The 71764-nt window shown below is 41.4% G+C and overlaps 1 protein-coding gene and 1 non-coding gene across 5 annotated transcripts; both read left to right on the top strand.

Annotated features, from left to right (window-relative positions):
• The first annotated feature begins 32926 nt into the window (after positions 1–32926).
• Positions 32927–71348, top strand: LOC121453276 (matrin-3). Of its 4 annotated transcripts, XM_041659887.1 has the most exons (18): positions 32928–32982; positions 33724–33758; positions 35729–35789; positions 36451–36513; positions 50813–51901; positions 56563–56624; positions 57451–57492; positions 57994–58106; positions 58692–58744; positions 61538–61663; positions 61967–62092; positions 62270–62437; positions 63141–63272; positions 64759–64802; positions 65175–65544; positions 67049–67271; positions 67763–67884; positions 70302–71348. In XM_041659887.1, exons 5-18 carry the CDS (start codon positions 50990–50992, stop codon positions 70350–70352), a joined length of 2544 nt encoding a protein of 847 aa, XP_041515821.1. In that variant the 5' UTR covers positions 32928–32982; positions 33724–33758; positions 35729–35789; positions 36451–36513; positions 50813–50989; the 3' UTR covers positions 70353–71348. The 4 variants fall into 4 exon arrangements, with proteins under 4 accessions (XP_041515824.1, XP_041515821.1, XP_041515822.1 ...); XM_041659890.1 differs by lacking the exon at positions 67763–67884 and having other exon boundaries at positions 32927–32982; XM_041659888.1 differs by lacking the exons at positions 32928–32982; positions 33724–33758; positions 35729–35789; positions 36451–36513 and adding an exon at positions 42128–42237.
• On the top strand, positions 36135–36328 carry LOC121453735. The gene has a single exon (XR_005975055.1). It is a non-coding gene; the product is annotated as a small nucleolar RNA SNORA74 (small nucleolar RNA).
• Positions 71349–71764: the final 416 nt, after the last annotated feature.

Genomic DNA, 71764 nt, shown 5'->3' with positions numbered 1-71764 from the left:
GGGGCCTGCTCCAGGGCTCATTGTGGAACTGGAAACACCAATAGCCGGAAGAGGAGGATGTGTGGATTATGGAAGAGCAAAGCAACCAAGGAGGAAGGTTCAGAACAAAAGATCCCAGAGGAGAGGTCAGGAACAGTGTTTTGTTTTGTTCTGTTTTTAAAAGATTTATTTATTTATTATGTATACAACATTCTGCCTCCATGTGTGCCTGCAGGCCAGAAGAGGGCACCAGATCTCATTGCAGATGGTTGTGAGCCACCATGTGGTTGCTGAGAACCTCTGGAAGAGCAGCCACTGCTCTTAACCACTGAGCCATCTCTCTAGCCCAGGAACAGTGTTTTGAAAGGCTGTAAAAGGTTACAGGCAAAGCTCCCCAGGGCAGGATGTCAGAATGACAAGGGCCAGAGTGTTCCATCAATTTACCCAATCCTTTGGCACTGACATGTTCATAAGAAAGAAGAATAAGATAGTACACACCTTTAATCCCAGTACTTGGGAGGCAGAGGTAGGAAGATCTCTGAGTTTGAGCTTAGCCTGGTCTATAAAGCAAGTTCCAGAACAGCCAGGGTAGTTACACAGAGAAACCCTGTCTCAACAAAACAAAACAAAAAAAGGCACTAAGAGCAGTCAAGTCTTTTGATAATGCTGACGCTCACAGCAAAGGAAGCTAGAAGGTGGTGGAGGTCCAACAGCAGCCAACAGAACAAAGAAAGTTCTTTACTTTCATAAATCCTTACAAGGGAAGGGCCTCTGACCTTGGAGGGAGGGAATCTGAATTTAGTAGATTAGTTTAGTAAATTAGATTCTAGGGCTGGAGAGATGGCTCAGCGGTTAAGAGCACTGACTGTTCTTCCAGAGGTCCTGAGTTCAATTCCCAGCAACTACATGGTGGCTCACAACCATCTGTAATGAGATCTGGTGCCCTCTGGTCTGCAGGCATACATGGAAGCAGACTTTCTATACATAATAAATAAATAAAATCTTAAAAAAAAAAGAAAAAAAATTAGATTCTAGCCTGGTGGTGGTGGCGCACACCTCTAATCCCAGCACTTGGGAGGCAGAGGCAGGAGGATCTCTTTGAGTTCGAGGCCAGCCTGGTCTACAGAGCTAGTTCCAGGACAGGCACCAAAAACTACAGAGAAACCCTGTCTCGAAAATCAAAAAAAAAAAAAAGTAAATTAGATTCTTCCGTACTAAGAAGTTGATTCCATTATTCCACTCTACCTTGAGGTTGCTACAGATTAGGAGTTTAGCAACTCCAGGAAGCTACTAAGTAGGATGTAAGGTATGGATCATTGCTCTACAATGGCAACATCTGTGATCTAACAATCTCAACTGTCCCTGCACATCTTCAAGACTCAAACTTTCTTTGTGCACAGAGGCATTGTGTCTACAGGGTGGAACTGGGCAGACCCATACATAACCACCTAAGCTTTTGGAGGATATATACACCTTTTTCTTTCAGCAAAGTATAGAGTTTGAGTCCCTTGAGAGAGGGTGGACTTTCACCAGTATGAAACCTAGGCTAAGATGGACAGGGTGGCTAACGCCTTTAATCCCAGAACTTGGAAGGCAGAGTCAAGTGGATCTCTGTGAGTTGGAGTTCATAAGAGGAAAGTAACTACAACTATCTAATCTTTAACTCCATCAAAGGCCTGAGAAGGGAGGTAATATTACTCGAGCAGGCAGGAAGTACAATCAAGCAGCTTCCAAAGGGAGCAATATATAATGGAGACAATTAGTTACCTGAGTAATCACGCAAAGTCTCATTTGCAACATTGAAGCAACCAACTTTGGCTAAGGCCTAGCATAACTGAGAGACCATTTTTAGAGGCAGGAAATTTTTTTAGAACCATCTTACCCTGCCTTGGCAAGATTTGACAGTCTTTTCTCTTGTGTCCTGTGTATCCATTTCCAGATACCATGTACTTTGTCAGTGGCTGAAGCATGGGCAGTTCCTTGCCCAAAGACCAATTGTGTCAAGAGGAAAACAAACTCTGAGTGGAGTGTCTTCCATGCTCAACATTCTCTCGGGAGTAGATTGATTCTGTCAGGAGCAATAATGTCTCATGTCAACAGAACCCTAAGTTATTTAAATGTAATATTCTACAGATCCTTAAAGTAGTTGAAGATTCCCTATCTAGGCAGAATACAGTCTCTATGTATCTAAAGAACCTAATTGATCTGACTATATGTATAACAAATACGAACAACTATTGACCTAATATTTAACATCTGTATAACTTAAAGATTAAGGCTTTATATCAGGATAATAAATAATCTGTAAACAATTGTGCAGTAAATGAGGACAATGACCTCAAAATGTAAACAATGTATAATTATCTTGATCAGAGGTAAAAATAATATATAATGCAATACAAAAATATATCATAAAAGTTGTATCAATATATAAAATGTCCTAAACAGAGGTAGAAACATGCATGTATACAATCTAACAGAATAACTTTGTATAGGTACACAAATATTGTAAACAGAAATAACAAATATAATTTGAACTTGTATCAATATATAAAAGCTATATCAATGTAAATTATCCATGAATAATAGCTCATAAATATTCACTCTATTACCCACTATTAAAGAAAGAAAAAAAGAAAAGAAAAAGAAGAAACCTAGGCTAAGAGGAGAGACCGCACATCTGTAGAACAATTTGTTTGGTTGTCACTGTAATTATCACATTGGTTCCAGACAAAGCCCAGTCACAATGAAGACAGAATTTTAAATTATGACTTTCCAGAGTCTCATTAAGAAATTGGTGCTGATCACATTGTTTAATGGGGAGCAATAAAACCCTCCTATTTGTATTACAATGGGCAGAGAAAAGGCTCAGCTAACCAGATAATTGACAAGTGATATGGAGACCAGTTTTAAGGGTAAGGAAAAAGCATGGGAAGACTTTGCCCATGTCTGCTTTTCAGCTTTTTACTTGAATGGATTCAGCAGAAATTGCCTTGGTCCTCATGAAAGTCCATAACTCTGCTTCCCAGAAGCCAGGCACTGAGATAAGAGTTGTCATTTAATAGGATTTTCTACAGCTGGCTAAATCGTTTGCTAAGTGAGCAATTTCAACCATCCTTCCTCTATTCACTAGCAAGGAATTAAGCTTGCTTTTCCTCTAGACTGAAACCCCCCACACACACCTCTTACAGTCTCATGCCCTCCCCAGTTTTTAGTTACAAAGATGGTCTTGGTTGAAACACAGAAGGTTCCAACTGTAACAAGCCTCACTGGGCCCAGCGGAGGCCAGCAGATCATGTGACTGTAAGAAAGTCACAGTTTGGGCTATGGCTCAGCTAGCAGAGTACCCTGGTGTTCATCCCCCATTTCCCAAGAAACCGGGCCTTGTGGTACATGCCTGCAAAGCCCAGCGCTAAAAGTAGAGGCAGGAGAATTAAAAGTTGAAGATCATGCTTTTGTAGTATGCTTTCTCATCAGACTTTCTTTGGCCTGTCAGCCTGAAAATAAAGACACAGAGACTTCTTGTTAATTATGAAATCTTGGCCTTTAACATAGGCTTATTCCCAACTAGCTCTTACAACTCAAACTAACCTGTTTCTATTAATATACATTCGGCCACGTGGTTTTTACCTCTCCCCTATTCTGTACATCCAACTTGCTCCAAGTCTCGCTGGTGTCTTTCCCATGCCTAGATTCATTCCCATTTCCTCTCTCCCCCTGGAAGTCCCGCCTCTTCTCTCCCACCTAGCTATTGGCCATTCTGCTCTTTATGAAATTAATCAGAAGGTGCCTTGACAAAGACACATCTTCACAGTGTACAGAAAGATTATCCCACAATAATCCTTGGGTACAGAGTTTGAGGCCAGTAAATTACATGAGACCCTGTCAAAAGAAAGGAAGGAAAAATGAGAAAAAGAAAGTCACAGTCCTAATCCAATCCCATAAATCCAAGAGTAGATATACACACACTCTTTATATGCCTGTATCTCCTGAATAGGAGCCAAAGCGCATGCCGCTTCCATGACTGTAGATGTCTAAGGATGTAGCTCAGTTGACAGAGTACTTGCTTGGCAAGCACAAAGTCCTGGGTTTAATCCCTAATACTTCCTAAATTGGCCGTGATGGCATAAGATGGTCTAGCACTAAGAAGGTGGCAGCAGGATGATCAGAAGTTCAAGGTCATCCTAAATCCCATAGTAAGTTCCAGGCTAGTTGAGGCTACCTGAGGCCTTGGCAGAAAATGAAATTCTTGTCTTTCCCTAACTTTCCCCTCACTGTTTTGTTTCCTTGAGACAGTCTCTCTCTGCAACCTGGCCAGCCTGAAATTTGCCATGTAACCTAGTTTGTGGAGTTCCTCCTGCCTTAGTCTCTGGAGTAGGAGCTGCCATGACTGGCTATAAACACACTTTTTTGTTGTTGTTCTGGAAATTGAAGCCAGAACTTCAAGCACGGTACACTAGCTACTCTACCACTGAGCTACAGTCTAAGCATCTTTTCATTCTGAGACAGACTTTTCAACTGGGACCTTTCAGTAAATCTCACAAATCAAGGGATATTTGGTATCACTATAACTGCCAGGCATTTGGAAGAGATACTAGAAAAAACTACAGGGATAATCATGGGATTTGGGAGCCGGGAGCTAGAGTTAATCAAAGACACATCTGATGAGGAGGAACTCAGTTTTCCCGAGATTCACCCTGTTGACTGGCCTGTCTGAATTCTCTGTTCTGTGTGGGTGCCTAGTTTTACATGGTGCTGGGGAGCAATCCCAGGCCTTTGTGCATGCTACACAAGCATCCTACCAACAGCAACATCCCAGACCCCAAAACTCTTTAAAAAATTAAAATGTGAGGGCTTTGCCATCAAACTTCAGTTCTGCCTCCTGTTGACTCGGTGACCTTGGTTTTCTTATTTATAAAACAGGCATTAAGTCATTATGAGGATTAAGTACATTACAAATGTGTGTTAAGAACCTAGCCTGTAGCAAGTATTCAGCAAATGCAAACAGTAAAGAAAAGTTAGAAAACAGCAATTAAAGAGGAAAACCGCAGCCAGGCTGTGGCAGTGCAAGCCTTTAATGCCAGCTCTTGGGAGGCGGAGACAGGCACGTTTCTATGAGTCAGTCAGGGCTACAGAGTGAGTTCCAGGACAGTCAGGGCTACGAAGAGAAACCCTGGCTTGAAAAAACAAAAGGAGGAGAAGGAGGAGACCGCAGGCTGAAGAAGGACCAGAGTTCAATAACAACCTGGGCTACCCAGCAAGGCACGGTAGCCGAGGCAATGGCACAGACCTGTCACCTTAGCACTTGGGCACATCGGTGTCTCAGGTGAAAGTGTCAGGAGTCAAGGAGTTAATGGGGGGGGGGGGGGGGGCTATAGTGTTGGACTCTAGCGTCCAAACACCGAGAAGGAGTCGCCCTCAGAGACCATCTCACACACCACAGCCGATGCAAAAGCATGAGGATTTTATTAATTCTGTCATGACAGGGTCCCCCAGCATTCGGGAAGCCGAGGGACCTCGAATAGCGGGTACAGTCTACTTTTAAAGGGGCCACAGAAGCAAGGAGGGTTGTTCTTTAACTATTCTGATTGGCTTATTCGAAAGGGCTATTACCAATAATTGACTGGAGAGCTGTTGCCAGATCAGATGAGGTAAGAGGTCATTTTGACCCCGTTTCCCAGGGGACCGAAGCAAAACTTAAGTATATGGGTAATTGTTCAGGAACTGAGTACGTGCGAGTGTAGCTGTTAGGTCCTTGGTTTCCAGGGGAGGAGGGGAAGCACTATGGCACAGAGGCTGAGAGGATTCAAAAATGGCTTCAGGATTGTCTTAAAGTCTTACAATAGGATATAGCAAAGACCTGGACTTTGAGGCACTGAAAGAGAGAAGGAACAACCATTCCTGAAAACAAAAATCCTCCCAAATGAGCCAAGAGACACAGCAGAATCTTTTTTTTTTTTGATTTTTTTTTTTTTTTGAATTTTTGAGACAGGATTTCTCTGAAGTTTTTGGTACCTGTCCTGGAACTGGCACTTGTAGACCAGGCTGGCCTCGAACTCCCAGAGATCTGCCTGCCTCTGCCTCCCGAGTGCTGGGATTAAAGGCGTGTGCCACCACCGCCTGGCGACACAGCAGAATCTTGAATAGGATGTTTAGAGCCACAGGGAAACACTTTAGATTTTAATATTTAGAAGGAAGGAGACTGAGTTGGCCAAATAGAACAGGGAAGAGTGGACTCTCATCCCCTCTTCTACCGTGGGTTACCAGAAGGATGTGGAGCACCCTCCTCTGGAGAAAACTGGACAAACAGAGGCAGAAGTTTGAAGAGCAACTGTAGATAGCTTCCACCTGGCCTCTGTGGACACTGAGCTGGCTTTCAAGGAGGAAGGCAGGCCTGTTTCCTGTGCACAGTAGATAAGCTGGACCTTGGAAGCTCCTCCTTGCTCCCCTTAGGCCCAGTCCTCCCCCTACCCCCAGCTCTAGACCTCCCTCCTACCAGTCCTCTTTTGGGGAACAGAACCCGAAGCTCTGTGGGCAGAGTATGCCGCCTCCATCACTCCTCCCTCTGGTGACTCATTCCCAAGACTGGGGGTGGCAGGAAGTTCCAGGACCCGAGAACTGCAGCCCCATCCGGCTGGCAGCTCCGAGGCATCCTTTACCCTTCCCTCCTCCCTCCACCCCCGCCACCTCTCTCACTTCCAGCTCTGACTCTTGACATTTCTAAGTAAGAGACACCCACTTCCCCCAAAACTCATCTTGCCTTTCTGTTGCCTCCTCCAGTACTCAACAGCATCCCCCAGGGGCTGCTGGCTTGAAGCAGCCTCATCCCAGGAGAAGCAGGCACAACTCAAACCTACGGCCCTTTCTTTGAACGGGAGGGCTCATGGTCTAGACAGCACTCTAATTGACACTTAAAATAACAACACAATTGTTTTACTACATGCTAAGCTCATCACGAGCTCTGTCTCATTTATCCTCACATCAACTCTAGGGAACAGACACTATTATACTGGCATGTTGCAAATGAGAAAAGCGAGCAAGGCCTAATTGGAGGGAAGCAAATTTCAGGCTCAAACCCACATCTTACATCCTATGCCAAAGTCACAAGGCTCTCCTGCCTATCTTGGGCGCCTTTGAGTACATACAACCTTTGAGCAACTCCACAGTTGCTATGGTAGCATGCCATCCTCAGACTGGGGTCCGTGGGGGCGGGGCTCCAGCTCTAACCTCTCTCATGATTCTGAATCATTCCTGGAGACCTCTCCCACCCTCCACTCCAGTGGGCTGGAAATACTGAAAGCTGCTCAGAGAATCTTCAACTCCCTTAATATTCCTATTAAATTTACAGGACAGGCAAACATCTGTGTGACTCTGGGGTTCCTAGAGACTACCTACCCAAACACAGGACAGAGGGAAGCACTACATATAGACATAGACAGCAAAAGGAACCTACAGACACACATGCCTAGGGTTATTTCTGAATTGCAGACAGAGCTAACATCTGTCAAACCAGAAACACAGGCCCACGTGACAGCAGAAATAATGATACCCTTGAACTTTGTAGCACCTGATCATTTTCAGGCACTTTACAAACATTTGATTCTCTCGATGGCCTCCCAGGACCCCAAAAAGCAGAAAGCATCTTTTATAAGCTGCCACAACCTGTCAAAATGCACCCCCAAGAGCAGGTAAGGTAATAAGTGAGTTAAGCAAGCTGAAGCTCAGTGGGTAATTGACAGTTTTTATGGTGACTCTATCCGCAGACTCCTTAGATGCCATATTTCCATTGGATTATCACATTTACATAACAGCGCCGGGTCCGACCCTGATAAATCTTCCCTGCATGGGGATAAATACAGTGAAAATGTTCTTTTGTTGACAGCAATTTGTTTTCCTACACTACTGCCCTTCAATTTAGGGAGGAAAGAGCAAAGCTATTGCTTTATGAAGGGAGGGCAGGAAGGAGGAGGAGGAGAGGAGGGGACAATGATGACAGCGCCAGAACTAGAAGAATGAATAGAGGAGATTCTGAGGGGGAAAGGGGGCCTTTAGGTAAGATGGACAAAGGAATACATAGAAGGACGCCCCCTGTCTCCTCAGCCAGGGTTCAATGGTGGGGAAACGGGATGGGTGTGCAGAAGCCAGGCGAGCTGCTGAGGAGTATGAGAAAGATCCCCAGGCCATTTCTGTGTTACTGTTGTTTGTTTTTTAGACAGAGCCTCACAGATGCCAGGCCAGACTAGAGTTCCTTATATTGCCAAGATGAACTCAAACTCCTGATCCTCTTGTCTCCATGGCCGAAGTGTCAGGATTACAGACATATGCCACCATGCCCAGCTAAATTCCTAAGTCTTTAGAGGCTGTGCTAGGCTGTCATCTTTGTCCTTAGTTAGGAGAGGACAAGAAATTAAGTAGAGCCGCAAGGCTCCTTTTGAGGTCACTTTTAATGAGGCATCAAGTCTTTTTAAGGATCATACCCCATCACACCCCATTAGCCCTCCTCTACCCACAAGCCTTTATCCAGAGAATAAGTGTGTCCTTGGGCATCAGAACTGAGCTCAAAGCATCTCCAAGCACTAATCTAACTGAACGCATTTAATCCTATAACATCTTCGGCCCTCCTGCTCAGTCTCTGTGCAGCTTTGACTGCCCTCAAACTCCCAAACCTCCTGCCTCAGCTCTCCAGTTCTGGAATTACACACATACACCACGTTTCTCATCAACCTTGCCTTCTCTATGGATAAAATGGGAAACTATTTATTTATCTGATAAATATTACAGATTGTGTGCCACACATTGTGTGCTATAGGGCTGATTATACAATGGAAAACAAATCACCAGGTGGTGGTGGCTCACACTTTTAATCCCAGCACTTAGGAGGCAGTGGCAGGCATATCTCTGAGTTCAAGGCCAGCTTGGTCTACAAAGAGAATTCCAGGATAGCCAGCACTGTTACTCAGAGAAACCCTGTCTTGAAAAACCAAAATAAAATTAAAAAAAAAATGAAAAGAGAGAGAGAGAGAGAGAGAAAGAAAGAAAGGCAACGAAGAAAAGAAAAAAGAAAAGTCCTTTCCTTCAAAGGGTGCTCAGTCTGAGCTGCCAAAAGCAGCCTATGGAGAAAGGGTTTATTCTGGTTTATAGCGCCAGGACACCATTCATCATGGTGGAGAAGGAATAGTAGCAGGCAGGCTGTTTGTCTTGTATCCACAGGCAGGATGTGAACAGGAAGTGGGACAGGCTATGAAACCTCAAGGCCCAGCCTTATTGACCTACTTCTTCCAGTGAGGCTCCACCTCCTAAAAGATCCGGACTTTCCCACACAGCACCACCAAGTGGAGACCAACTCCCAGCGGGAGAGCCTACAGGGGATGTTTCAAATGCAAACCACAACACCATGCAAGCATGAGGACCTGAGTTCAGAACCCACATATAACTGGGCATAGCAACAATTTCCTGCAAACTCGTGTTTAGGGAGTAGAGATGGGTGGATCCCAGACACCCTGGAGAAAATGTTGAGCTCCCAATTGACTGGGAACCCTTTCTCAAAAAATAAGGTGGAGGGCCAAGCATGGTGTTACAAACCTTTAATCCCAGTACTCTGGAGGCAAAGACAGGTAGGTGAGTACCTCCAACACACCAAGACGAAAACTGAATAGTGAAAGAAAGAGGGGGAAATACCAAAGGGCATAATACCTGCACTGGGGAGGCAGAGACAGGAGGATCCTGGGGCTTGCTGAGCAGCCAACTTAACCAGATCTGTGAGCTCCAGATTTAACCCTATTTCAGGAAATAAACTGGAGAGCTAGCTCAGCCAGTAAAAGCACTGGCTGCTCCTCCAGAGGACTTAAGTTCAATGTCCAGCATCCACATGGTGACTCACAGCTGTCTGTGACTCAGTTCCAGGGATCTGGCACCCTCTTATGGCCTCTGCAGGGACCAGACATCCACATGGTGCATACACATGCTTATGAGCCATCATGTAGGGGCTGGGGAGAAAACCTAATTCCTCTGCAAGAGTAGCCAGTCCTCTTAAGCACCAAGCCACATCTTCATGCCCATGTGCATGTCTTTCTGTGTCTCCACATAATTCTGCATCTGGGGGTCTCAGCTGAGTTCAGAAACAAATGAACCCTTTGGGCAATGCACAGGTTTACAATTCTTCCCAGAAAATGTGGCCCTGGTGGGAGGTAGGAGGAAGAAAGCATGAAGGTTCAGGACAATGTCAAGGTTGTTAAGCCTTTTCCTTTGCTTCTTCTCCTGCAGTCCGAGACTCCCAGCAAAAGAAGCATGTCCATCAATGTGGCTGTCCCTTTGTCTTACCTAAGCAGTCTGTCACAAGTCATAAATTGAGCCATGTTATCTTCCTCTTTCTCCTCTTTCTATTGCGGGCACTATGCCTCTCTTGGAGCACGTGTGTGCTGAGCCTCTTCCCAGCACCTGCTCCAGGTCTCTGACAGCTTGGCTTCCCCATGTTTGATAGGAAGACAGCTGTGAAGGACCACTTTGTTTCCAAAAGAACAGCTTGTACAAGAACCCCAAGAGCCTGACACGTTTTCCTAAGTGGCAGTGTCATGTTCAATATAGAAAATTATGTTGTGAGTGGTGGGAGAGGAAACAGTAATGCCAGGTGAGACTGCCTTTGATTGATATGTTAGTCTGTGTTGGGCTACTCTAATACAATATCTGAGTGTGGATACCTTACAAAGGACAGGAAATTGTTTCTTACAATTTTAGAGGCAGAGTTAAAGGCTAATATCTGATGAAAGTCTTCGTGCTGGGGAAAACCATAGCAGAATTCAGAGGGTAAGAAAACATTGGGGGAGCGGGGCAGTGGTGGCGCACGCCTTTAATCCCAGCACTTGGGAGGCAGAGGCAGGCGGATCTCTGTGAATTTGAGGCCAGCCTGGTCTACAAGAGCTAGTTCCAGGACAGGCTCCAAAGCCCTGTCTCAAGAAAAGGAGAAAACATTAGAGGGCTGGAGATGTAGCTCAGTAGGTACAGTATTTGTCTAGCGTGCACAAAGCTGTGAGCTTAATCCCAAGCACTGACTAAATCAGGTACGGTAGCACATACCTATAACATTAATCTTCAGTCACTGCCCTTGGAGGGTAGAGGAAGGAGGGTCTAAAACTGAAGGTCATCCTTGGGTACATAATGAGTTCAAGGATGATCTGAACTGCTTTTTTTTTTTTTACTTATTTATTTTTTTTATATTTAATTATTTTTCTTTTGTGTACGAGTGTTTTGTCTGTATCTGTGGACCTGCGCCATGCACATAGTGCCTGCAGAGGCCAGAAGAGGCATCAGATCCCCTGAAACTAGAGTTTCAGATGATTGTGAGGCACCATGTGGGGTGGTGGGCCAAGCATGGTGGTGGAACACCTCTAAACCCGTCACTCAGAAGGCAAAGGCAGAGGCAGATGGATCTCTAGGAGTTCGAGGTCAGCCTGGGCTACACAGCAAATTCCAGACCAGCCTGGCCTACATAGTGAACTCTGTCTCAAACACAAGGATGGTGTGTGTGTGTGTGTGTGTGTGTGTGTGTGTGTGTGTGTGTGTGTGCTGGAGAGGTAACTCAGCCAGTGTCATGTAAGCATGAAATGAGGATCTGAGTTCAGTCTTCAGCTAAAAAGCACTGGGGAAGCAGAGGCATAGAGACAGGTAGATTCCTGCCCCTTACTGACCAGCCAGTCTAACCTAATCAATAAGCTCCGAGGGTCTGTCTCAAGAAGCAGGCTGGACAGCACCTGAGGAATGACTACCAAAGTTGACCTCTGACTTCCATACACAGAGGCAAACAGGTACATGTATCTGCATACACACAAATACATGCAATTGCACAAAAAAGGAAAAAAGAAACATAGGAAAGGAAGAGAGTAAGAAAAAGCTAAATTCACTTTCTTTAGGCAGTCCACTCCAGAAACACAGCAATCCATTCATGAAGGCAATGATCTAGTCACCTCTTAGCAGGCTCCACCTTACAGTGGTGTTAGCCTGGAGATTGTCTGCAATGCATGAACTTTGGGAAAGACATTAGAACCACAGCAGTGGAGGATTTTACTGTGTGGGTTATGGAAACCATTGAAGATTTCTGAGCAGGTTGGAACCCACTCCCCTCCCACTCAGTCCTCTTCAGTTACGGCTCTTTCTTTCTACTCTGCACGCTCTGCTCCGTTTGGCTGACACCAAACTCCCAACAGCACCAACAATTTACAGGGAAGCTTCATTAGGGAATTTTTCTGTTCACATTAAGCTCATTTCAAGCTTTCAGCACCAACAGGTGAGGAAAGTGGCTCCATTAAATTATTTGCTCTGAGTTACAAAACAAGGAAGAGGCAGAGCCTCGTCTCTTAACCATTATGTTAAATGACTCATGTTCTCTACCTTTCTCTAAGTCTTTTCTTTGGAGAAAAAAATTAGAAATATCTGTAGGATGCCTTTAGGACTGGAGGCAGAAAAGAGAAGAAGTTGGAAACTTGTCTTATTTTTAAAATTACATTATTCTGTGTGTATGCAGGGGGTGCTGGCTCACCCGTGTGTGTGTGTGTGTGTGTGTGTGTGTGTGTGTGTGTGTGTGTATGTGTGTGTCAGGCATGCTTGTACTTGCACTGGGGTGGAGCTCAGAGGACAATCTGCAAGGGAGTCAGCTCTCTCCCCCACGTGAGTTACTGGGATTGAACTCAGGCCTTCAGGTTTGTGGGCAAATGCTTTTAACCACTGAGTCATCTTGCTGGCCCAGGTGAGTCATTTTTGAATTAGGACGTTCTGATTTGTTTGTTTATTTTTACAGTGCTGGGGATTAAATCCAGAGTCTTACATGTGGTAGGCAAGCATTCTATCAAGGAATTAAACCCCTTGGAGGATTTTCTGATTCTAATAGAACCTATTAGCCCAACCTTGCTTGTTTATCTGCAAAGCAGACAGTCCCTTTCTATTCTCCCTACCCTTTGCTTGGTCCACCTGCTTGCTTCAGTTCCCATACCTTCCTTTCCTTCTGTGGACACTGTTTGTACTTATATTTTGGGCTTTGTGCGACATGTTTGTTCCCTCCTTGAAGAGGGTGGTCATTCCTCCTCTCCCCTTCCTCAGCTCTAACAAAAGGTGTCTGGTCTCATCCTTAGCTAGCAAAACTCTCAAAGATTAGCTCCTTTGACCTCATTTCTGGGGTCCCTCACAGTACAAAGATCTATAAGCACAGGAGCATCTTAGAAGATGCTCAGCATTGGGCTGGAGAGATGGCTCAGAGGTTAAGAGCATTGCCTGCTCTTCCGAAGGTCCTGAGTTCAATTCCCAGCAACCACATGGTGGCTCACAACCATCTGTAATGGGGTCTGGTGCCCTCTTCTGGCCTGCAGACATACATACAGACAGAATATTGTATACATAATAAATAAATATTTTAAAAAAAAAAGAAGATGCTCAGCGTTTGAAACCAGCAACATCTATAACTATCCTCAACTCAGCGGTGGCCTTTCCTCACACTGACATCATCTCTCTGGCCATCACACCCTAACTGGACTACTCCCTAACTGGTCTCCAGGACAACCTTCCCTCTGCTCTTACTTTCCTGTTTTATAGAAAGCACCCAGAGGTTGAGAGGCATAGTGGCACTCGCCTTTAATTACAGCACTCAGGAGGCTGAGACAAGCTGATCTCCATGAGTTCAAAAATTGTCTGGTCTACACAGTGAGCTCCAAGCCTTCAAGGGCTACACAGGGAGAACCTGTCAAGAAAGACAGGGAGGGGAAGAAGAGAGAGAGAGAGACTTCAGAACAATCTAAAATACAAACTTAGTCTTATCACTTCCCTTAAAATTCTTCAAAGCTTTTCCCACTCCTGTACAGTTTGGAGATGTCCTGCCCACCCTCTGCTCCCCACTGCTCTTGCCCCTTCCCTGCCAAGCACACTTGCTAACCTGTGTTACTCCAGCCACAACTCTCAACAGCTTTCATCAATTCTTTGAAACTTGCCTGTTCTCTCTTGACGCTACATGATACTCATTTGATGTGGAACCTCTCCCTCCTCTCTCTCCAGCTAAATTCTACAGAATCTTTAGGTGGTCCTCAGCTTAAACTCGGTGTGGATAGTTTTATGTCAACTTGACACAGGCTAAGTCATCTGGGAGGAAGGAACCAATTAAGAAAATGATTCTAGGGCTAGAGAGATGGCTCAGTGGTTAAGAGCACCACCTGCTTGTTTTTTTTTTAATATTTATTTATTTATTTATTATGTATACAATATTCTCTGTGTTTATGCCTGCAGGCCAGAAGAGGGCACCAGACCCCCATTACAGATGGTTGTGAGCCACCATGTGGTTGCTGGGGATTGAACTCAGGACCTTTGGAAGAGCAGGCAATGCTCTTAACCTCTGAGCCATCTCTCCAGCCCCTGCTTGTTTTTTTTTAAATATTTATTTATTTATTCATTATATATACAATATTCCATCTGTGTGTATGTCTACAGGCCAGAAGAGGGCACCAGACCCCATTACAGATGGTTGTGAACCACCATGTGGTTGCTGGGAATTGAACTCAGGACCTTTGGAAGAGCAGTCAATGCTCTTAACCACTGAGCCATCTCTCCAGCCCCCCGCCTGCTTGTCTAAAGGTCCTGAGTTCAATTCCCAGCAACCACATGGTGGCTCACAACTACCTATAATGAGATCTGGTGCCCTCTTCTGGCCTACAGGCAGGATACTGTATAAACAAACAAACAAACAAACAAATAAATAAATAAATCTGTAGGTGTACCACATGAATACAGGTTTCCTCATGGACCAGAAGAGGGAGTTTGATTCCCTAGAACTGGAGTTACAGGTAGCTGTGAGCCTCCCCATGAGAGGGCTGGAAGCTAAACCGAGGTCTTCTGCAAGAGCAGCAAATGCTCTTAACCCCGGAACCATCTTGACAGTCCCACTCACTCTGTCTTTAATAACCATTTATTGAGGCTCTCTTATGTGGATGCTAGGGACACAGTAGGGAACAAGACAGGCAGGCCCTGTCCTCCATCCATGTGCCAGTGGCACACAGTGAGTGCTCAGTGAACCCCAGTCCTACTGAGAAATCCCTTTCATCTCTGGAGACAGGAAGCAGGGAGCACAGGTGCTAGAGGGAGAAAATAAATGCCTTTGGTGACCTCTGGCCCTCCCTCTATCTAGGCTGAGCAGGGACTAGCCAGGGAGCAGCAGAAGGGAGGGGGAGGGCCAGGGGAAAGAGCCTGAATCCCTGAAGACAGGCGATGGATTTGGCAGCCCAGTGCCGTGGCCATTTCACTCGTTTGGTAACAAGTTTTCTTCCTTGCACTTGAGAAGAGCAAAGAAATTGATCTCTAAAGGGAAAAGCATAAAGGGATGGAGATGACAGAGAAAGGGGGAAGATGAGAAAAATGAAAGGAACAGCAGGGAGGGGAGAGGCAGGCACAGAGAGAAGGGCTGCAGGCTGGATTCCAGTCCGATCACAGGCAGACTGCACTAGGGTAGCTTCTCATTCAGGTCACTGAGAAAAAAGAAGAAAGGTGGGGGTGGGAGGAGATGGGGATTCGGGGTTTTTAAACCCTGGAAATCCCCCAGATGTTTTCTAGCACCTCTGGCACCTCAAGTCACTCTAGCTGCATCTGGCCAATCCAGGGTTCTACCAAGGCTGGCCGTCCCCTGAACATACTCCCTGCAAACCCTCAAACCCAGGAAAGGAAAAGCGGTCCCTGCAGCCATTGGTTTTGATCTTTATCAGAAAAGGTAATTTTTTTTTTAAGGCCCTGTGTTCCCCATCTGCTTCTTCACTGGGGGCCCAGGCCCCGATTTCTGAGATTCTAGCCTGACAGTACCTCATTTGCAATCACAGAGCTGAAACTTCTATCTCAGGAACCTCCAGATGCCAAACAGAAGCCATCATTCCTTATTGGGCACTGCCCTAGACAGCAGCTTCAGCTGCTCGCTGCTGAGGCTACAGTGCCATCTGCTGGTCAGCTGAGGAAACTGTCCCGCTAAGGCTGCAAAGTTCCTGCTAAGCCTCGGAGGAGGGGCCGGCTGGCTCGGAGGCTGACTCTGGGCCTCAAGGGAGCCATGTCTTTGTTCTGGACAAATCCAGTACTGGCCCTCAGGGACCAGGCAAATGTTTTGGTCGTGTCGTCAGTCATTCATCTTAGACAAGGCAGGATGCCTATCTTCTACACAAGGGAACCTGGGGATTCGGAGAGGATGGCTGAGTGTGCTCTGTCCTTCATAAAACTCTCGCGTCCTCTCAAGGTTAAATTACCCAGAGGAGTCCCAGCCTGCCTTTGAGTTCTATAGATTTCTTCAAAGTGATTTTTGCTTCTGTGCAGATTTTAAATGACTGCAAGTTGTGCTAATTGGATGGGTAAGATAATGAGTGCAGGCCTAGAAGAATCAGAGCTCTGAAAAAAACAAACTTGCTTGTGCTGAGCTGACCGAGGTTCTCGGCAGCTTTCTGAAGCTGTGTTTATTCCTGTGGCCTCTTCCCAGAGAGAGCTGTGAGCGCCAGCGCTCTGAGGGTTTGAAAGTGTATTATATTAGTATCATTATTATTGTTTGTGTGTGTGTGCATACATGTGCTATATTTGTATAATATTGTATATTTGGAGGTCAGAGGACAACTTTTGGGAGTCATTTCTCTCCTGCCTCATAGGCTCTAAGTTCCAGGAATCGCTTTTACCCACTGAGCTAGCCCTTGAAGAAGCTTTACACCCTGATGCCCACCCTTGAAGACATTTCTATAGACCCGTCTCTGCAATGATCCCCAGTTTTTAGACATTTGCCATGCCCTTCTACCGGTGTAGGATTTGTCTGTAAGGCCAATGGCACATGGCAGGAGGAATCCTGTTTAACTTCCAGAATTAGGTTATAAAAGACACTTGTTTTCCTCTTGGCCGCTGCCCTTGATCTCATTGATCACTTGTACTGGGGATGACAGTTGCTATGTAGTAATCAGCCCTATGGAGATGCTCATGTCAACAGCCATATGTATGGCCTTAGAAACACGTCCTCCCGTGCTGGACAAGATGACCATCAGATCTGGGGGTGGGAATTTAGCTCAGTGGTTTAGCACCTGCATACAAGCACAGAGTCCTGGGTTTGGTCCTCAGCTCCAAAAGCAAAAGTCAGAAGACTAAATGCAGGCCTAATAGGAGCCCTGACCACAGCCTTGGGAGTGACCTTGAGCCAGCTCATCCCCTGCCCCCCACCTCTCGGAAACTTCTGAGGCCAACATTTCTTATTTTAAGCCTTTAATGTTTGGGGATCATTTGTTTTGTAGCAATAGCGACTGCCATATGGCACTTTTATCCTATCCTCTGCATTGTGTTCACCTCACTACCTTACCAACCTGGCTGCATCCTCTCCCCACAATCTCTCCGGCCTCAGCTAGTGGGCTGCTGCCCCTCAGCTCTAACTCAGGCCCTCCAATTAGTTTGTCTCTCTTTTTGGAGATGGGGCGGGCCAAGCTCGCTTTGAACTCCTGCCGAAATTAAGGATGACCTTGAACTTCTGATTCTCCTGCCTCTCCCTCCCACTTTCTGGGATTACAGGTGTGAGCTACCCCACCTGACTTACGCAGTGGAAAGGAGGAAACTCGGGCTTCATGCACACTAGACAAGCACTCTGCCAGCTGAGCCCCAGCCCCAGCCCTTTTAGGTCTCTACTCAAATGCTACATCCCCAGAACAGCTTCTTTTCATCTTATTTTTAGATTTTTTTTAGGTGCATAGGTCTTTTGGTTGGATGTATGTCTATCTGTCCATCACTCGCCTGCTGTTGACCTCAGAGATCAAAGACAATATTGGACATCCTGGAATGCGTTGTGAGGTAATCGTGCGGTGGTGGAACTGAAATGGAGTCTTCTGAAAGAGCAACAAATAATCTTAATCTCCAAGCCATCTCTCTAATCCCTAGAGTAGACCCCACCATCCTCCACACACACACACACACACACACACACACACACACACACAAAATTTTATTTTTGATTTTTCGCTACAGGATTTATCTGTGTAGCCTTGGCTATCCTGGAACTCACTCTGAGACTAAAACTATAAATAACTGTGCTGGGCATTTTGGTGGTGCAGGCAGTAGCTGAGGCTAGGCTATAAAGTAAGACTCCTATCTCAACGCAAACAACAAAGGAAGACCTGCCTCTGTTGTTTGATGATGAACTATGTGACTATCAATCAATCAGATATGTAAACTCTCTGAGTCTCAGCATTACCCATCTATAAAATGAGACTAATACAAATGGCCTCTCCTATTATGGTGTAGTTGTAGTGATCAAATAAGGAAATGAACGTACAGTATTTTAGAAAAATCTAGGGACTGAGAACACAGAGTATTTCCCTATCGCGGAGGGCACACTGGCTTTGACCCTCAGTAACACACACAACTAAGCACTGTGGTGCACAACCGGAATCCCAGCACTCAGGGGATGAAGACAGGGGGATCCGATGTTCAAGGTCATCATCTACGATGTCATGAGTTAATAGTCAGCCTGGGTTAGAGACTTTGTGTCCCACAGATAGATAGATAGATAGATAGATAGATAGATAGATAGATAGATAGATAAATAGGAAGGAAGGATGAAAACCTAGAGAGACAGCACATGGCTGAAAACTGACTGCTAGTCCAGGAGACCTTGGTTTGGTTCCCATCACCCACATGGATGCTCACAGTCACCTGTAACTCCAGCTCCAGAGGATCTTCTCTTCCCTTCTGGCCTCCTTGGGGCACTGCATACATGTACATGTATGTACAGACATACATGCAGGCAAACACCCATATTCATAAAATAAAAATAAAAAGTATATAAAGAAAAATCTAGCCAGGTATGATGGAACAAACCTGTAATCCCAGTATAAGGCACAAGTGTGAGAAACACAAGTTTATTGATATATTTATGATAAATTTATATAGTAAATAAATTTATATGATAAATTCTGGGGTGGTTGTTTTTTTTTTAAAAGAGAGAGACAAAGGAGGGGCTTGGGAGGTAGTTCAGTCACTGACATGCTTGCCTTGCAAGGACAAGGACCTGTGCTTGATCTGCAAAATGCACAAAAAAAGACATAGGCAGGTGAATCTAGTTAGTTAGCCTAACCTACTTACCAAGTTCCAGACCACTGGGAGAAAAAAAGAAAAAGGAAAGCGGATGGAGCAGGCGAAATAGCCCAGTGGATTAAAACACTTGCCACCAAGCCTAAGGACCTGAGTTCAAGTCCTGGGATCCACATGGTGGAAGGAGAGAACTAATTCCTGCAAATTGTCTTTTGACCACATGAACGCTATGGTGCACACATGCACTTGTGCACACACACATACGTACACACACGATAGATAGATAGATAGATAGATAGATAGATAGATAGATAGATAGATAGATAATAGATGACAGATAGATAGATAATAGATGATAGATAGATAGATAGATAGATGATAGATAGATAATAGAAGATAGATAGATAGATAGATAGATAGATAGATAGATAGATAGATAATAGATGACAGATAGATAGATAATAGATGATAGATAGATAGATAGATAGATAGATAGATGATAGATAGATAGATAGATAGATAATAGATGACAGATAGATAGATAATAGATGATAGATAGATAGATAGATAGATAGATAGATAATAGATGACAGATGACAGATGACAGATATATAATAGATGATAGATAGATAGATAATAGATGATAGATAGATGATAGATAGATAGATAGATAATAGATGACAGATAGATAGATAATAGATGATAGATAGATAGATATATAATAGATGATAGATAGATAATAGATGATAGATAGATGATAGATAGATAGATAGATAGATAGATAGATAGATAGATAGATAGATAGATAGATAATAGATGATAGATAGATAGATAGATAGATAGATGATAGATGATAGATAGATAGATAGATAGATAGATAATAGATGATAGATAGATAGATAGATTTAAAACAAAGTTTAAAGGTGCATGATGCCTCTCAGAAGATGAGTATTTGCATCCTCACACAGAAGCACCTGCACATACAAACACACACTCACAAAAAAAAAAAACAAAAATCTACTACATGATGTGATAGTTCATCTTGATTGTCAACTTGAGAGGATTTAGAATCTCCATGGAAACACACCTAAATGAAAATGTTTCCAAAAATGTTTGACTAAAAAGGGAAGCACCACTATAAACGTGGCTATGACCATTCCAGGGGCTAGGGTCTCAGACTGAATAAAGAGAAGGCGGAGTTGAGCACATACATAAATCACTCTCGGTTTCCTATGTAGACGTAGTGTGACCAGCTGCCTCAGCCTCCTGCCGCCATGGTTTCCACACCATGATGGACTGAACCCCTAAGCTGTGAGCTAAAGTAAACCCTTCCTCACCATATGAACAAGAAAAGTAATCAGTACACATGATGAACACATTTCTGAAATTTGTTCCCAAAACCAAAGTCCAGACTGAGCTCTATAAAGAAAAGGAAAAAGCCTAAGCAGTCTGGGAATGGGCAGTCCAGGTTTCTAGCCTTCCTGATCATTCACATCAGCACACTGAAGGTTTCCAAAAGCAGCCAGGGTCAACTCGGTGTGGTGCGCACACTTTTGATCCCAGCACTCAGGAGGCAGGGACAGGAGGATATCTGTGAGTCAGGCCAGCCTGCTCTGGATAGCTAGTTACAGGACAGCCAGGGCTACACAGAGACCCTATCTCAAACAAGTCAAAACAAAAAGTTTTAAAACTTCTGTACCCAAGAATCTTTCACCAAACACCTGCCTACACATTGGGAAAGCTTGCACAAATGAAGTGTTGTCACCAGAATAGAATTAATGCTTAGCATCTAGAAGGAATGCCAGTGTTCTTGGAACAGAAGTCTTGGTTGAGCGACTGATGAGATCCAGCAGCTGTTATGGAAATGAGGAAAGAAGAACAAGAAGGAGGAATGGAGGAGGCACGAGAAAGGAGCGAAGGAAAAAGGAAATGAGGAGGAGGAAGGAGGAAGAAGTGGTGCTAAGAGGAGAGAAGTCTAACATCTAAGGCCCTTGCAACTTATAGAACAAGGAGAACTGAACTTCCCCAGGATCGGGCACATAACAGGGGAGCCTGCGGGCTGGAGAGATGGCTCAGTGGTTAAGAGCACTGACTCTTCTTCCAGAGGTCCTGAGTTCAATTCCCAGCAACCACATGGTGGTTCACAACCATCTGTAATGAGATCTGGCGCCCTCCTCTGGCGTGCGGGCATATATGGAGGCAGAATGTTGCACATATAATAAATAAATAAATCTTTAAAAAAAAAACAAAAAAACAAAAAAACAGGGGAGCCTGCAATTCACTCGCTGCTGCCAGTCCACCCTTGGCTGCCAATTCTGGCCTCCAATTGAAACAAGTTCTTCTTTATGGCAGAGGAGGGAGGAACCAGGTGAATCTCATCAGTAGCAGCTACCAAAACAAAACCAAAAGAACAGCTGGGGCCCTGTGGCACATGCACTTAATCCCAGCACAAATCACAGCACGCAGGATGCAGAGGCAAGCAGATCTCTGTCAGTTCTAGGCCAGCCTGATCCTACAAAGAGAGTTTCAGGCCAGTCAGGGCTACATAGTGAGACCTTATCTGGAAAAACAATTACATTTAGCTTTCGCATATGAAAGAAAGCATTATAATATTTGTGTTTCTGATTCTTATCACTTATGATTTCCAGTTCTCTTCTCTTGAGAATGTCATTATTCTTTACAGTGGAATAAAACCCCACTGGGCATGTGTGCCGCACTCTGATCCACACATTGGCTGCTGTGAGCAGTACATCAATAAGTACGGATGTGTGACTCTCTCTGTCATCTGCTGACTTAGAGACTTCAGGATTATGCCCTGAGAGTGACAGCAGGCTCCTGTAGTAGATCTGGTTTTATGTTTTTGAAGCCCCTCCACACTGGCTTCCAGAGGGCTGGATCACACTCCACCAGCAGCGAATGAGGCTCTTTCTCCACATCCTCACTGACGTCTCTTATACTTTTTTTTTTAAAGATTTATTTATTTATTATGTATACAACATTCCTTCCATGCATGTTTGTATGCCAGAAGAGGGCACCAGATCTCATTATAGATGGTTGTGAGCCACCATGTGGTTGCTGGGAATTGAACTCAGGACCTCTGGAAGAGCAATCAGTGCTCTTAACCTCTGAGCCATCTCTCCAGCCCCACTTTTTTTTTTTTTTGATAGCTCTTCTGACTGGGGTGAAACAGAATCTCAAAATTATCTTGATTTGCATTTTCCTGATGACTAAGGTTGTTGAACATTTTCATTTCTTTTTTTAAGAACTGTCATTTTCCTGGGCGATGGTGCACACCTTTAATCCCAGCACTTAGGAGGCAGAGCCAGGCAGATCTCTTTGAGTTCAAGGCCAGCCTGGTCTACAGAGTGAGTTACAGGACAGCCAGGGCTACACAGAAAAACCCTGTCATGGAAAAAAAAAAACTGTCATTTCATTAGCCCATTTGTTAATTGTATAATTTGAGTTTTTGAGGTTTTTTTGTGATTTTTTTTTTTCGAGACAGGGTTTCTCTGTAGCTTTGGAGCCTGTCCTGGAGCTAGCTCTTGTTGACCAGGCTGGCCTCAAACTCACAGATATCTGCATGTCTCTGCCTCCCGAGTGCTGAGATTAAAGGCGTACACCACCACCACCTGGCGACTCTTATTATTGTGTATAGAATCCAGATATTAATCCTCTAAATATGAATTAGATATAGAGTTAGCAAAGATTTCCTCCCATTCTGCACTGTCTCTTTACTGCTGGTTGTTTCCGCTGCTGTGCAGAAACTTTCTAATTTTATCCTACTTGTCAATCCTTGAGATTTTTCTCCCATATCTCTGCGACCCTGCTCAGAAGACTCCCTGTATCTGTATCTTGAATCATTTGCCCTGCTTTCCTCAGACAGCTCCCAAGCACCAGGCCTTGTGGTAAAGTCATTGATCCGCACAGAATTGATTTTTAATCAGGGATCTATTTGGCTGGTGCAAAAATAATTGCAGCCCCCCTACCACACACACACATGCACACAGACACAGATACACACATACACACACACACATACAAGCATACACATATACACACATACACACACAGACACACACTGTGTGTGTGCACATGCATGTTAATATGTGTGTGTTCATGTGTGCAGGTGCAGACATATGTGAGGAAATCAAAGGACAACTTTGGGTATTGATTGTCATCAGGTGCTGTCCACCTTTTTGTTTGTTTGAGACGGGGTCTCTCACTGGCCTGAAACTAGATAATCAGTCTAAGCTGGATGGCCTTAAAACCCCAGGGATTTGCCTGTCTCTGCTGTGGTTCCAAGAGCCACCACATCTGGCTTCGGATGTCTCCATGCTTATACAGAAGCTACTCTACTGCCTAAGTACCCATCTATCCTTATTTTATTTATTGCTTTTCAAGACAAGTTTTCTCTTTGCAGCTGTCCTGGAATTCACTCTGTAGACCAAGCTGGCCAGTCTCAGAGATCTGCCTGCCTCTGCCACTGGAGTGCTGGAATGCTAAGGTTAAATGCATGTACCACCAGGCCTGGCTCAGATTCTTTTTTTTTTTTTAATATTTATTTATTTATTATGTATACAATATTCTGTCTGTGTGTATGACTGCAGGCCAGAAGAGGGCACCAGACCTCATTACAGATGGTTGTGAGCCACCATGTGGTTGCTGGGAATTGAACTCAGGACCTTTGGAAAAGCGGGCAATGCTCTTAACCTCTGAGCCATCTCTCCAGCCCCCTCAGATTCATATTTTTAAATTAAAAAAAAAAATAAGAGGTCACTAGTACCTGGCAGGCTGAGACAGAAAGATTGCCATGAGTGTGAGGCCAGCCTGAACTACACAGTGAGTTCCTGAACAACCTGGGCTTCAGAGCGACCCTACCACCCCCACTTAAAAAAAAAATTAAATGCGAAGAGGTTAAACTATGAAAAAAAATGTAGTCTGTTGAAGAATATTATTTTTAAGATTTATTTATTATGCATACAATGTTCTGTTAACAAATATACTCCAGAAGATCTCATTATAGATGGTTGTGAGCCACCATGTGGTTGCTGGGAATTGAACTCAGGACCTCTGGAAGAGCAGCTAGTGCTCTTAACCTCTGAGCCATCTCTCCAGCCCGAAAAATATTATTTTAAGTGTGTCACTTTTTTTTTCTGGTTTTTTGAGACAGGGTTTCACTGTAGTTTTAGAGCCTGTCCAGGAACTAGCTCTTGAAGTCCAAGTTGGCCTTGAACTCGCAGAGATCCGCTTGCCTCTGCCTCCTGAGTGCAGGGATTAAAGGCGTGCGCCACCACCGCAAGGCTAAACTTTTGTTTATGCTCTGGAACATTTGTGTAAGGATATAAAAATGTATTTGATTAGATAAAATTCACCTGCGGTCTGGAGGCTGAGTCAGCAACTAGTAGACAGGAAGTTGTAGGGAGGAGCCAGGTGGAGAAGGGTTTATGAGAAGGGGCCAGGAAAAAAACACAACAGGCGAGGAGGTGAGCTGCTTGCTATTCAGCCTCTCTGGGAAGCAGGGTTTTACCTCAACGTTTGAATCTGGAGAACAGAAATTTAGATAAGTTTTTTTTAGCAGCTTTGAAAGAGTCGGTGCCTGAGGAACGGAATTTCCGTAGGCTGCGGAGCTTGCTGCATAGCCGCGGCTGGTAGTGGCCGAGTTGCAGTTGCTGGTTAGGATAGCTGTACCTTAAAAGGCAGCAACCATTTAAAAAGAGGATGACAGTAGTCTTTTTTTCGTTTTTCTTTTTTTCTTTTTTTTTCCCTCTTAAGAAATTGCACCTTGGTGCATTGCCCAGGCTATCTCCAAATTCTGGGCTCTAGAAATGGCACTGCATCTTCAGTAGCTGTGAGTCTAGGTACATGCCACCATGCCCAGATGATACTCCTAATTTACAGGGGAGGAAACTGAGGCCCGGAGGTCACTTATTGCAAAGTCAAACTAGGAATTTGTGAGTGGAGTAGTCAGAATCAAACCTAAATCTGAATCCCAAATCCACGTTCTCTCTACCTAGGGAACTACACAGCACATGTAAGTCAGGCCTATGGTGTTCTTACCTCTTTTTATAACGGGCTTATTTCCTCATAAACACGCCAGGCCTCTGGCTATTTTTGCATCCCCGTTTACTCGGTAGTAAAATTCATATCAGAATCAGAAAGGTACAAATCTATTCCTCCCAGCTTTCTGGTGACCAAGTCTGAATTCTCTGTCCCTGAGGTCCTTCATCAGGCTGTAACTCCATAATAGCAGGGGCTCTGTCTTTCCACTCGCCCACCCTGGTGCCCAGCACAGGGCCTGCTGCAGGTTGAATGGATCGTGACGTCAGAAATAGACGCCAGAATGTGAGATGAGAGAAGCTGTGACAACTCAAGTGTGAAGCGGGGATAAAGATTTAAAGGGCAACGTTTAGTATGAGGAGAAAACAAAGAAAAGGGGAGATAGCCAGGAAGAGAAGAATGAGAGACTGCAGGATAAGGGAGCTCAGCACAAACACACAAGGTAAAAATAGCCTCCCGGCGCTGGCCTCATAAAATTACTTTCTATATTTGAGCCTAAGTGACAAGTGAAATCTCCTCTGTAATTTCCCATGTGTTCAGTTTAATGAATTTCCGGCAAATGGTTTCAGTATTGGAGGGCCAATTTGGACCTTGTGGGGGTGGGGATGGTGAGAAAATGAGGGGTATGAAAATAGACTAACAAATTGAGTCTAGCAACCAGAGGAAGGGTTGATTGGAGGCATGTGAGGGGGAGTCAAGGACTGGGGAGCGGTCTTGCTGTAGCTGTTGTCACTATGCTGCCCTACACGCAATAGGAGGAGCCCAATGTCCCAGGCTGCCTTAGGACTATGATTGGCACATAACCTTTTTATCTAAAGTGCTATTTTTGTTTACATAGAGTTCATTGTCATAATATAATTTCAAACATTGGAGAGAGTAAAGAGACATTGGCTCTTTCCAGTACTACATAGTTTATGCATAGTAAGTACATCATACATGTTGACATGTCGAATCGAGCCATCATAGGGTAGCAGGAGTAGGAAGTGGAAGGATGGGAATGAATGAAATTCTCCCAATCAGCTGTGCTGCTGGCCCACATGCCTTATGTTTTCCCAGAGACTGAGGAAAAAATGCTGAGAAGCCACTGGACACAAGAAAAAGTTCTTTCTAGACTTTAAATCGACAACAAAACAAAACACATTGGCAGCCTGGAATTAAAAGCAGGGGTGCAGATTTTTTCCCTAAGTAGTCTCTTTCTTTCAAATTTATTTTTATATGTAAGGTTTGTCTGACTGCATGTCTGTGCACCATTCACGTGCCAGGTTACCTCAGAGGCCAGAAGAGAGCATTGAATCACTGCAGACTGCAGTTACAGAGGTTTGGGAGCTGCCGTGTGGATGCTGCAAATGGAACCTGGGCCTTCTGAAAGAACAGCCAGTGCTCTTAACTTCTGTACCATCTCTCCAGGCCCCTTAGTATTCTTTTCATTGTTATTTTTATATCTTTATTGTGATATAACTCATATACCATATAATTCGCCCATTTAAAGTGTTCGGTCAGTCACAGTGCTACATACCCATAATTCCAGAGGCTACAGTTGGGTGGTCCCAGGGAGTTCAAGGCCAGTTGAGCTACTTAGTAAAAGTGCGGTCAGCCTAAATTATATAGTAAGACCCTGTGCCAAGAAAGAAAGGCCGAAGGTGGTGGCGCACACCTTTAATCCCAGCACTCAGGAAGCAGAGGCAGGCGGATCTCTGAGTTAGAGGCCAGCCTGGTCTACAGAGTGAGTTCCAGGGCAGCCAGGCTTACACAAAGAAACTGTGTCTCAAAAAACCCAAAGAAAGAAAAAGAAGAAGAAGAAAGGAAAAAAATAAAAGAAAGGAAGGAAGGAAGAAAGGAGAAAGGGAAAGAGGGCTAGAGAAATGCTGAAGTTAGAAAACACTTCCTGTTCTTCCAGAGAACCTGAATCCCATACCCAGCACTCAGGAGGACGAGACAGGTAAATCTCTATGAGTTCCAGGCCAGCTTGATCTACATAGTGAGTTTCAGGCCAGCCAATGCTACATAGACTGTCTCAAAATTGTTTTAATTACTTTTATGGGGGGGGGAGAGCACACGTGCACATACACATGTGCATACCAGCATAAGTGTGTGGAAGTCAGAGGACCACATACAGGGGCTGGACCTCTCCTATATGAATCCTGAGGCTTGAATCAGGTTGTCAGGGCATTGCACAGAGTTTTCATAGTCCTATTTCCATTCCTTTGTATGGATATGTAGGCAGAGAATCACGGTCATAAAGTAGCCCAGATGAACTATTTGAGAAATTCTCAGTCTTTTCTTTCTTTTTAAACTTGTTGTGTACCATGTGCACACCTAATGCCCTTGGAGGCCAGAAGAGGGAGTCAGACCCATAACTGCAGTAATGTACAGTTGGGAGACACCATGTGGGTGCTGGGGACTGAACCCAGATTCTCTTACAGAGCAGCCAGTGCTTTTTTAAAAAAAATGGTGTTTTTATTTTTATTTTTTTATTGAGCTATACATTTTTCTCCACTCTCCTCCCTATGTATACAGTATTCTGTCTGCATGTATGCCTGCAGGTCAGAAGAGGGCAGCAGACCTCATTACAGATGGTTGTGAGCCACCATGTGGTTGCTGGGAACTGAACTCAGGACCTCTGGAAGAACAGCCAGTGCTCTTAACTGTTAAGCCATCCCTCCAAGCCCATCTTTCTCTTCTTTTCTTTCTTCTTTTTTTAAAATAAAAAAAATTGAGCCAGGTGGTTGTGGTGCACACCTTTAATCCCAGCACTCGGGAGGCAGAGGCAGGCAGATCTCTGTGAGTTCGAGGTCAGCCTGGTCTACAAGAGCTAGTTCCAGGACAGGCTCCAAAGCTACAGAGAAACCCTGTCTCAAAAAAAAAAACCCAAAAAAAGAAAAAGAAAAAGAAAAGAAAAGAAAAAAAGGGGGGGGCTGGAGAGATGGCTCAGAGGTTAGGAGCACTGGCTGCTCTTACAGAGGTCCTGAGCTCAATTCCCAGCAACCACATGGTGGCTCACAACCAACTGTAATGACATCTGGTGTGTGTGCACAGGCAAGCAGGTTAAATAAATAAATATTTTTTTTTAAATTTGAGAAAAGGTTTTTAATATTACCCTGATAGTCTAGAAGTGGAATTGACTGTGTAGCTCAGGCTGGCTTCAAGCGTGTGACAATCCTCTCTCTTTGAGGTGGATGTCCTGTGTGTGTCATGCCCCTGAACCTGGCTGCTAGACTGTTCTCCAAAGCAGGAGCATCGTCTTACCATTTTACATTGCTACCAGAGCACATGATAATTTTAATTTTTCTACATTCTTGGCAACCTAACTATGCTTTTGAGAAATAATAATGGCACCACAGAACCCCAATCTAACTTGGGTAGCTATTATTTATTTACCAGCTAGTGTAGTACATAGACAAAAAAAGAGTCTCCTCTAAACACTCAGGGTCAGTGAGAGAGAATTCAGCCATCTCTAGGACTCTCCCAGGCCATGCTAGCTGCTACAACCCATATGTGTAGTGTATGTTACTTCCTAATAGACTAAGCTTTGGGCAAACAGAAATCTCTATCTCTGACTTTATCTGCATCTGTTGAATGGTTCCCCCTTCCTTTTATAAAGGCAAGTAGCTATCAAGTGGAGGGCACCATGTCAGAGTCCAACCATGGTGTCAGATCTAAAGGAGAAGGAACTGGGACAAGGAGGGACCCTCCTCTCGAGTGGAGGAGCAATTTACCTCTCCTGGGAACAGAGGGGTGCCTTATGAGTCTTAGGTCAAGTGGGGACCAGGTCTTTTTCCCCCTTACCCGTCCTCGGGTTCCCAGCACCCTGTCTTAGGTTGGGGGATGTCCTGCCACAAGTCGCCCGTCCTTGGAGCTCCTCAAATAAAGGGTATCTAGCAAGACCTAAAGTAAGCAGGTCTTTGACCACAGGGTACCCTGTCTTAGGCCATGTGGAGGGCAATTCTCGTCCTGACACCATGCCATGTTGAGCCGGCCTCTATAGCCTCTGTATGGTGTGCTATTCAGGCGAGAACTCCACACTATCTCCCGTCGTTGGGCCCCTGCGTCTATCATTAATGAAAAGACTGCGAGGAGCTCCTCAAATAAAAGATATTACGTATAGGTTGAGTAAAGATATAATTTGGGCACCAATAACTCCACCTCCAGACAAGAAGAAAGGGCATTTTCCAAACCCAGTATTCACCTGTTAGTCTGGCCTAAGGTATATCCTCCTTCCTAAATGCCTACTCCACCCTAAGATTATGAGTGCTGCCTGCCAAACATTTTTTTCCAGGGATTCCAGGACCTAAAGGGTTTGGGGTGTGTAGCAAGGGTGGAAAATTGGAGAGCAGATGCAGGTTGCTCTGTCTCTGGAGTTCTGAGGTCCTCCATGGAGCCTCGAGTGTTCAGGCGATGGTAATGAACAGCTATGGAATCCTTTGTTATTTCGTCAGTCTGGGTCTTAATAAAGCGGGTTAGTTTTTTAAAGGCCCAAGGGCCAAAGGATAATAGTAGTAATAGTCCCATAAGAGGGCCCAATAAACTAGGCAAAAGTGTGGATTGCCAGGGGGAAGTGGAGAACCAGTTTTAGTACCAAGACTCTTGCTTTTCTCTGTTTCTTTTTCTTTCTTCTAAACTGTTTTTTACCTTCTGTATGCTATCCTGTACTAGGCCTGTTTGGTCTGAATAAAAGCAACATTCTTCTTTAAGGGCAACACAAAGTCCCCCTTCTTTAAGAAAAACCAGGTCAAGGCCTCGTCTATTCTGCAGAACCACCTCTGACAGAGAGACTAAGGAATCTTTTAGGTTTTCCAGACCCTTTGTAATTCCTGAATGTCTCTTGTTTCCCTGTTCAGGCGCGACTGTACTGCCTCGGCTGGTCACTCAGTCTAGGGTTGCCAGGCGGTGGTGGCGCACGCCTTTAATTCCAGCACTAGGGAGGCAGAGGCAGGCGGATCTCTGTGAGTTCGAGGCCAGCCTGGTCTACAAGAGCTAGTTCCAGGACAGGAACCAAAAAGCTACAGAGAAACCCTGTCTTGAAAAATCAAAAAAAAAAAAAAAAAAAAAGTACTCAGTCTAGGGTTGTAACCCACCTGGCTGGTCAGTCATTCCAGGGTCCCGGAGAGGCGCTATCTGGAAGATATGGGCAGGAAAAGAGGAAGGAGGCCAAGCGGGGTTCTTGTCAAAGCCTCCATTTATTAGAGTATGGTTACAGCTTATATAGGATGAGGAATTTGGCGGGGGGGGGGGGGGGCAGGAGCCTGGGCTCTTGCAGTGTGGTCCACGTCAATCATGTAGGCCAGGAGATTATGATCAGTCAGGTCAGGGTTCCTCGGCCAGGAGTTCACAAGTTGACACACCTAGTTCTCTAGATAATTGGAGTGTGGGGCGGGTTCCGCTAACAGAAAGCTCTCTATTAACAGATTGGGTGTGGGGTAGGCTCTGCCAGTAAAACAGTTCTCAATACAATTGGGAAGTGGGGTTTTCTGCAAACTCCTTAGGACAATGGTTCCTGCAATAATTTTTGGGGGAAAATGGCTCCTGACATGGTTAACTGAACAAATTATTGCCGGGCGATGGTGGCGCACGCCTTTAATCCCAGCACTCGGGAGGCAGAGGCAGGTGGATCTCTGTGAGTTCGAGGCCAGCCTGGTCTACAAGAGCTAGTTCCAGGACAGGAACCAAAAAAGCTACAGAGAAACCCTGTCTCGAAAAAAAAAAAAATTATTAGTGTTTATCTACTAGCTGTCCCTGTCGAGGTAGAAGAGGAAAAGAGCAGTCTAATGGAAAAAGGGACCAAGGAAGAAACAAGAAAGAGTGGATGGAACAAGGCAGTGGTGAGGCAGCACACTTTTAATCCCAGCACCCGAGAGGCAGAGGCCAGCAGATCTCTATCAGTTTAGGCCAGCCTGGTCTTCAGAGTGAGTTCCAGGGCTATGAAGAGAAACCCTGTCTGGAAAAGCTACACACACATGCACACACACCAAGGGGGGATAGAAAGGAAAGAGAAGGAAATGAAGAAATAGCAAGAAGCTTGGGGAGCTGGTCACTTCTGGCTGGACTTTTGTTCTATGCCTTGCCGTCATCCTTTGCTTCCCACCAATCCACATTATTGGTCTGGAAATGTTCTTTCTTGGGCTAAAAGAAATGAATTCAGGACCCGGCTATGGTACGCAAGATTCGATTTCAAAAAACCAAGACCTAGTATTTAATTCTCAACATTGTAAACAAGAGAAGTGTTCCCTCTTTGTTTTTATTATTTCCTTACAGTCTTGTTGCTGCAAGTATAAGAGACAAAAATATAGGAGAATGACACGTTTTTCTCTACAGGACACTAAATGGCCCATCTCTAAAAGAATGTTGGCTACCTTTCCACTGTGGCATGAGGACAGGGCTCACCACATAGCCGTATTCACAGTGACTGGCCTTTCTTTTACATAATTCTTGCTTTCTGTGTCTAGCTAGACTACATTGTGAATACAGTCAACACCAGGTTCTTGATCTTTTCTCCTCGGAGACCCTGTGTTCAATTGTTCCCTGCCTCCTCTCTGAAGTCCCTCATAAACAAGTGCACACATACTCTACTGTCATCTCTCCTTTCATGAATTCTTCAGGTAGTTCTGCCTTCTCTGTGTTGTGGGTTTGGAAGGGAAGATAGCAAAATACATGAGGTGCCAATGCAATTCCTCCTTTAGCAGAGCTCTGCAGGAAAATTAGCCAGCCTGCTCGGCTTTATAGGTCTCATAAACCCTCTTTTATGAATACACTGTGACAGCCGGGTTCTGCATTGATTATGACAGCAGTCTTCGGCTACATTCCTTTTTAACTGCAAAACAGCCCTGCTTTCTAGCCCAGCATTGACCATGTGACCGTTAAATTACTGCCTTTATGTAAGCCTTTCCCTAGCTAGGGGCAGTGTCCAACTCCATCAAACCTGGGGAGGAAGATTGGTGATTGCTACTTCTCCAGCAGTTCTTTGGCTCTGTAGCCTAGGGTCTCTTGTTGGAATCAATTTGTGGCGCCATGGAGTTTTCAAAGGAGGTTTGCTAAGGCGGGAATGTACAGGACCGCCCATCCCCTTTCATGAAGGAACTGAGGAAATAGGTGCTAAAACGTTTGGCACATGCCAAGGAGTAGCTGATCCCCAGAGGCTTGCCTGACCTTTACTGACAGAGAGGCTGGAAAGGAAGATGGGAAGGGAGTTGGAAAGCAGGATTTGAAGGAGTTACAAATCGGGTTCAGACCCCAGAATCATAATCCTTAACTACAAGGATTAGTATTCAAAAGAAATCCTGGTAACAGAGAGGTGTCTATTCAAATCAAGAATGTGACCTTTAGCTTACTGCACTGGAGCAGCCCAAATCTGTCCACTCGAGGATTTTACTGAAGGACATCAGGGGTGTGGTCTGCAGGTTTTAAAACATGACTCACCGAGATGATCTGTGTGGCTAGGGGCACCATTAACCGACCGACAAATCAGATGCTGAAGGATCTGCACTGGAGGCACAAAAAGCATGGGCTAGACCAGCAGCAACCAAAGGGCGCCACACGTGGAAGAGAAACCGCTATTGCAAGCACTAGGTGTCCGTAGGCAGTCAGCCTGGCCCCAGTAGAACACGAGGGACTCTGTCTTTAGCAGTTGCAAACCTAGGGCTCCTATACATAAAGACCCAGGCAAATGTAGCCTTTGTTCAGAGACTAAGCAATTCTCTAAGACAGGTCAGTGTTAATAGGACTTCGCTCTCCTACGTCGTCAGCCGGGTGTGTTTTTAGCCCCGCCTTTTTTTGGGCGGGATCGCCCTGCCCTGCTACCGCCCCGGGGTGGGGCTCCCGCCGGCTCCAGGCAGCCCTTTCCTCCTTGGCCTCTGCCAAGGCTGCTGTGTCCTGCGGAGCTCCGAGCACGTGTAGGTGAGTGAGGGCCCGACGAGGAGAGGTCCTGGAGATTTTACCTACCTAGGCGAGACGGAGGGTGAGAAGGCTTCTGCCTGGACACGGGAAGAGACAGGGGCTTGTTTCCTTGTGCCTCCGGCCTTGGAGGTCATCGTGAAGGGATTAGGGGAAATCGTAACCCCAAGAGTAGCCACCAATGAGGTGCGGTCCCTTTGCAGCTGGGGAATCACCTGGAATGTGTTCAGAGTTTAGCATTTCTGGAGCTCCGGGCAGGGACTGTGAACGGTTTGTGGGGAACACGTGTCCATGGGGAACCAGAGCTGCTTCAGCCCACGCCCTGAAACGGTAGTTAGACCTGAACAATGAGGCCTATATTATTTCTAATATTCTTTTAAATTGCTTAGAGTGGGTTAGACGTGAGGTTTGGGAACGGCATGAGCTTGGATAACTTGCCTTATATGTGTTATAATAGTGTGCAAAGTGTCAGAAATTGAGGTTCTTAGCACAAGTCCCCTCGTACCATGACTACATTCAGTTTAGTTACTGTAATCCTACTAGAGAACTCTGAGGCAGTTAGTTATTGTGGTTAGGGACAGAGCTCCCAAAGGTAAGCTGTTTGTCTACTGTTGTGTCTGTCTGGCTCAACCTTCACAAGGTGAAGGGGGCTTGGGGGCAGAGAGTTTTGTTTTCTCTTTTATTTTTAACTGCACGGGCATTGACTGCTGGCTGACTTTAATCTGGGATGTTTTGATTTCATAGTGCCCAGCTGCCAATTTGAGGAGATGCCTGCCCTGGTGAGTACGATTCCGCTAGTTCTCCTTTGCCCCAGCTGTAGGCAGCTGCCTAGGTTTCCTTGTACCCAGGCAAGTGTTACACGGCTGGGAGAACAGCAGCCAATAGCTGGTTGGCGTTCTGGGCCTGGTTCATGCCAACTCTGTTGTTAACTATTCCAGGATGTCAGCATAGTTGCTTGCCCGCTAAGGTAAAGAGCAAGTTATGCAGGAAGAAACCTAAAGGCCAGGTCTCTAGTGGTTCTGGTCTGGCAAGTTTGACATGGGTTACTCGAATCACAACATGGAAGCAGAACAAAAGAAATCAAGCCAGTGAGGGTGTAAACAGAAACATCCGGATTTAGAGCCTGAGACAGTGGAGGAGGTTACTGGAACGTGCTCTCGCTACAAGTGCATAGCTCCCCCTCCCCACAATAATAAGAGCTGGACTGTGGTACCCCCTTCATTTTTCTAGATGGGTTTCTCTGTGTAACACTCTGGCCAGCATCCTGGAACTCATTTGTGTCTCAGGTTGGCCTCAAACTCAGATTTACAGGCCTCTGTGCTGGGATTAAAGTGTGAGTCACCAATGCCAGACAATATCCCTTTTTCAAAAGAGACTTCAGAAGTGCCCCATGGAATGAGCTCACTGACGGGAATGCTGAATCTGGTATTGTGGCATGCCGGATCCCCTTTAGGTTATCTAGGCAACCTAGAAGCCCAGTCTCAACAAAAGTTAGTATTCTGCTCTAGTTTTTCAATAAACGTTATGAGTATCAATCATGGGGTTCTGGGAACTAAGCTTAGGTCAAACAGCAGCAAGTGAACAGATCTTTTGTTTGATCTGTTTTATTATTAGGATGCTGGTTCTCTAAGAATGCCGCAATTGTAGGCAAGCCCATCACTCAGAATGAATCATGATTATCCAATAGAGGCCACCTAGTTACTGCTTCTGTGAAAACTAACATCCTGAGTGGTTGGCATCCTGCCAAGGCCCCTCCCTTTTCTCTCTTTTGGACAGGGGTCCTTACCAGACTTGGTATCACCTGAAGTTCCATGACTCAGCATGTCACTTTCCGGTCTGCACCCAGACCCTTGAATTTGAATAGACACTCAGGGATGGCTGGGAATTAGCTCTGCAAACAGGCAGCCCTAATCGATTTCCAGAAGTTACCCTGAGTGGTGTTTTAGGGGACCAAAATCAGGGGTTTTACCTGGTCCATCAAGCACCCCTGTGTGGATCTTCTGACACACCCCATCAGTAGCCTCCACGCTGCTCACATCTTAATCATGCTTGCCCCCATCCACCCCTTTGCTCCTTGATCTAATGCCATAGGCTACCAAACCAAACAAACTATCTCTGATCACAATATTGACAGGAAAGTTACTGCCCTATGCTATCCACTCTAAACCCCATCTATCTCCCCTGCCCTTGGGTTCATGCCCATAACTACTTTGTTATTCCTATGCACCGGTACTGGCTTAGCCTAGGAAATGTCCTTCAAGCAGGCTTGCCTTAGCATTAGCTATTCCTCTGCATTGGTATCTGGACTCTTGCCTTCCCGCCCCTCAAATTCTTACTCCTCCCCTGACACTGATCCCAGTTTTAACATCTTAGAATAACTTAAACTCAGATAACTCCAACTATCCCTTCCTTTGATCTTGATCCAGCTATCAGGGAAGTGGGCTGCAGGCCACCAGAATGTTTTATAAATTAACCTCTTAAAAGGGACTCAAGTATACACTGGGAACAGATTTCTGGGAATGGTTTTAGGACTAGTGAGGAGCAGGCGGCTTCAGAGGAGTTAGCGGGACAACAGGACACAAATTACATTTATTTTCAGTGGAAGGGCAAAGGATAACATGTAATAGGTAGTTCTCTGCTTCAAATACTCAGTCCCGGGAAAGGACTGACTAGTTACTTATAATTATATAGGGCAATGTTAATACCTAACTATTATGAATTTCTAAGCTTATTTGCTTGATTTCTTTAGGATGACTTGGAATTAGGGTGGTCTTCGCCCCCCTGAGAAGTAGTGCAGGTGTGGTTATCAGGTAAGTGTCTATTCTAGCATTGCCTTCTCTGCCTCATCGCTATAGATACGCGTCAGGAAACAAAGGGAAGCAGATTTACTCTTGGAGTTGACTGCAGAATTTTGATGTTTTTGTTTGACAGTATGAAGGATCTTTGCCTGCCATTCCAACTGAGGAATGATTTATAGGGATGTTGTGAGTCCTAGAAGACAAACTGTAGGGTGTCTTGTTCACTGCTAACAGTCTAAGTTTAGTCCCTCCAAATGGCGGAGACTGTTGTAAGACTGGAAGTGAAGTCTGTTGTTCATGTCTGCTACCTGCAGTCAGAGTGTACATGAGATGGGAAAGGAGATTTTTCTGGAGTGATCCAGCAGTTGTCAGCTGTCCAGGCTGTGTGGTGCCTGTGGCTGTGTTACACTGTTGGAAGAATAAGCGCTGTTTTATTGAGGGTTGGCTCTGCACTGTATTGGTGTGGTGCCGGCTACCTTCAGGCAGTGTTTTGCATCCCTGAGAGTGGAATGACTCCTTGTGGAGTTGGTCCTAGTCTAGGTGCAAACAATTGTTTTCCATGCTAAAAGGAATGGGACTGAATGGAATACAGCTGTGTAGGGAGGCCGCTTTGCCTCCTTTGCACTAAATCTGGCACCTTACTGACAGCATGTTACCTTTTCCTGGATTCTAGGAAAATGAGAAGACTGCCTCCATCAGGACTTCAGGGTTCTGACAACACCGTGTTTTGAGTAATGTATGTGGTCCCTGTAATGTCGAAATCCTAATTAAAGTACTCACGGGCAGGGGAAGTTAAATTTGCCTTAGAGGATTAAGAGCTGTGATACTTTGGGGGATGCTTGCAAAGTCCAGCTACAGTTTGGGGATGGGGCAGTGATGGAATCCACACCAGGGCAGCTGAGCTGCATCCCCAGCTATAATTTCTTTTTCTTTTTTTAAGATTTATTTATTATATGTGCAGTGTTCTGTCTGTCCGTATGCTTGCTGGCCAGAAGAGGGCACCAGATCTCATTACAGATGGCTGTGAGCCACCATGTGGTTGCTGGGAATTGAACTCAGGACCTCTGGAAGAACAGTCAGTGCTCTTAACCTCTGAGCCACCTCTCCAGACCCCCAGCTATAACATCTTGAGGTACTAGATGACGACCATGTACTACTGGACATGGCTCACTACTTTGTTCTAGGGATCTGTTTGAATAGTAACCATCTTATGACAGCTCAGAACATTTCAAATGCTTTGGGGACACTGGTTTTGAAAAGCAAAGGTCTTTTAAGTTCCTATAACACTCCAGATAGGAAATATTGTTAATAATGTGTTTTTTGCAACTGTGTGTGAAAAGCAGACGATGTATTAGCAAATGAATGCGCTATATTCCAATAAAGCTTTTACTGATGAACACTGAGATTGGAATTTCATTGAAACTTTCAGGGTAAAAATTCCCAAATGTTTGAAAGCTTTAAAAAAATTCCCAGGGGCTACTGACAAAGAGGTAGCAGAATAGATTTAGTAACATTTCTGACCTTTGAAGTTCAGGCCTTGGGATGGAACAGCATTAGTTACAGTATCAAAATGTATCTTCACACATTTTTAAGATAGTCTAACCCAGGCTAACCTCAAGTAGGTGATCCAACTGGATCAGCCTCCTGAGTGCTAGAGTCATCAATCACATGCCAAACTTGTCTGTGTTTCTTATCTGAAAGAATAAAGTGACTATTATCTAGAAGAAAAAGATCATCCTCGTTATCCTTGGGTTTATATGGCTTCTATTCTAGTGGTTCTCACCATTTGTAATGAACTTAAAGATATTTTAAGCAAAGGTATATGACATGTATGTGGATCCCCTGGGATGACTGGCTCAGAACCAGGTATTCTAGGGGACCAGCAAGATAAACCACTGAATCTGTCAGGCCCAAGACTATTTTGAGACAGATAGTTCCTGTGAGAGTTTGGCCTAATATCTCCATCCCTGAAGTGCTGGAATGGTAGGTGAGCACTCCCACACCCATCCCAAGTTATGGGGTGGCAGGTGCCACATCTGGTTTAGAGCACTCTTTGAAAGACAGTCTTGTGTAACCAAACCTTAACTATGTTACTATGTAACAGTAAGTTCCTGTACCTTGCAAGCAGTCTGATTACTGGCATGTACTACCATGCCTCTCCTGCAGGGATTTTTTTTTTAAATATTTATTTACTTATGTATACAATATTCAGTTTGTGTGTATGCCTGCAGACCTCATTAAGGTGGTTGTGAGCCACCATGTGGTTGCTGGGAATTGAACTTAGGACCTTTGGAAGAGCAGGCAGTGCTCTTAACCACTGAGCCATCTCTCCAGCCCCCTGCAGGGATTTTTGTTTTGTTTTGTTTTTTAATTTTTTTTTTTTTTTTGCTTTTTCGAGACAGGGTTTCTCTGTGGTTTTGGAGCCTGTCCTGGAACCAGCTCTATAGACCAGGCTGGTCTCGAACTCACAGAGATCCACCTGCCTCTGCCTCCCGAGTGCTGGGATTAAAGGCGTGCACCACCATCGCCCGGCCCTGCAGGGATTTTTGTACCTGCAGTTTTGTGAGCATATGGAGACATGGTGCTACTCACTAGTGGAGGTAAGAGGACGAAAACACTCATGTGGGTTCTGGAAATCCAACTCAAGTTGTGAGGCTTGGCAGGAGGCTTTAAATTACTTTTTTTTTAGGGGTTGGAGGGATAACTCAGTCTTCCAGAGGACCCAGGCTTAATACCCAGCATCCACACACAGTGGTTCACAACCTTCAACTCCAGTCCCAGGACACTATGCATGTGGTGCACAGGCATATAAGCAGGCAAAACACCCATTCATGTAGAAATAAATATTAAAATTTCATGTGTGTATATTTGTGTGTCCTCTGCGTGCCTGATGGCATGAAGTCGAGCTAGCAGGTCCCCTAGAACTGGAGTTAAGATGGATGTGAGCCACCCGGGTGCTGGGAAGTGAACCCTGGTCTGAAGCAAGGGCAACAGGTCCTGGGTCTGCATAAATTAAAGGAACATGTTTGAAATAAGTAGGCAGAGCTGGTGGTGGTGCACACCTTGAATCCTAATGCTCTGGAGGCAGAAACAAATAGACCTCGGACTTTGAGGACAGAGGAACCCTGTCTCAAAAGTCAAAAAAAAGGTAGGCAACTAGTGCTGCCATTGATGGTGGCTGTTATTACTTTGTCACTTACTGGGTTTAAACAGGTGACAGGGTTTTTCTTGAAATTTTGGGCCAGGTCTTAAATTATAGTTAGAAAAAACCCAATGGGATAAGTTCTGCAGGTCCCAAAGGGATGCAAAAAGACCTCTCCAGTGCCTAGGAATTTACACAAAGGAAAAGAACAGGGTAAGAGCAACTAATTAGAGACTTGAGAAGGGTGGAAATGACTCTTGAGAATTGTGCTCCTGCTAATGGAGCTGTGCTGAACTCTTAGGAAAACCATTTCTCTGAGCTGGTGAATTCTTGAGATTTTTTGCCTACTGCTGTGTAGAGACTCCTACAGTGAATCAATTTACTAACTCGTGTTTCTCAATGTGCCACCCTACTGTTGAGTTATCCTGAAAGGGAAAGCAGTTCATTGTGTAGAAGTAACATCTACACACTCATGGTTCTTCCTCAGGGATAGGTTTCTGGGCAAGGATATTAAATACTGTAAACTTAAACTTCCCATGGGTGTGTTCCCCTAGAGCATTCTGAACCTCTTGTGGGTGTCTGGGAACTTGACCTTGGCTCTCTGTAAGAACACCATACACTTTTAACTGCCAAGCCATCTCTAGCCACCTAAGCTGCTTTTTTCTGTTATTAAATAAGATCAGCTCTTGCCAGTTTTTTCCATTGTTGGGGACTGAACCCAGGATCATATGTTGAACAGTGGACAAAATTACTAGATGAAAACTCCATGGGAGGGAAGACCCTTACTATTTACTGTTTGTGAATAAATTCATGGTAGATTGTAAAGATTGACAGTTGGGTGTAAAGTTATTATGACTTGTTTTGTGACATGGTTTCCAGACAAAATTCTCTACCTTGGTATCTAGTGACTGAGCCTCCTGATCCTCCTGCCTTACAGGTGTGCGAGGACTTCTCAAATTGTGTTGAGGATGGAGCCCAGGGCCTGCCAGCTGTGCTACATCTTCAGCCCGAGAACTTGTCAAAAATGTTTGCCTCAAACATTAAAAAAGCAGTGGCGCATGCCTTTACTCCTAGCACTGAGGAGGCGGAGGCAGTCTGCTCTCAAACTTGGCTCAATTGGGGTTGCAGGCATTAGCGAACCTAATATTATAATATATTTTGTCCTTCATAGATATAGCCTTTTCCTATTAAAAAGGTCCTTTTGCTAGCCCAGATCCTGAGCCTTCTCTTCCCGCTCCCAGGCCAGGTTTCAGAGGACAGTTCTCCAGTTTCCCATCTTTGTACCCCCAAACTACTATCACATACTTGATGAATACAGGCTCACAAGTCTGTCTTTGTGATGTCTCTTCACACCTGTAGTTTGTCTTCCATTTCACTGCAGAGCTTCAATGAACTACTCAATTAAAAAGTGTTTCACTTGTATACAGCTGAGATGCCGGTAGAGTGTGTAAGCGTTGGTTAGGTGTGTTGTGATTTGAGATTGGACATGAAGATCTTATTTCTATTGGGTCTTGCTTTCATTGATGCACAGAAATGACTCCCTAATGTCTTCGGAGGCATTTCTATTAGTAACTAAGATAATCTCCTAATGATTGTATTTAATATAAGCTACTTAAAATAGCAAGTAAAATAAATTACTTCAGCTCTGATTTCTTGCTACACATTCTTCATAGGCTGGGTCCTGTGTCCCTTCCATACATTCATCTATCAATCTTAATTTTTTTGTCTTCCTGTTGATCATTGTGATTAACTTATTTTCCAAGTATTCCTCCACTTTTGTTCACTATTTTTGTAGAATGCCATGCTGTGAGGCATCTATTGTGGATTCGTGTGTAATGTGTTAATAACCAGGATTTGTGCCTGCTAATTCTTCTATAGCCTTTCTTGAATACATATCTTATTGCATATGCAACCCAAGGAGAATAGCTTTTTTTTTTTTAAATTATTTATTATGTATACAACATTCTGCCTCAATGTATGCCGGTACGCCAGAGGAGGGTGCCATATCTCAGTACAGGTGGTTGTGAGTCACCATGTGGTTGCTGAGAATTGAACTCAGGACCTCTGGAAGAGCAGTCAATGCTCTTAACCTCTGAGCCATCTCTCCAGCCCAGGAGAATAGCTCTTTACTACCTCCTCGGTCTTCTCTGTAATTTTACCTACAAAAGCACTGTGTTTTTACCCCTGCTTCTAATACCTGAGATCAGTCTCTTCACTTGCCTTAACACTTTAACACCAGATCATTAGCTTTCTCATTCCTCAGATTATTATCTATTTTATCTAGCTAAATTGATGCACATTTTGGTTTCTATCTGCATATACTTAAAGCTCCATGAGGACAAAGATTGTTTTACCACAGCTGACCGTTTCTCTAAGGCCTAATTGATAGAAGCACTGATGAAATAAAACAATAAATTGAGGTAAAATGCTGAGAGTTGGCTTTTTTACCTGTCAAAATGAACTGGTTATGTGTGAATAGCATTACCTCAGGAAGCATCCAGAACTTTTTTGTTTTTCGAGACGGTTTCTCTGCTTTGGAGCCTGTCCTGGAACTAGCTCTGTAGACCAGGCTGGCCTCACACTCCCCAATAATTAAATCTTTCTACCTTCCAAATTTTGAGTTCTATGAGGGTTGCAGCCTGAAGGGTTCCCTAATCTCAAAGCAGAAGCATCTCGGGTCCCAGGACTTTTTGCAGCAGAGAACTGTCAGAGGCGGGTCTATTGCCGGTTCCAGGGAGTCCTCAAACCGTTTATGGCCTCTGCAGAGACCTTTCGTCACAGCAGAAAAATTCAGCCTTTTTTTTTTAAGATGGTGTGTTGGCATCTTAATTCTCGAACTGCCCTATCCACCGCTAATTAATTCTATGTCACAGGAGTTTCTGGCTAAACAACTAAAATATAGTTCCCTCTAGCACGGTTCCTCACCGGGCTAATCGGAAAGTATAGATCGCCCACCTACTGCTCCGTTTTTTGGAGTGTTGTGCAGCATCACTGAGGTGTTGAGGCGCCCAGCATTTTTCAGGGAGGTGTGCGAACCTGTGGACGCGCTCGTGCCGCTTTTCCCGCCTTCAAGGGAGCAGGGAGGCGACCGCTACAGAGAACAACGCCGGCCGCGTGCGTCCGGGACCCGCCCCGCGCCGGGGGTGGGGCTAGCGCGTGCCGAACTGGAACGGGGGTGGGAACGGGCGCTCTCGCGAGAGTGAGCTTTCATTTCGTCGCCACCTCCTGCCAGCGCCGTTGCTGCGGGGGATTGTGGGAGCCTCCGCGTCCCGCTCGCTGAGAGAGGTATCTCTCCTTTTCCCTCTCCCTTCCCCTAAGGTAGGCGTGAAGCGGGTAAGAGTCCGGGTGGGTGGCCGGGGCTGTCCGCGTCCTCCGAGCGGGGCTGCCGCCGCGGCCGTGCCTGTCGGGAGCTGGCAGCGCGCCGTTCCCGCTCGCTCCCGCTCCCCGTGCGGTCTCCGTCGGCGCTGCGTATGTGAGCCGCCTGAGCGGCGGCCGCCATGTTAGGATTGCGGTGGCGGCGCAGCCTGCCTCCCCGGGCGGTGGAGGTGAGCCGTTCGGCAGGAGGACGCGCAGGCAGCCGACGGCCCGGGGGTGCGGCGGGAGAGTCGGGGTCCGGAGGTTCGATTCGCCTCTCCGCCGAGCGTCCTGCGCGCCTGGCTTAGGGGGCGGGGGCGGGACGAGCCCGTTACACGCGGGCCGCCGGCGCTGGGAGGAGGGAGGAGCGTTCGGAACCCGAGGGAGCGGAGGCCGTCCGCTGGGGCCCGCCGTCCGAGGAGGGAGGGTAGTCAACCCCGGGAAGTCCGTGGGCGCGCGAGTCCCGCACGGTGCGTTTGCCGTTTTCCCCCTGAAAATGGACCCAAAATGGAGGATTCCGTAGGCCGTGAAAAGCTTGCGTGTTTTGACCGACGTTGCTTTCCCTGGCGTCAGTGGCCTTACCGTCCCTCACCCCTCGCTCCGTTTTGCTCCATTCCCAAGACTCCCGCGTCCCTCGCCCGCGCGCGATTTTAGCCCGACATCTGGAACAATTCCTCCCCATCCCCCCCCCCCCAGTTGCGTAAAAATGGCCGAAAATGAAACGTTAACGTTTGGCTTTTGTATTGCCTCCTGGGTAGAGCTTTCTGCATGCTCCTCGGTAGAATGTTCGTTTCGTCAGTCAGTCACCTCACATTTCCTTTCTCTATCAAAACAGTCCGGGCTCCTCTGGACAGGCTGGTGTGTTGGGAGACCTTCCGGTTTTCAGACAAAGGGTTCGGAGGGCCGTGGTGTAGCCTTCAGTCTCTTCTGCTAGTGCTGTGCCACGCTTTTGTGTTTTCCTCTTACCGTAGGTGTTTGCCCCTTCGGCGCTTTCCCTGTTAGGTGACTCTGTCTAAAGGATTAGCCCCTTCTGTGGAATATTTCTCTGTTGGATAGGTTACAGTTACTCATCTAGACGTTTCGAGAACGGTGGTGATTCTGAAATTTCTAGTCTTTCTGGAGCTCTGAAATTATGTGTCGCTGATTTCATAGGAAGTAATCATGGGATTTTTGTGTTGATGCTGCGTGTTGCGTATTTAAATGGGCTAAGTTGTCAGTCGGTACAACACGCTTCGCCCAGGTAAATTTAGATTTGACTATGCCGGCAAAAAAATTACATCGCGGGCGGTTTTTCATGGGTGTTGAAAAGCTCTTTAAAAGCTAATTGTTGGGCGTAATGACGCATACTTGTAATAGCGGCACTCGAGACTAAGGTGGACGAAGAATTGCCATGACTTCGGGGCCAGTCGTGGTAACATCAGGATTGTCTCAAAACAGCATTATTTTACTGACAGTCAAGTTACCCTACGCATTGTATAAATTTCTTTTTGAGGTCGCTGAAGGAACTCCATATCCTCCTGTCTCAGCATCCCTAGAGCTGAATTACCTACAGGCCTGTGCCACCACGCCCAGTTAGCTTCATAACTTATGAACATTAGTATTTTAGGAATCTCGAAGGAGGGGGAAGTATTTTATTGCAGAAACCCCCAAGGTTGCCTTTGCACTTAAATGTCACCGAAGTATTACTAAAAGATTCTTCTGGTTGGTTATATAATCCTTGAAAAAGATACATTTACCCAGCGTGTTTTGCATTGAGGTTTTTTAAGTTTACATTTTTGCCATTTCACAAGTACTTAGTTTATGATTCCTACCCATAGAAGTAGCTTTCTCTTACTTCCTCATCAATTATATACAACTTTTATATAGCGTTTTAAACATGAATTGATTTGGAAGTATTTAACTTTTTACCTGATGCTTTTAGACCAAGAAATAATAAAATGAAGTGATACATTTTTAAAAGCGGGAATGCAGCGATAATGTCTTACATTTTAGAAATATCATGGTTTACTTAAGTGCTGTGGTAGAAGAGAGTATTAAATCTTCTTGGGTTGGTTTTGTTTTTTGTCTTTCTTTGAAGATAGTGTTTTGGGTTTTTTTTTTTTGAAACTCATTATGCTTCGAACTCAGAAGAGATCCACCTGCCTCTGCCTCCTGAATACTATAGTTAAAGGCGGTCACCGCCATGCCCCTGCCTGAGTATTAAGTTTCAATTTTATAGTGACAATGCACTAGCATGGTCCTTGATAAATAGTTCTAAGATGGAAAGGTTGCACTTAAATTTATCCTAATAGTCAATTTTTTTTTTTTTTTTTTTTTTGGTTTTTCGAGACTGGGTTTCTCTGTGGCTTTGGAGCCTGTCCTGGAACTAGCTCTGTAGACCAGGCTGGTCTCGAACTCACAGAGATCCGCCTGCCTCTGCCTCTCGAGTGCTGGGGTTAAAGGCGTGCACCACCATCGCCCAGCCTAATAGTCAAATTGTATATGATAAATATTAAAGGCAGTTTTTTTTTTTAAGTGTGGAATTTTAATTGATGGAGTTGAGTGATGTCACTTTTACTTGGCATTCTTAATGCACAGAGGCTCCAGGCTTGTTGGTAGACAATAAAAGTTGAAAACTTCAGTTTGGGAGAGGGATGTTTTATTGTGGAAATGGAAATCTATACTACTACTACTTTCAAATAATATTTTAAGAGGAGGGTAATATTTAGAAATAATTATGCTATACATTATTACATGGAAAGTCAGTATTGCGGATGTCAACTTTGATTTGTTAAATATATAGAAAAATATATATCCAAAAAAAGTTTTCTCTGAAGTTTGATCCTAGGTCAGTTTATATTTCCTGCTTGGTGATTTTCTAAAATTCCTTTAAGAAGTTAGCATTTACTGTTTGTTTTTTTGTTGGATCATGGTTTTGACACAATAACTCAGACTGGCCTCCAGTTTTCCATTTTCCTGCCTCAGCCTCCAAAGTGCTGCCTCCATTTGCTTTTGTAATGAGGAAAAATGGGTGTGTGGGTATAAATAGTAGAAGTCCTTATCAGATCAGATTCTCATGGTGTTTAGGATCTCATTTTTAAGAAGAATTAAGGTAGAAGTAGACCAGCTTTAAACAAAGTCTGGAACAGAAATAACAAAAAAACTAGTACTTGTGTTATCAAATATCAGATAATGATTTGTTAGATGTTCTTAGTATATCTATACAGAATATGTTCTCTTCATTCTAAAATTTCTTTTTGTTTTTTATTTTTGTAACTGGGTCTCATTGTGTAGATCAGGCTGACCTCAATCTCAATCAGAGATCCTACTGCTGTTGCCACCTGCCCAGCACTGGGATTAAAGGCATGCAACATCACACCCAGCTGCTCTGAAATCCTTAATTAAAAAACTTTGTGTTTAAACTATAGATATCTAAAAGTAGAACAGAAAGAAACTACAATTGAGGAAATTTTAGATGTGTTGTCTTTAAGGGATTTTTATACATAACTTTTCAAATTAAAATGGCCTGGGGAAGATTTCAGACTTTAGAGTTTACAGGATTGTTTTGTTTTGAAGTCATTAAGGCCATGTGGAATGTATAGAATGACCCTCTTCCTACCCACCAGCCTCCCCCCAACAAATCCTCTTAAGGTACTCAGCTGTGTATGTTTTAAGTGTGATTATGTTAGACAATAACAGTGAATCTGGTCTGGTTTGTTTTTAGAAACAGGGTCTTGCTACGTATCTTCTTATTGTTTGTGTATGCAGTAACAAATGCAGGCTCACATGTATGAACCCTCTACCATGGTTGAGGCAGAATCGTACTCCCTCCCACTTTGTACTCCAGGTCTTCTGTCTTCTGAGATTCTTCTGTCTGTAGGTGGAGTGTCTGGATTACAGGTGCTCATGCTGTGCCTTTGACTCGTCCTCAGGCTTGCACAACAGTTTCACTCATTAAATCATCTCTAGCCCTATGCTGGTAACTTTTAGTAAAGCCTTCTGGAAGGTTTAATAAATGATTTTTATTTTTTACTTATTTTGGTTTTTCAAGACAGGGTTTCTCTGTCTTATCTGTCCTGGAACTTGCTTTGTAGACCACGCTGGCCTCCAACTTACTGAGATCCACCTGTTTCTGCCTCCCGAGTGCTGGGATTAAAGGCATTGACAGATTTTTAAAAATTATTTTTGTGATTCTAAGGATTGATCCCAAGATCTTACACATTAAGATCTTACCCAACGGTGACCTACATCCCAGTCTCCAAATTAAAACTTGTTGTTTTTAAGAAGTGATTATTTTATATAATTGAGAGCATGTCAAGATGTGGCAGTAATAGATACCTATTAGCAGTGTTTTTCTTGGAATATTTTAGTTGTCTTTTTTTTCTTTTTTTTTTTCTTTTTTAGTGTGAGGAGATGTATAGGGCAACACCAGGTATCATCAGGAATGCCATTCATTTTATTTGAGACTAGATCTCATTTGGCCTGAAGTGTCACCAATTACAGTACAATAGTTGGCCAAGGAAGCCCCCAAAGATCTCTTCTTGTCTCTGCCTTCCTGGTACAGGGATTATAAACTCCTACCAGTATACCCTTTTTTTAAATTCTAGTTCTGGGAATCAATATCAGGTTGTTGTATTTACAAGGCAAACATTTTACTGACTGCTGTCTATCTAGATTTAATATTCTTCTAACTTTTTAAAATATTTAAGCTGGGCGGTGGTGGTGTGTCCTGAGTCCCATCACTTGGGAGGCAGACTCAGGAGAGCTCGAGGCTAACTGGTCTACAGAGCAAGTTCCAGGACAACCAGATCTTTTAGTAACACAGAGAAACTCTTGTTTCAAAAATAATAATAATATGATGATGATATTTACTACTCAGGGAGGGAAGTTCTGTTGATAATTAAATCAGAGGCTGTTTTATGTGTAAAGATATATTTTAGTAAATTAGTTAATTTTTTTATTGTTGGGCTAAGATGCTTTCAGCTGAGCTTGACATCCTGAACTTAATCCCTAAGACCCACATAGCAGAAGAATACTGACTCCTGCAGACTGTCCTGACCCACACATATAAAATAAATTAGGTTTTTTTTGTTTGTTTGTTTTGAGACCAGGTCTCGCTAGGTAGCCCAAAACCCACTTTGTAAACTAGGATTCTCCTAACTCTCTCTCCCAAGTATAAAATAAATTTTAAATTGATTTTTGTATTGTTGTAAATTGCATTTGTTTATTTCTATGTGTGTGGTGCTAGCAGTTGAACTCAAGACCTCTCTCAAGAATTTAGCCAGGCAAGTGTTCCACTGACCTATTCATTCCCCTTCCCACCTACCTAAATTTAAATTATAGGTCATGTTGGTAAGCTTTTTTGTTTTCCTAGTTTTTGTGGTTGGGGATGCATTGTGTTTTAAGAGTGGAAGATTGTGCATTCATGAATGGACATTTAGAATTTATGGGTAAATTATATTTTGATGTTGCATTCTCAGATTAGTTCTCTGAAGAGAACCCAGGCATCCTCAAACTCTTTGTAGCTGCAAATGCTCTTGTACTCATAATCTTACTGCCTCCAATCTGCCAGTGCTCTGGAAGTGGAAGTAGGAGCATCTTGAGTTTGAAGCCAAGCTGGGACAGTGGACCTTACGCTAGGATCACAATCATGTGCCACTGTTCCAGTGCTGAGGGTTGAGCCCAGGGCTTTAAGGACTCTACTTATTGGGGAACATCTTGAGCTTTCAACCCCATAAAATGTAAATGTTGTTTACTTATTATTTGGTAGGCCACATGCCACAAGAAACAACTCTGTGTGGTCAAACTTGTGTCACTGGTCCTTGTGGGCAAGGACCTTTACCCATTGAACCATCTGTATGGCCTCCAGCCCTTAAATTTTTAATAAATGTTTAGTAATGAAGTACTTCAGTATTTCACTAACTTTACTAATGAGCAACAGGTCCCATATGAATGAGCCCTTTAAAAATGATTTATATCTTAGCTTCAGTTGACTAAAAATTCTAGTGGCATTGTTTTAATATTTTCTAAGCAATGCTTTCATGTTTGATTTTTCTGAAGCGAGGTTCCAAAATGTCTTAGAATTTATGTGTGGATTATGTAACCTCAAACTCACAGTAGTGAGTGCTTCGACTTCCAAAGTACTGAGATTATATTTATGAGCACTACTACTGGCCCAGGGTGGGCACCTGGGATGTGGCAAATTTTTTTTGGTTTTTGTTGGTTAACGGACATTGTTAAAGAAAACAAACTACCTTCTGTTCTAGAAGATACTGACCCTCTGGGTCTCAGAGAACTCTGTCTCTGTCTGGCCCTCTGTAGTGGTGGCCAGGGGCCAGCGCTGCCTGGTGAGGGCTCTCAGCCCAGCCCTAACAGCGAGGTCACTGGCAGGCCAGAATGGTTAGTGATGGTGGCTCATGTGATAACAGTATTGTATGTTCTGTGGGGAAAGTGAGGTTTTTTTATACTCATAAAAAAAAGTCCAACTTAATTCTTTTTTGCAGTAATAAGACTTCAGTGTTGTGTGTAGCTGCATCTTAAGATGAAATTGTAAAATGGTTCTTGTGGAATGCACCTTCTCATAGGATTGATTTATATTGTGTGTCCTCCCTTTTCTGAATTTTTCTAACATCCATTTTCTGTTTTGTCTTTTAAATTATCTTTTACCTTAACTTAGTTTTCCAGATCCACTGTTTTTATGTAAAGTACAAAAAATATACTTGATGTCACTGTAACTTAATGATTATTTCCTTAAAATATGATAATTTAAACTTTTATGCACAATAAAGTACTATTCTCTGGAATAGGAATAGTTTTTTCAAAAGACAGACTTTTGAATAATAAAAGGCTTTGACTGTAAGGTAAATGTCAAAGCTGTGATAAATATTAACTGTTTTTAAATGACTCATTTATATCAGATTAATACCAACATGCTTAGTATTTCAGCCTGTTGTGTATGGCATTTTAAAGATACTATTTTTATTTAAAAAAAAAGAAAAATCCTTTCATCCACTGCCCACTAACTCTTCTCTTCATTAATCTTACCTTAAAACTTAAAGGAGATTATGTAAGTGGATCTTGTCTAGAACTAGTTTCCTTGGTGTCTTAAATTCATCTTTCTTGGTGTACAAAAACATCTGTAATTCCAGCTACCACTGATAGCATTTGTGTCTTTATTGCATCTATTTTTTTTAATCTAGTTCAAATCTTCCTTGCCTGTAACTTTTTTTTTATTCTTTCTCTACCACTGTGTTCGTCCAGTATATCTTTGCATTAATCTACTATTGATGGAATTGATCCTATAATTGACTTTTAATTGTTGGGTATTTTCTGGGGTTTAGTGTAATAAAATTTAGTGAACTACAATGCTTAGGTGTATGACTATTCAAACACACAAAACTGAAGAAGCAATGCATCATAGTAGAAGTCTGTGACAAATTGATCAGATTTATCTTGTATGTGATTGTGATTATAAAATTGTCTTACAGAAAACATTGGTTGTATTAACGTCTTTTAACTAATGCTTAATGGGAATCGTGTTAATACTTTGCACACTCTTATAACAGTTTTTGAGATGCAGTGTTAATGATTTAATAAAAATTTCATCCAGAAACACATCTTGAAGGATTATAATCAGAATTAAAAGTTTTCAAGCTATTGGGCTATTCTTGTGAAGAGTTTGCAGAAATCTGTTAACAAGGTCTTTGATTTCATTTATGTGCTTTGAACTCTAGAGATGTTATAGCCCTGAAAATTAAATGAACAGTAATAGGTGCTAACTTGGGGGTGTTTTCCCTTCTTTAAATCAGCTGTATTTCCTGAACCTGGGTTTTTTCTTGGTAGGTCTGTTTCTATACTGACCAAAACTGTTCTTACCTTATAAGAGTAGGTATCAAATAAGCACTGCCTGGCATGGTCAGTAAGAAGGCAGTTAGTTGTGTGGCTTAAATTTGGGCAGAAATCCTTAAAATTGTAGGAAATTATTTATCTTCACATCTGTCTTCACCTCGAGTTAATTTTGCTGCACGAAGGTCTCAACTGTTACTTGATCTTAGATCTTACGTCAGATACTTGACACCCTAAGCTTCATTTACTTGTGATTTTACTTGGTTCTTTCTGAAAGTGATATTCTCATTTTCTAAAGCAGAATACAACTGGTTCATCTTTGACTTGCTGACCTTTTTTTTTTTATTTTGATTTTTTTAGTCTTCTAGAACTTAAGCATCATACTATAGAGTATGTTTTTATTCTTCTAAAAGGAAGATACCCATCTGTTTTCAATGAAATTTTGATGCACAAACATCTAGGCCTTGAGTTTAAATGTTTTTAAGCCCAATATGAAATTCCCTTTGTTAAATTTCAGCATGAAAAGCTACTTTTTAAATATCTATATGCAGGCTCTGCATACATCTGAATCTGTTTAAGATATGTATGAATTCCTTGTAAGTTTGAGATCTTAAGTGGTTTTTTTTTAATCAACATGATGCGTAAGTTTTTTTTTCTTAAAAAACGGCATCTACTTTAAAGGGATTTATGACTAAAACTGCTTATTTTTCTACAGAGTTGTCTGCTGGTTCTCAGCTTGAAGAAGATTCTACAGTCCTTATTGATCCTTTTTCTTGGCGTTACCATTTTTGAAGCAAAGTTAACCTAGCTTTCTAGTTTGAGCTTTCTTTTTGGCCGTCTTTTAAAAACAATTTTTTTTTTATCTATAAAATAGACAAGAGATAGTTCTACAATGTCCAAGTCATTCCAGCAGTCATCTCTCGGTAGGGACTCACAGGGTCATGGGCGTGACCTGTCTGCAGCAGGAATAGGCCTTCTTGCTGCTGCTACCCAGTCTTTAAGTATGCCAGCATCTCTTGGAAGGATGAACCAGGGTACTGCACGCCTTGCTAGTTTAATGAATCTTGGAATGAGTTCTTCATTGAATCAACAAGGAGCTCATAGCGCACTGTCTTCTGCTAGTACTTCTTCCCATAATTTGCAGTCTATATTTAACATTGGAAGTAGAGGTCCACTCCCTTTGTCTTCTCAACACCGTGGAGATGCAGACCAGGCCAGTAATATTTTGGCCAGCTTTGGTCTGTCTGCTAGAGACTTAGATGAACTGAGTCGTTATCCAGAGGACAAGATTACTCCTGAGAACTTGCCCCAAATCCTTCTACAGCTTAAAAGGAGGAGAACTGAAGAAGGCCCTACATTGAGTTATGGTAGAGATGGCAGATCTGCTACACGGGAGCCACCCTACAGAGTACCTAGGGATGATTGGGAAGAAAAAAGGCACTTTAGAAGAGATAGTTTTGATGATCGTGGTCCTAGTCTCAACCCAGTGCTTGATTATGACCATGGAAGTCGTTCTCAAGAATCTGGTTATTATGACAGAATGGATTATGAAGATGACAGATTAAGAGATGGAGAAAGGTGTAGGGATGATTCTTTTTTTGGTGAGACCTCGCATAACTATCATAAATTTGACAGTGAGTATGAGAGAATGGGACGTGGTCCTGGCCCCTTACAAGAGAGATCTCTCTTTGAGAAAAAGAGGGGCGCTCCTCCAAGTAGCAATATTGAAGACTTCCATGGACTCTTACCGAAGGGTTATCCCCATCTGTGCTCTATATGTGATTTGCCAGTTCATTCTAATAAGGTGAGTTAAAGCAACAGATGCTTCTAATTTCTTTTACATTGTAGTGCCTATTCTGTATTTACCTATATCTTTTACTCTAATTCTGTAGTCTGATGACATTGAGTTGATCAAGAATTGTTATGCTTTTGAGAACACTTTATTTGGAAGGTAATTGTTTTTGAGCAGTATAAACCAGGGCTTTACATTAATAAAATAATCTACCTAGAATGCTTCTGGCCACAAAGCTGTCATCCATTGGGATTATCTTGTTGTTTTTTTTGGCATCAGTATGTTCTTCTTAATCATATTTAAGCAGGCTTTTTTCCCCCTGGTCTGCTTTGTTGAATGTTTTAAGCATTTTTTTCCTGAAGTCAATGTGCTTTGCCATTTAGGATGCTAGATTTCAGCTTTCCATCTGTCTTGATTGCTGATTTGTATGTAGTCAAAGATATATTCTTGTACAATTCTCTTTTTTCCTTATCTGTGGCTACAGGGAAAGTTAATGTAGAGCCCTGGTGTGTGTTTCAGTATGTTTCATATTTTAGATTAGTTCATTCTTCCTTTTTTAATTTCCCTTAACACAAACTCTCATACTATGACTGAAATTTTGCATCATTTTTTTTCTCTGTTTCCACAACTTCCTTAAACATACTTCAAAGCTCACTTTTTATTATCCCATATTTATTGCATCTGTCCCTTTAGAGACTTTGATAAATCGTTGACTACATTATCCTGCTCTGTGTTCCTTGTAAGAAAATTCTTTTTCTGACTTAGGCTTATTGTACTTCTGGAATAGTCATTTGTGGGAGGAAAAAAAAAAACAAGCCTAATTCTCCTTTAAGTATCACATCTGGCAAAATGGAAGCCTTTTCAAAATGCCCTTTTAAATATTGTCCTTCTCTTTCAGCTTTTTCAGTGTTACTCATTCTCACTGGAGTTTTTGAAATTCTGTTTTTCAGTATATATTGCAGTTGACATAAAGTCAATGGTGCAGCACCCCCGCTAGCTTGATCTGTAATCTGTCAACATCCATTTTTCCCGATGTCCTTTGTAGTAACCTATCTAGCTGGAATGAGTGCTACCATGAGATTGATTTTTATGGTCACTGTTACAGGGTTTTTCTTTACAGTAAGATCTGGGACATTTTCTTTTCATATCACATTCTTTTAACTTCATTTTTTAGTGTTTTTTTTTTTAATCTACTAGACCCTATTTTTATGTATTGTTCCCTTTTCAATGACTAGATCTCAACATTTTTTTATCTTTTAATCTTTTATTTCATATAAAATAAGTTAAAATAAAAGCCAAATTTAGGTTTGTAGATTTTTTTTTATTTAAGAAACAGATCCGCCGAGCGTTGGTGGCTCATGCCTGTAATCCCAGCACTGGGAGGTGGCAGGTGGATCTCTGAGTTCTGGGCCAGCATGATGTACACATTGAGTTCCAGGCCAGCCAGGTCTACATAGTGAGACTCAGTCTCAACAAAGAAATAAAACCTGGAGCTAGAAAGAATCAACAAATCTTGTTTTGTTAGATATTTTTATTTTTCCCAGATTTGTTAGCTATGCCATGGAATTTATTTTGGTTTTTATTCTTTTTAAACTTCAAGATTTAGTCTGATGTAAATTAAAGCAATGAAAAAAAGGTCCATTAAAATTGATTGACTCCAGCTTTTTCTATGTTACTTCTTAATCTCTTTTCCAAGAAATATAGCAGAAATTATATGTTCTCAGAAAAGATCTCCAAATTCCAAGGAAAATAGTTACAGGGATCAAGTGAAAGTTATCTTAAAGAACTGCAAATCTTTGCTGTTGGAAGAAAGGAACCATAAAAGGGTTTGTCAGATTAAAAAAGTTTCTATTTTGTATAAGATTTTTTTTCCTCCAAATTTTACTACTTTCTAGTTCGCAAAAAAAGGCTAATAATTTAAATGAATCTAAAGTAACAAAAGAGCAGTTTGGAATACTTGATGACACTTTGAATTAAGGAGTATTTTTAGCTTATAAAACTGCTTGGGTTCTAGTTTGCAAATTCAAAATTTTGGGTATATTTAACAATTATTTTAGAGGACTTTTGCTTAGCCATTGGGTTTTATAAAATTTGTGTTTGTAGGTTAGACCAATTGGAACAAAATTAATCACTTGGATTTTCTCTTTTATAGTTGCCTCAACTTAGCTGATGTTTTCTCTGTATCTGCTTCATTAAAAAAGCAATTTACTTCAGCAATGAACTGTTAACAGATGCAGATGTTACTTTTTAAGAAATTCCTGTGGTGGACATAGACAATGAAAAAAATAAGTATCCTGCTCTCTGGTATCACTGCATAACTTGGAAAATCTGTAGTTTTCACTTAATGGTAATGTTAAATGGCCTACATTATACAAAATTCAAGTGAAAAGCATGGTGTAACTTGTCATGATGGAGTGCCCTTATTTTATATTTTTTAGATGATTTTTAAGTAATAGTCTTCCTTTGAGTTTTTTCTAGGTCACCTTAGAACATCAAGTAGCATATCTATACAATTTCAAACTTCAAGTTCTTTGACTTAAAGAAAATTGCCCACTGCAACCTTTTTGTCTTATTACTTGAATTTCTATTTTTTTTCTTTTAGTATTACTTAAGTCTTTTAATTAATTCTATTCTGTCACTTTGAAAATACTTCCAGAATGATTATTATAAAGCTTACTATTATTATGTAAAACCTGAAAGACATTAAGTGTGAGTGTAGGGTCCCCCCCACTAAACTTGTAAATTCAAAAAGTGAATCCCTATTCTTTATCTCATGTAGGAATTATGTCAGAATAGAATCCAGAAGGTTTTTTGTGTTGTTTTTAATCGTTGGATTCTTAGTCCTTATTCTAAACCAGACATCAAGTACAGTGGAGCTGATTAATAATGGATGGGTTGGGAGATACATAACTAATTTTCTGATCTTGGCCTTCTTCGTAGTGCTTGAAAGACCAGCTACATTTTTACCATAAACTTGAAACTTATAGGACATGGGGGATTGGATGTAATTTCTTTTCAACTCTGTGCCCTTTCCATCTCCTATAATTCAGAAACATGCTTATAGGATAACATTCATTCTTTTCCTAAAACACTGCTTCTTAAGGATAGATACTTTTATCTGAAGTTGTTCTGAAACTCTTTTAGGTTGATGGATTCGTTTAGTCCCTTTTCTGAATTTGTGAACTTACCTATGGTGCCTCTTGCTTATAGCCATTTTTAAAATGGCTTCCAGAACGGTCTATTGTGTTGCAAGTAGAAACTTTAGCCCAACTGTCTGATTGTATAACCGTTATGGAAATCTCTCAAGTTCCTATTAGCTATTACTTTTGAAAGACAATCTAGTTTTCAAAATACTAAGAATAGTAGTTGATAGCACCTCATTCTAATTACTATTTTGTTTGGATATGTTCCCTTTCAGTTCTTTAACATTGTTTTGATTAACTTTCTAGAGCACAATCTATCTATAGACTGTTGTAATAGAAGTCAAAATTAGGTCCAGTTTATAAAATGCCATTTTGAGCCTTTGTAAAACTCCTTGTGTAATTTGAAGTTATATTTTCATTTAGCTGAGGCTCTCTAATCCCCTTGTTTGAGAAAAATGCATTGCCTGACCATGTTTATATTCTATTTAGAACTTTCAAGAACAGTGCTAGTTTAGAAATTGTCTCGATTTGTGGAAACTTGTAAAAAATCAACACTACTTGTAAAACAATGTGAATTTCTGAGATAATGCAGTATAGATAACTTCATATGCTTGGCAGTGTTCAGATAGTTTGCCTTTATTATTTCATTTGTTTTTCACCACAATAGGGGAATTTTGTTGCAATGAATTTGATTAATTTAGACTTAGGAGTCATATCTAGTTATATTGTATTTTAGGAAATAAACCAGGGCATTTTGGCAGCAAAACCCACCTTTCCTAACTCTTACATTGGATAAAAAATTAACCAAACATCTTTCTTAGCAAAAGGAAAATTAATTTGAATCATATCAATTTAGTTAATGGCTTATATTAAACTAAATCACAAAAAAGGAAATACTGATGGACTACATTGTTTCCCTCCTTAAAATTTGGAAAAAGGCACTCCTTAAATTTGATTCTGTTTTATGTAAATGTGGGAACTTAAATTTTTGACAAATGGGGAAAATTTCTTAGATAAACCATTTCCATTTAATCATGTTGGCCTTTTTTGACAGTGCTTTTTTGTTGTTTTGTTTCATTTTGGCTATAGTAGAAAGTATAGTATGTTTGGAATTTGCCTAAAAGTCAAGGTGAAATTAAAGATTCTACTTTAAATTATTCACACACATTTTCTAGAAATCTAGGTATGTGGCTATTTTGTTATACAGAGTATTACAAAATAATCAATTCCAAAAATAGTGGATACTTGAGTATGGTCCACAGCAGTTACATTGTTCTTCTTGATCCGCACTATCTTCATATTTCCACTGTCAGGTCTCAATTATGTTGACCAAATTAATCCAGTTTTTCCAAGAATGTGCATAGAGTATTTGAGGGCAGGATCGAGCTTCAAGAACTCAGAAGTGGTTTTAGCTTAAACCACTGTCACTTAATAAATGTTGAACAACTTGACACTGCATACACATTAATGGTTCATGAAAATATTTTAGCTTTTAATTTTTGTTAATTCTGCTAATTTACTTTGCTGCAGGAGTGGAGTCAACATATCAATGGAGCAAGTCACAGTCGTCGATGCCAGCTTCTTCTTGAAATGTAGGAATTTGAAATATGTATAAAGCATCCTTACCGTGAATCAGAAACATCCGTTATTGGTTTGGGGAAGTTCATCCTTTCCTTATACACATATTGTTACTGTCACATAATTGATAATGTCTGGTTGATATTTAATTTTAGACTAACTATCTTAATAATAGATATAATGATACTTTGTTTCTTGATTTTTTTTTTTAATTTATAGGATAAATACACGTTGGCCTGTTAATAAGAAATCGTTTTAGTAGAATTAATGAAAAAATAGCAGTTTGTAATCAAAATATATGATAGCACTTTAATAACAGTTAATATGAGCTATAAAACAAAAAATATAGAGGGATAATTAAAAATTGCTAGAAGCCAAGTTCATTTCCTCATGGAAATGACATTAGCTTTCGCTCTGAATGTAGGCTGCTAAATTGAAATGAAATTCAAATAAACCACCTATTATAGCAGATACTATCTATACATACCTAACTCCTTTGAGGCTGTCCTTTGTAGTGCCACAGCCTAACTCTGCTCTGATACCTTCCTTGGGGTAAGAAACTTGGTGCGTGTGTGTAAAAACCTTCCTAATTCTTTCTGTAGCACTTTCCCTACTTGCAATTTAACAAGGAACATTTCAACATGCATCACTTAAGTTTACAAGTATTGCAGTCTTAATACAAATCATTTGGTGTCTGAAGTTCCTTTTGAAATGTTACTTGCTTTTGAAATGTAGATTCTCAGATTTACTAATGAATCATCTCTGTTTTAGAGGCTTAAGGAGACTACTTTGTGAAAAGAACCTTTTTATTTTAAAATTAATTTTCTGATCTTTTTAAAGCTACCCAGAATGGAATCCTGACAATGATACTGGACATACAATGTAAGTTAAAAAATTTTAGCTATTCCAGTGTAAGGAATCCAAGTTTAACTTTTTATGTTTCATAAAAATATATTCTGTGAGCCGGCGGTGGTGGCGCACGCCTTTAATCCCAGCACTTGGGAGGCAGAGGCAGGCGGATCTCTGTGAGTTCAAGACCAGCCTGGTCTACAAGAGCTAGTTCCAGGACAGGCTCCAAAGCTACAGAGAAACCCTGTCTCGAAAAACCAAAAAAATACATATATATATATTTTTTTTTTCTGTGGTTTTTTGCCAAATAAGAATTTGATAATTTATTTAAAGTACCAGTGTAAGGAATTTTTAGAAAACAATATAGTAATACTTCTTTTTTCACTGTTACCACATTTCCCACTACTTGCCATATGTGTGTGTGTGTACTACTTAAGCTAAAATAGTCATAGTTACATAGAGGTAATTTAATAATTTTATATCTGATGATTCTTTGTTTATTTTGTGCTTCGTGTATTTTGTTCTTATTACAAGGGGCGATCCATTCATGCTGCAACAGTCTACAAACCCAGCACCAGGAATTCTGGGACCTCCACCTCCTTCATTTCATCTTGGAGGACCAGCAGTTGGGCCAAGAGGAAATCTGGGTGATTATATGAAATTTATATTGCCTTTTAGTGTAAATGGTAGTCTTAGATGTTACTAAAAGAATCTTTTACAGTAACAGCTTAGAAAGATAGTCACAGAGTTAGAGAGATGGCTCAGTGATTAGGAACACTGGCTGCTCTTCCAGAGATTCAGGATTCAATTCCCAGAACCCACATGGCAACATACAACTGGAGTCTGTAACTCCAGTTCCAGGGGATCTGACACCTTCACACCAATGCACATAAAGTAAAGTTAAATTAATTTTTTAAAAGAAAAGGCAGTCATAATGTCTTCCCATTTGTATTTGAAAGATGTCCTTTTTTTATTTATTTATTTTTTTAAATTAAACTACCTTGCTTTGCCTGACAGTAGTGCCACATGCCTTATAATCCTAGCACTCGGGAGGGATAGACAAATGGATCTCTGAGTTTGAGGCCAGCCTGATCTACAGAGTGAGTTCCAGGACAGACTCCAAATCTAGAGAGAAACCCTGTCTCAAAAAAAGGAAACAAAAAAAGCCATCTTGCTTTATAAGGAAGTATATTTTTTGTGAATCTTTTAATTTTTTTTTTTCTTCTGCACAGGTGCTGGTAATGGGAACCTACAAGGACCAAGACACATGCAAAAAGGCAGAGTGGTCTGTATTACAGCTGTTGCTTTTATCATAATTGCTGTTGGGAATGTGACTCCATTTAAATGCTTACTAATTGAATCTTTTGGGGGCGGGAGGGTTTCAAGGCAGGGTTTCTCTGTTGTAGCACTAGGCTGTGTAGACCAGGCTGACCTCATGTTCAGAAATTCAGCTGCAATTGCCTCCGAGTGCTGGGATGAAAGACATTCACTACCATGCCGACTGCTTATTGATACAGTCTTAATCACAGTCTTTATAACAGGATGAGTATTTTAATTTGAAAACTATTATGCTTTCTGGATGTAATGACATTTGCTTAATTCCTACATTAAAGAGACAGGCAGAGAGATCTAGATCTCTTTGAGTTTGAGGCCAGACAGGAGCAGCATAGTGAGACCCAATCTTTAAAAAAATAATAGAAAGAAAGAAAGAAAGGAAGGAAGGAAGAAAGAAAGAAAGAAGAAAAGAAAAGAGATTTCTTTACACAGTTATGGTTTTACGTGACTGGTAACAGTCAAAAGATTTACCTTAGTAACTTTGGTATCCGGTTGTGTTCATAGTTTTCACTGAAAGAATCTGGGTTGGAAAGATGGCTCAACAGCAGCAACACTGAATTTGACTATCAGGACCCACATGGTAGAAGGGGGGATAAAAGTTGTTTTCTGACCTCCACACTAATACCATAGCATGAAAATGCCCACACATATACGTTTAATTTATTAAAATGTAACAAGAATATGTAGAGAGGCTGTGTTTGAAACTTGACCGTAAAAAAATGTAACGGCATAATGAATGCAGACAGATTGTAAAAATATATACAGCTTTAATGGGGAAATAGACTTACAGACCCCCTAAGGGGCTGGACTTATCCCTACAAACCACCATTTTATTTTATTTTATTTTTATTTTTTGAAGGTTTATTCTAGTCGAGGCATGGTGACTAATGTCTTTAATTCCATCAAAGGAAGCAGGGGCAGGCTGATGTAGAGTTTTAGCTACATAATGAGATACTGTTTTAAAAAACAGAATGAGGGCTGGAGAGATGGCTCAGTGGTTAAGAACATTGCCTGCTCTTCCAAAGGTCCTGAGTTCACTTCCAGGCAACAACATGGTGGCTCACAACCATCTGTAATGAAGTCTGGTGCCCTCTTCTGGCCTGCAGATACACACACAGAATATTGTATACATAATAAATATTTTAAAAAAACAGAATGAGTGAATTTATTCTGGTAACATTTAATATGCTGTGTACTTTACATTTTCTAGATGCTAAAAGTTATTAAGTAATCTTTTCTGGTTGGTCATAGAATAAACATTTTCTTTTCTTTTTTTTTTTTTTTTTTTTTTTTTTTGGTTTTTCGAGACAGGGTTTCTCTGTGGCTTTGGAGCCTGTCCTGGAACTAGCTCTTGTAGACCAGGTTGGTCTCGAACTCACAGAGATCCGCCTGCCTCTGCCTCCCAAGTGCTGGGATTAAAGGCGTGCGCCACCACTGCCCGGCTAGAATAAACATTTTAATGCATAATTGGTTTTGCCAACTTTTGGGGGGGGGTATTGGAAATCAAACCTAAGACCTTGGCTATGTTGGCAAGGATTTAACCACTGCAGTACAGCCTTCCTCTTCCCCCCCCCTTTTATTTGTGTTTTGAGAATTACTCAGGCTGCCCTTAAGTTTTGTTGCTGGGGGGGGGGGGGGGCCTCAGCCTTCCAAGTAACTATATCCTCAGATCCAGCTTCTTTCTTTCTTTTTTTTTAATTTTATTTATTTATTATGTATACAATATTCTGTCTGTGTGTATGTCTGCAGGCCAGAAGAGGACACCAGACCTCATTACAGATGGTTGTGAGCCACCATGTGGTTGCTGGGAATTGAACTCAGGACCTTTGGAAGAGCAGGCAGTGCTCTTAACCACTGAGCCATCTCTCCAGCCCCTCCAGCTTCTTTCTTTACTTTGTGTAGTACATTATATTTTGATCATAGCCAGACTTTTGGTGGTGCATGCCCTTGATCCTGGCACTGGTAACAGAACCTTGAGTGAGTTCAAGGCCAGCCTGGTCTGCAGAGCAAGTTTGAGTACAGCCAGCACTGTTACACAAAGAAACCCTCTCTAAACAAGCAAACAAAAACAATATATTTTGGTTGCATTTTCCCCTTTCTACCCACCCAGATTTGTGTTCATGTTCTCTTTCTCTCTCTCTCTCTCTCTCTCTCTCTCTCTCTCTCTCTCTCTCTCACACACACACACACACACACACACACACACACAAATGAAAATCAAAACAGTTGAAAGACCATTGGGGGATTTCCTTAAAAATACGTTAGTGTGGGGCCAGAGATCCTCAGCAGTGAATAGCACATATACTGTTCTTAGAGGTGACTCAAATTTGGTTTCTAGATCCTGTGTTGGGTAGTTGAATGGTTTCTATTCCAACTCCAGGGAATCTAACCGTCTTCTGGCCTCCACAAGCACTCAAATGAGGATACCCACACATATAATAAAATAAGTTTTGTTTTGTTTGTTTTTGTTTTGCGAGGCAGGCTTTCTCTGTAGCATTGGAGTCTGTCTTGGAACTATCTCTTTTAGACCAGGCTGGCCTCAAACTCACAGAGATCTGCCTTACAGGTGCTGGAATTAAAGGCATGTGCCTCCACTGCCCAGCTACAATAAAATTTTATATAAAAGTTATGTGTGTGCAGATGCTGAGTATATACTACTGTCAACTGAAATATGACAAAATATACTTAAAATGCTTTTAAAGGACTTTTATTGACATTTTTTTCTTTTCTCTCTAATGGGTAGGAAACCAGCAGAGTTGTTCACATTATGGATTTTCAGCGAGGAAAAAACTTGAGATACCAACTATTACAACTGGTAGAACCATTTGGAGTCATTTCAAATCATCTGATTTTGAATAAAATTAATGAGGTATGAGTAGGAATATTAGTTATTCATAGCACTCATATATTAAAGAAATTGAATGATTTTAGATTAATGGAAATTTTTATGTAAATTGAAATATCAGAGGAAGATATATATCCTAATATTAAATAGATTATTTTTTAGTAAGTATATCATTTGTGAGCCCTAGTTTAATATCAGCTTGACTACACTGGTCTTTTTCATTTTGATTATTGAAGGTGCTTCCTATTAAATGATTAAATACAGTGGTGTAAAATCTATAAATATTGGGGGTAATATTTTTAGAAATTTCTTTCTGTGTGATTTTAGGCATTTATTGAAATGGCAACCACAGAAGATGCTCAGGCTGCTGTGGATTATTATACAACTACACCGGCATTAGTATTTGGCAAACCAGTCAGAGTTCATTTATCCCAGAAGTATAAGAGAATAAAGGTTAGTAGTAGCTTTTCATTTGTCCTTGTCTTTAGGTTGTATGTAATAAGCTTAATACATCATTTTTGTAATTGTTCACTTGGTTTAAAAGCTAAGACTGTTAATAATTGTAGCATACCTGCCAACTTTTGACTTGCCTTTCAATTATTTAGAATTTTTTTCTGTTTTCTTTTAAAGAAACCTGAAGGAAAACCAGATCAGAAGTTTGATCAAAAGCAAGAACTTGGACGTGTGATACATCTCAGCAATTTACCGCATTCTGGCTATTCTGACAGTGCTGTCCTCAAGCTTGCTGAGCCTTATGGGAAAATAAAGAATTACATATTGATGAGGATGAAAAGTCAGGTAATACACATGGGGAGGTTTTTAAGAGTAAGTTCTTAACGCACTTTAAGATAATTTCACTGGGAGAGATGTCAGTAGCAGAAATGCAGTATCTTGTGGGTTGAATATATCTAAATTATCATTATTATTTTAGTTAGATGCTTATGGTCAAGCATCTAAATTTTGAAAATACAAAGAGGAAAGTAAACTGTTTTCTCTTGTCATGATAAAAGCCTAGTTTACTTTTAGACTTTTCTTCCTAAAGTTCTTACACATATATATAGACACTCGTCTTTGAAGATTTGGTTAGTGGTTGTGAGATTTGTTTTGTTTTGTTTTTTATGCAGGGCTTTGTTAGATAGCTCTTGCTAGCCTCAACTTTAATATGTAGCCCAGGCTGCCCTCCCATCTTGATAAAATCACTCACTCTCTCTTGGCGTGAGCCACTGTGACAGCCAGCTTTTCAGAATCCAAATTTAGCATCTGAATTCACTTTACTCATATTTAAATATTTTTATGTAAAGAATTTAGAGAACAGAATGAAACTCAGAAGTACAACCTTGGGCTTCAATCACCAGTAATACACAGAATCAGGAGAGTATTGGGAATTTTTTGATGCAATGTATACAATTGCTCTGCTGAAGATTTCATACAGAATAGTTTTATATAGTTTCTGTGAGAAATAATGTCATCGTGGGTTTCTCTCCTCTCTCCCTCCCTCCAGGCTTTTATTGAGATGGAGACCAGAGAAGATGCAATGGCAATGGTTGACCATTGTCTGAAGAAGGCACTTTGGTTTCAGGGAAGATGTGTTAAAGTTGACTTGTCTGAGAAATATAAAAAACTGGTGCTGAGGGTATGTAGTTCTTAATAGTCTTAACATCTTAGATGACAAGGTCTAACTATGTAATCTCATCTGCTCCCAAGCTACTGGGTTCAACTTACCTTACTGCTTTGACCAACAGCTAAGATAAGTCCGTATGTCTGGAAAAAGACACAAAGGTGTTTTCTGTCCACCCTTTTTGGGAGGAGAAGGGAGGGATAGACAGGGTTTTGTTAGAAACTCTAGCTAGGACTCACTGTAAATCAGGTTGCAGTCCTCTGGTGCAGTGCCGTCCTTCATGGTATTTAGCCTTCTTTTGCATTTATTTTGTGGGAGTACAAGTGCCACTGTGCATGCACATTTGATTATCAGACTTGGAGCAGGCACCTTTACCTACTCCGCCATTTCATTGATCTAGTTTAATCATATTGTATACGAAGTACAAGATTTAGGGCTAGGTTTTGGGCTCAGCAGTTAAAAGCACTTGGTACTCTTCAAAAGGATTAGAGTTCCCATCACCCAAGTCAGGTGCTCTATAATTGCCTGTAACTTCCTTTTCTGGCCTTTGAGGGTTCCTGGACTTAAGTGTCAACATTCAGACAGGTAGACACAAAAAAAAAAAAAAAAATCTTAACGGTTGGAGAGATGGCTTAGTGATTTAAGAGTAGTTGATACTCTTACAGAGAGAATCCAGGTTCAGTTCCCATCACCCATATGATGGCTCAGAATCACTCCTGTTCGAGATTCTGTCCTCTCCTCTAATCGCTGAGCATCGGCATGCATAGAAAATACTCAAGTACATGCAGACAAAACCCTTACAGAAAACAAACCCATATAAAATAAAAAAAAGAACAGGCTGGTGGGCTAGGTGTGGTGGCACACCATTTATTAATCCTAGCACTCAAAAGCAGAGACAGACAGATCTCTGAGTTCAAAGCCAGCCTGGTCTACATAGTGAGAAGCCCCCCCCCCCCCCAAAAAAAAAGATAGCTTATTGATATGGTTGGTTTTTGGTGGTGGTGGTTTGTGTGTGTGTGTGTGTTTGTACATGCGTACGTACAGGGTTTCTCTGTAATCTTAGCTGTCCTGGAACTCTGTAGACTAGATTGGCCTCGAGCCCCAGAGTACTGCCTACTGCTGCCTTGAGTGCTGAGATTAAAGGCGTATGCCATCAACCACCTGCCCTCCCCTCCCCGTTTTTTTTCTCCCCTTTAAAAATAAAAGGCTCCTCTTTTGCAGTAGAAAGATTGTGTTTTGTGAAAGCATCATCCATTGCTCTAACCTGTTTAAACTTTATTAGAGTTATGCTTCCAAAATGATTTATTGCCCACTTCTTTGTTGATTTGGGGGTTGAAATGAACTTTTAAAATCCAAGTAGATTTTCTTAGGTGTGGTTGTACAGATTGAATGAATTAAATTGATTATATAAAGGAGGGTTGAAGAATGTTACTTAATTGATAAATTCTACAGATGGGTAAATTTTTAGTGTATTTAATTTCTCAAAACTTTTATCTTTCAGATTCCTAACAGAGGCATTGACTTGCTGAAAAAAGACAAGTCCCGGTAATTTCATTTTTCATATGTCTGTCTGTTTACTGCATAATAATTGCTGGTCTTTGCTGTGACAAAAATATCTGGCCCAAAGCAACTTCAGAAAAGAACAGTTTGATTAGGCTTACAAGTTTAAGCACTCAGGAAATAATAGCAGTGAGAGTTTGGTTACATTGAAAGATAAATGCTTCCATTCAATTTACTTTCTCCTTTTTATTTAATTGGGGACCTTAGACAGTCCATGGGATGAATGGTACCATCCACATTCAGGATGCCCTGAATCTTAGATCTTACAAAATTGACAATCGATATTAACCATGAATACCGACATTAAACTTTTATTTTCCAACTCGGCAAACAAAATGTACATTTATCTTATTTCAGGAAAAGATCTTATTCTCCAGATGGAAAAGAATCGCCAAGTGATAAGAAGTCCAAGACTGATGGTTCACAGAAGACAGAGAGTCCAGCTGAGGGTAAAGAACAAGAAGAGAAGTCGGGTGAGGACGGTGAGAAAGACACCAAGGATGACCAGGCAGAACAGGAACCCAGTATGCTTCTTGAGTCTGAAGATGAGCTGCTTGTGGATGAGGAAGAAGCTGCAGCTCTCCTAGAAAGTGGTAGTTCAGTGGGCGATGAGACTGATCTTGCTAATTTAGGGGATGTGTCATCTGATGGAAAAAAGGAACCTTCAGATAAAGCTGTGAAAAAAGATGCAAGTGCTTCAGCAGCATCCAAGAAAAAACTTAAAAAAGTAAGCTTTATATTTATGTTTTAATTAGAATACTGGGTCAAATCAATTTTAACCTGAAGCAGGGTCAGATAAATCAGATACAGTTCAAAGACAAAGAGGAAACTCTACAGTAGAAACATTTCCTTCTAGCTGCAAAAATAGTCAACTTTTAAAGAAGACTTGAAACAAAAGTACAAGAAGGACTTTAAAGTAGACAAGCCTTTGTCTTGCAGTGGTAATTATTAAATGCTGGTATGTCTGTTTTCAAGAAGATGGTAGCAAGTGGCATATCTTTGTAATCTCAGAACTTAATGGAGGTAGAGGAGAGTTTGAGATTCAGCTGTGCAAATAACTACAAAGATAAGATTATAAGTTTGATATTGAGTAACTCAATTACTTTAACTATTTAAAAGTTGTTTTTGAGTGTCAGATTTGATGGTACACGCATAACTCTAGGAGAGAGGGAGAGGCAGGCATATAGCTCTGGGTATTCCAAGACAGACAGACCAGGGCTACATAAAGAGTTCCTGACTCAAAAAAAAACTTCTTTTTTCTCTTCAAAAATTTCTTAGCATATTTGAGAAAGTATAAAATATGAAATTTCTTTCCTTTTATTTATTTTAATGGTCCTGAGTATAGAACCTTGGGCCTGATAAGTCTTAGGCAGGCTCTCTCCACCACTGAGTCAGACCCTCAGTGAAATATAGATAATCTTTTTTTATAGCATTTTTGTAAATCTTTTTTGTTTTCTAATGATTTCTTTATTATTTTATGGTCACTGGTGTTTTGACTATATATGTCTATTTGAGGGCATCAGATCCTCTGGAATTAAAATCACAGCTCTTAACCATTGCACCATCTCTCCAGCCTGAATATAAAGTCTTCTGATATTTTCTCAGATGAGGCAGGCTTTCCATTTGATGAAGTGTGGATTTTAGTGGGATTCATGTTACTGAAGCTTGACAGATTTGTTTTTCTACATGTTTGTTGTTTTTTATGTTAGGGGTCAAACTAATGGCAACACATTAAAAGAAAACACTTCATCACTAAGCAACAACACTAAACCCCATTATTTAACTTTATGACAAGCTAAATCGGCCACAATCTAGTCTTGCTAGTGACCATCCTACTCCTTAGAGTATACTCAGTAAACCTGTTTTCTTTAAAAAAAAAAAAAAAGGAAGAAGAAAAAAAAGCTGAGAGTCTTTTTGAAGTCACTAGTGAGTCTAGCAGAAAATTTGTTTCCTTTCTTAAATAATACTTTGATTTTAAGGATAGTGCTGAGGATTGACTTATACTGGCTAAGAAAGTATACCATCCGTGAGAAGGGATAATTAATGCAGGATTATTTTTGTGCAGTGAATTTGTTCTTTCTTAACAGTGTCATTTCCCAGGGAATATGGAAGTATTTGTCATACTAGATGAGGTTGATGATGAGGAAAGATTCAAAACTTCAAAAATTTCATGAATCAGGCATGACATTTAAACCTGGTGACAAAAATGATGATGGTTTGGTTAAACTTAGGTGGACAAGATGGAGGATCTTGATCAAGAAAATGAAGCTGCATTGGAGAATGGGATTAAAAATGAGGAAAATACAGAACCAGGTGCTGAATCTGCTGAGAATGCTGATGATCCAAACAAAGACGCAAGTGAAAATGCAGATGGCCAGAATGACGAGAACAAGGAGGACTATGCAATTCCAGATGAGTATAGAATTGGACCGTATCAGCCTAATGTTCCTGTTGGTAAGCTTTAAAGACTTTCTTTTTCTTCTTTTTTTCTCCTAGCAAATGTATTAAAATAAGATTTAAAGTTGCTCTTATGTAAGCTTTGCTAGTATATAAAGTTTTCTTCCCTTCCTGATATTAATTTGTAAATTTACATCAACATTGTTCTAGTTTCCTCTTCCATGTGTCTCCTAATTTTGTATTACGTTATCATCCCCCTATGTTCTCTCTTCTCATGATGATTTCTAAAATTACACATTGCTTTTTGTTTTGTGTTTGTTAATATTTTTGTCTTCCATTTTAAGAGTACAGATAGGTAGGACTTTGAACATCTGTTAAGTAAAAAGAAAGAATATTGTGTTGTTATTTGTGTTTTTAGCTTAGGTTGTACTGGACTTTTCACAAATATGTTGTCTGATTCAAATTTTATTGACAGGAAGAAAGATTTGAGAGTACTAAGTAAAATTTAATTTTACTTAATTTGTAAGAATGTATGTTTGTGTTTCTAGGTATAGACTATGTGATACCTAAAACAGGGTTTTACTGTAAGCTGTGTTCACTCTTTTATACAAATGAAGAAGTTGCAAAGAATACTCATTGCAGCAGCCTTCCTCATTATCAGAAATTAAAGGTAAGGCTGAATATAAGAGGAGACTTATGAAAGCAAATGATTTATGGAAATAAATGAGATACATAAGTAAAATGTGTGTATGTCCTTGGACCCATCATAATGCTTTATCTCAAAGATGTTTTTCCTTAATTGGCTGGGCTTTAAGGGATTTAATGGGTTCTACTAACTTTTGAACCTCTTTTCACTCAAAATCAGATTCAGTAGTGTAGACCCATAATTCTTAAACTTGGGAGATAGAATCGGGAGGATCAGTGCTATTCTTAGCTGTGTATTGAATTGGGAAGAAAGAAAAGTAATAATTTCTAACCCTATTTTTTTACATTATAACTTATCCAAGTATTTTCAAACTAATTTCTCAAATTTCAAAGAAACTAGAGGTCCAAACATAAAGTAGAACAGTCAAAAGTTTTTGAGTTTGTTGAGTGCCGAGTCCCTGATTTATTTTAGAGACTGAGTCTCCCTAGTTCGTATTGGGATCCTTCTTTGTCAGCCTCCTAAGTACTGGATAAGTGTGAGCCACCTTTAAAAATTGTTATTCTAATATTATGAATGATGTTCTCGCTTTTATAACCAACAGATTTTTTTTATTTCTACATTATAGCAATAAATGGGTAAACCTCAAAGGGGGAAGCAAGAACAAATTCGTACTGTGCTTTTTAGTTAGGACCCTATTTAAGGTCTCAATATTAAGTAGTACAAGGAAACTTGAGAGTATTACTCAATTCAGTTGTAAGAGATTTGTTTTTTCACATTCCTTCATTTATAATGAATAGTGGCTACTTGTTGAATATTCCTAATCTGACAGTCTGAGACTCGCAACATCTGGTCCGTTAGCAGTAAAAATTGTAGTCAGAATGCTGGTACTCCTAAAAATATTGTGTGGGGACTTGGGAGATAGCTCAGTGGTAAAATTGCTTGCTGTGAAAGCAAGAGGATAGCTCCCCAGAAAATGCCAGGCTGGGGAGGGGTAAGACTGTAATTCTAGCTGTCTAAGAGCAGGCTGGCTGGTAAAACCAGCTTTATCAGCAGGATCTGGGTTTGATTGAGAGACCCTGCTTCAATGAATAAGATTGAAGGGCAATCAAGGAGGATTCCCGATATCAATCTTGGGCTTCAACATGTGTTTTTACCCATTTACACATTCAAGGAAGAAAAAATGAAATTACCTCTAGGGGATAGAGGTGCAGCTCAGTGGCAGCGCTCTTGGTAGCAGTGTAAGGTCCTAGCTTTGTTTCAGTGGGAAAAAAAGGTAGAATTGTTATCTTTTGACTATGGTTCACGGGACCTCATTCAAATCTAAACTCTCTAATACAAACAAATCCCAAATTATTTAAACAAGAGAAACTCAACCTGTATAGCATTCAGTTATCTCAGCACATTGTTGACTGGTGAATAAAAAAAATAATTTTTGTTCTTGTTTATATCATTGATGTTGTTTTCAAATTGCAGTCTGTATGTCTCTTACCATTAAGGGTATAAGAAAAGAATGGTGGTTATTTTCAGTGCTAACAGCAGTTTATTTTGGGAGGAGGATGAGTATAGCTTCATTCATACTACAAATGCACTGTTTGGATTTTAGGCCATGTGGTGTCAAAGCCATGCTTATTACCTGAAGGGTATGCTTTATGACTAAATACTTAGAGCAAAGATGAATGAGCTGCATTTAAAGGGTATTGGGGAGTTTATGTTGCTCAAATGATAAATTGGCAGTTTTCTTAACTGTTTTGACACTTTTCTTAACTAGGTGTTTTGTGTTTTTTTTTTCTTTTTGTTTGTTTGTTTTCATTTTCTTTTTAAGGATATAATGGCTTTTAACCCTCTCATCAGTCTGCAGTAACCAGTACTGATATATTTTAATCAGAAGTAAAGAAACAGAAATGCTTTTTAAATATCTTTCAAATTCCCTTAGAATCTTAATAGATCTATATCTAGAAATTATATGTTGGAGATCATAGGTAGAAGGGGTCTCCAAGCTATACTTTGTAGCCTAGCCACCTGCTGTTTATAAATAATGTTTTATTAGAGCACAGCCGGTCATAGCCATGGTCTTTCAAAGTATAACTGTGGCTCTTTTAGGTCAGTGAAATTGTTAAAACAAAGATCTAATCTAGCTATTTCTTCCTATATAATCGAGTTCTTATTTCTAAACGTTAGGGTTAATTGCACATTAAAATATCCATTTTCCCCATTTGCCATTTTTTTCATGCTTTATTGTTGTGTCCTGAGCAAGTTTAGTTTTCTATGATAAGATTAACTCATTCATAAAATATTAAGACATTAGTGTAAGTCCCTAAACTTGGAGTGAATATTTTATAACATACATATATATATATATATATATATATATATATATATATATATATATATTAGGTGTCTCAACAGTTACTTAGTCCCTGTAATTCTTTTTTTCCCTTCAGAAATTTCTGAATAAATTGGCAGAAGAACGGAGACAGAAGAAGGAAACTTAAGATGTACAAGAAGCTTAATTATTTCACAAGAAAACAATGGTTCTTTGATTTTAATGTTAACCTTTTTTAAACACAATACTGATAGTTAGAAAACTATTGTACTCTTTTGGTTTAGTGGAAAAATAATAGATGTCTGTTCATGTGTTTAAGTGTTATAGCAGAAAGTACACATACGGTTAAGTTAATGGAAAAGTATTTGTTTCATCAGAATGGCAACAGACAAAAGTACTTCATAGAGATTGACTGTTGTAAACTTATGGAAAACAACTTGCACCAATAAGAGATAACATAGAACCATTCAAGAAAAATGAAATTTAGTAGTTCGAGGCTTCAAAGAAATGTCAACTTTTGATTCCATTCAATAAAGAACAAAACCAATTGTATTTTTTATTACTTTTCATCTGAAACATTCCACAGTTTAATCTGAGCCTTGCAGACTTCATTTGACTTTGGAAGCTGTTTTGGTTGCATTTCCTTTTTAGAGATTTTCATGTGAAATTGGCAATTCGAATGCAGGTGCAGTTTTCTTTTAATGTCATGCTGTTTAGATGATAAGAAATTAAGTAATTGGCTTTAGATTTGTAATTTTTTTTCCCTGAGTTCCTGCTAGGTTTCGTATTCTAGTAGTTGAATGTTATTTCAGTGAAATGTAAAAATATTCCCGTTCTCTTTGACCAGTATTAATTTCCTGAGAACCTATTGCTTGTCACTTGAATCCTGTAGCTGTCATACATCTCTGGTATAAGCAACATTTGATTTTTGAAGTGTGTAAACCATCTCTATATTTTCAGAATGTGATTTTACATTTCTGCATTTTAAAAAGAGTTTGGCCATAATTCTAGACGCACGCTTCTAATTCATGTACCTGCACATGTGACCTTTGTGAGCAGAACTTTGCATGTATAATCTGTGTTTACTTGTAACTCTCTGGTTATATACTGCTTATATCTGTGGATTCAAGTTACTGAAGTGAATACCAATAAAAAAAAAACTAGGCCATGTTGGTTGGTTGGTTGGTTGAACATGTTTGGAATGTTAACCAAAATATTTGTCAGTTGTGACTTTTTCTTTTCATTGTTAGGTTTTTGTGCATGCTTTAACGAATCATTCTTAAGTCTAGATTGGGTGTTCTAATAACAACTAAAGATCTCAGTCCTGGTGGATTTCTTGTTCTTGTTACATAATGAAACGTGAGCCCTTTTTTCTCCAGTTGTAAATGCTGAGGATAAAGAAATTGCTAAAGTTCATATCCAGAGATGTCCGTGCCTTAATAGAATTGAAAATAGCATTGGAAAAATTAAGTTTTGTCACTCTTTAAAATCAGGAAGGGATTTTAGATGTGTTTGATAATCTGAAGTCCAAAGAACAGTTTCAATTTAAATCAGTGACAAAAACTTTTTAGTAATTGTTTC

Source organism: Microtus oregoni, unplaced genomic scaffold (assembly GCF_018167655.1).
Source record: "Microtus oregoni isolate MIOR12 unplaced genomic scaffold, Mior012 000011F_ref0000422, whole genome shotgun sequence".
Classification (NCBI taxonomy): domain Eukaryota; kingdom Metazoa; phylum Chordata; class Mammalia; order Rodentia; family Cricetidae; genus Microtus; species Microtus oregoni.
Note: the sequence above shows the minus strand (reverse complement) of the source record. Positions and strands in the feature narration are given on the sequence as shown.

What these genes read in the sequence shown, in the direction of transcription:
- LOC121453276 (XM_041659887.1), top strand. Translation starts at nt 50,990, where the DNA reads ATGTCCAAGTCATTCCAGCAGTCATCTCTCGGTAGGGACTCACAGGGT. An exon ending in TTTTGAATAAAATTAATGAG is followed by an intron (nt 61,664 to 61,966) that starts GTATGAGTAGGA and finishes GTGTGATTTTAG; the next exon opens with GCATTTATTGAAATGGCAAC. An exon ending in TCAGCCTAATGTTCCTGTTG is followed by an intron (nt 67,272 to 67,762) that starts GTAAGCTTTAAA and finishes TTGTGTTTCTAG; the next exon opens with GTATAGACTATGTGATACCT.